This window comes from Spinacia oleracea, chromosome 1, assembly GCF_020520425.1.
Source record: "Spinacia oleracea cultivar Varoflay chromosome 1, BTI_SOV_V1, whole genome shotgun sequence".
Lineage (NCBI taxonomy): Eukaryota > Viridiplantae > Streptophyta > Magnoliopsida > Caryophyllales > Amaranthaceae > Spinacia > Spinacia oleracea.
This window is the reverse complement of record NC_079487.1, coordinates 127,108,229-127,169,176: the sequence shown is the minus strand read 5'-3', so window position 1 is coordinate 127,169,176 and position 60,948 is coordinate 127,108,229. Positions and strand designations below refer to the sequence as shown.

The 60,948-nt window shown below is 34.8% G+C and overlaps 7 protein-coding genes across 14 annotated transcripts; 4 read left to right on the top strand and 3 right to left on the bottom strand.

Annotated features, from left to right (window-relative positions):
* The first annotated feature begins 1,335 nt into the window (after positions 1-1,335).
* LOC110782969 (uncharacterized) lies at positions 1,336-6,566 on the top strand. Its single transcript, XM_021987257.2, has 5 exons — positions 1,336-1,693; positions 3,225-3,537; positions 4,938-5,042; positions 5,144-5,191; positions 6,039-6,566. The coding sequence occupies exons 2-5, from the start codon at positions 3,286-3,288 to the stop codon at positions 6,276-6,278; spliced, it is 645 nt and encodes a 214-aa protein (XP_021842949.1). The 5' UTR covers positions 1,336-1,693; positions 3,225-3,285; the 3' UTR covers positions 6,279-6,566.
* Positions 6,567-7,818: 1,252 nt separating this feature from the next.
* LOC110782967 (pentatricopeptide repeat-containing protein At3g09040, mitochondrial) lies at positions 7,819-10,093 on the top strand. The gene has a single exon (XM_021987255.2). The coding sequence runs from the start codon at positions 8,102-8,104 to the stop codon at positions 10,091-10,093; it is 1,992 nt and encodes a 663-aa protein (XP_021842947.1). The 5' UTR covers positions 7,819-8,101.
* Positions 10,094-10,936: 843 nt separating this feature from the next.
* Positions 10,937-17,625, top strand: LOC110782968 (probable polygalacturonase At1g80170). The gene is made up of 9 exons (XM_021987256.2): positions 10,937-11,217; positions 11,322-11,450; positions 11,542-11,712; positions 11,818-11,838; positions 12,088-12,295; positions 12,600-12,681; positions 12,800-12,908; positions 13,317-13,433; positions 17,084-17,625. The coding sequence occupies exons 1-9, from the start codon at positions 10,981-10,983 to the stop codon at positions 17,396-17,398; spliced, it is 1,389 nt and encodes a 462-aa protein (XP_021842948.2). The 5' UTR covers positions 10,937-10,980; the 3' UTR covers positions 17,399-17,625.
* On the bottom strand, positions 13,584-16,946 carry LOC110782966 (FT-interacting protein 1-like). Its single transcript, XM_021987254.2, has one exon. The coding sequence runs from the start codon at positions 16,202-16,204 to the stop codon at positions 13,799-13,801; it is 2,406 nt and encodes an 801-aa protein (XP_021842946.2). The 5' UTR covers positions 16,205-16,946; the 3' UTR covers positions 13,584-13,798.
* Positions 17,626-38,610: 20,985 nt separating the features above from the next.
* Positions 38,611-43,748, top strand: LOC110782965 (polygalacturonase At1g48100). Its single transcript, XM_021987253.2, has 7 exons — positions 38,611-39,209; positions 40,947-41,078; positions 41,312-41,539; positions 41,620-41,664; positions 41,758-41,965; positions 42,501-42,691; positions 43,088-43,748. The coding sequence occupies exons 1-7, from the start codon at positions 38,787-38,789 to the stop codon at positions 43,478-43,480; spliced, it is 1,620 nt and encodes a 539-aa protein (XP_021842945.1). The 5' UTR covers positions 38,611-38,786; the 3' UTR covers positions 43,481-43,748.
* On the bottom strand, positions 41,300-48,044 carry LOC130459669 (uncharacterized). 2 transcript variants are annotated; one of them, XR_008919241.1, is made up of 3 exons: positions 46,327-48,044; positions 45,977-46,206; positions 45,158-45,833 (listed from the first exon to the last, which is right to left on the bottom strand). XR_008919241.1 is itself a non-coding variant. In XM_056827158.1 (2 exons), the coding sequence occupies exons 1-2, from the start codon at positions 46,119-46,121 to the stop codon at positions 42,046-42,048; spliced, it is 330 nt and encodes a 109-aa protein (XP_056683136.1). In that variant the 5' UTR covers positions 46,122-46,289; the 3' UTR covers positions 41,300-42,045. The 2 variants fall into 2 exon arrangements, 1 of the variants encoding a protein (XP_056683136.1); XM_056827158.1 differs by lacking the exons at positions 45,158-45,833; positions 46,327-48,044 and adding an exon at positions 41,300-42,230 and having other exon boundaries at positions 45,977-46,289.
* A 1,499-nt stretch (positions 48,045-49,543) lies between these two features.
* LOC130459659 (uncharacterized) lies at positions 49,544-59,220 on the bottom strand. 7 transcript variants are annotated; one of them, XR_008919222.1, is made up of 5 exons: positions 57,358-59,213; positions 57,031-57,260; positions 51,992-56,887; positions 51,713-51,862; positions 49,544-50,390 (listed from the first exon to the last, which is right to left on the bottom strand). XR_008919222.1 is itself a non-coding variant. In XM_056827147.1 (4 exons), the coding sequence occupies exons 2-4, from the start codon at positions 57,173-57,175 to the stop codon at positions 50,213-50,215; spliced, it is 405 nt and encodes a 134-aa protein (XP_056683125.1). In that variant the 5' UTR covers positions 57,176-57,260; positions 57,358-57,687; the 3' UTR covers positions 49,544-50,212. The 7 variants fall into 7 exon arrangements, 1 of the variants encoding a protein (XP_056683125.1); XR_008919234.1 differs by having other exon boundaries at positions 51,992-52,073; positions 57,358-59,166; XR_008919231.1 differs by lacking the exon at positions 51,713-51,862 and having other exon boundaries at positions 57,358-59,220.
* Between the last annotated feature and the right edge of the window lie 1,728 nt (positions 59,221-60,948).

Below are 60,948 nucleotides of genomic sequence, written 5' to 3'. Positions count from 1 at the left end.
CTACGGAGTACTTCCCTCCATTCTACTCCGTATTTAGTTGTAACAATTAAATTTCACGCTTTTCAATGTATATTTTTTACCATTAATATCTCTAACGCATATAAGTAAAGCTTATAAAATTGACATTGAGAAAATATAAATCGAAATGAATCTAATAATATCTCACGTGACTATATAATTTATATATAATCATCAAAGCTGGTCAAAGAAAAATATATAAATAGTGTAAAAGTAAATTAAACGTTGCAACTAAAAAATTATGAATTATTTATAAGAGAAATAAGCATTATTTGACTTAATTGGTTAAAGTTTTGAAGGCCACATTCATACTCAAAGTTTTCCACTTTTACTTCTAGGTCAACTCTACGAAGGTTAACTTAAAACACCCGAATCAAATACCATCAACATTCCTCTTTTTTTATTGCTCACTTAAGCATATATACTGGTGTTTATGCATGTGATGTGAGCGTGATATTTGATATTGTAATTTTGCAAACAAATGTCATACAAAGTACTTATACAGTTGCTTACATAAATGAAAGGATTCTATATTTTTTTGTTTGAAATGGTTTTTTTTTTCATTTAAATAAATTTAACACGTTAATAAATAATAAGTGTATACTATGTACTTCGTATTTTACAAGGTCAGAAAACGTTGTATGGTCCTTTTTTTTCTTTTTCTTTTTCTTTTTTAAAGCAAGATAAAGTCCCTACTGGACCGGAATTCCGCATGGGTCAACTCGATCTGGGTTAGCAGACTAGACACTTTAAGAGTGAGAATGATAAAGGGATCCCTCCCTTAAAGTGCTATAAGTAGGGCTTGAATCCCCAATCTTTTTAATTGAAAAGTATAATCTTTTCTACTATGTCAAAACATTGCTTGTTACGTTGGATGTTCTTTATGGAACAAGAATTATTGAATTACATAACCTACATTGCTAGCCTGTTACGTACTTCACATACTCCTTATTTCACTCGTTAATTAAGTTGTTAATATGGTACTTATACTCCCTCCTAGGCTCCCTGTGAATAATAAAAAGAGAGAGTAATCCATATTATTACCAATTGAGGTTGGCATGAGTGGTTAAGGGTCTCTTGCTCCTCAACCATTGGGAATGGAAAAAATCTCAACTGGAAGGATGCTGCCCATCGAGGTATCCATTCAAACTCCCACGGGAGATTACCTCGCCGAAGGCGGTGGGAGCTCCTCGTAGTAGAACAAAAAAAAAAGAAAGTAATCCATATACCCCATTCATGAGCATCGAACCTGTAACCACGAGTACCACCGTAGCGGAGATGATTTGATCAACCACCAAACAACATCTCACTGAATAACGACGAGGGCGGGGACTGGAGGTAACAAAATTGTATTCGTACTTCCTACCTAATAAAGCCGGTGCACCGCCCCCACCGAATCAAAAGGGGCTACTTCGCATAAAATTTGATGAATTGAGGATTTGAGGGGCCTTTTACAGATTTTTACTGGTATTTATTCCTTCTACAGAAAATAAAAATTACGGAGTATTTAGATAGGCACCCCTCAGCAAGTTTACAAATTTATATATATACACACCCTTCAACTTCAGTTTCTCTCTTTTCTCGATTCCTCCAGCTAAAAGCGAATATTTTGGAGGAGGGGGGTTGCAATCATCATATTCAAGGACTTCCCAATTATTACTCAAATTGTAATCCTGTAAGAATTGTTCCCTTTTCATTCCTTTTCAAAATTTCAGCTTTTTTCATGTACAAGTTTGTTAATTTTATTCAATTATTATTAATAATCTCAATTATGTTTGAGCGAGTGAATTGCATAGTTTTTCCTGTTTTAATTGCTCCTCAATATAGTCTAAATTATTGATCATCCAATTGGGATTTGTTTACTGTATTTTGTAAGTAGGATTTGGTAGGTGGTTTTATTTGGAGGATCTTCTCATATCATCTAAATTGTGGATTGTTGAATTGTGTAATTTGAAGATTTTCTGGGTTTGATTGGTTTGTTCAGTGTTTTGCTTTATTTGTTGGGTCTTTTTTTTTGTTTTTTTTGTATATTTGATGTTTCTATGTTCTTTACCGTACAAGTTCTGAAAAGTTTGAGAATAAGTTTGTGTGTTGATTCCACTGTCTTTACCTTCCTAGGGTGTCTTGCAATTATGGTAAAATCATTGCAATTTGCACTTTGTACAGTGTTATATTCGAGTTTACCGAATACATACCGGATTCTTGTTGTTGACAGTGACATGAATTTGTGTTTGGATCCATATAAGTTGTTGTATGATGTGGATTAAATACAGATTGCTACGTTTTGTGAGTGTGGAATTGATGTTCAGAGTTTATTACCTTATCTGTACAGCTCTAAGGATACGTTGCCTTTGCGGCTTTTCTTTATTGGGGCTGTACCGAATTGGGTTACAGATGCTGCTATATCGTCTTAGGTAGATTATTGGACAGAGTTGTTGCATTAAGACTAAATTTTATGGTTTGAAGCACATACTACTATTAGATTAATATTACGGAGAGTGCTAAAAGTGGTAACAGAGAACTGATTGATAGTGTTACCTCTGATAACGCGGGAAATGCGTTGAATGTTGAATACAGGACGTGTGTTTCATTGAAATCGAGTGCAGAGCGCCAGCGACTGATAAATCTGTGTCGCTGATTATTTTTGCAAATGGAACAAACAAGTTCCTTTATTATTTTGGAATGCCTTGTGTGTCTGTCTGATGCTGAGCTCTTAATTTGCTTTTCTGTCACTCTTTTTGTACATGTTGGTGCTCCCCATCTTGTTTTGGTAAATTTCAGTTATTTGCATCACTATAGTCTGATCACTACATGAAATCATGCATTGGTGTTAGCTCGTTTGACTACTAGGATTCCTCCTGAATAAGGTTTACTAAGTTCTGAGTTGTACAAGGAGAAAAGCGTATAAGATCAGAATAGCATGGCTGTGATAGTCAGTAATCAGTATTAGTTCAAGTGATTATCCATTTGAATAATGGCTTGTTCTCAGAGATCTTACATAACCTCTGCTATGATCATCAAAATTGGTTGAACAGAGTGCATGAAACAGGGCCAAGTGTTCTTTCTTTTCCCTGACCCCGGCATGGTCACATACAAGTATTAGCTATAAGTGCTTATTTACTCTGTTCACAAAGTGAGTTTCCATCAGTTTCTAGCGATCGTTAATCTAATAGCAGTTTGCTTCTTGAATACTGTTTTTCCTGTAGGTTTTTCTTGGAATTTCATCCTTGATAAAGAATTGGGAATTGTTGTGTTCGCAAGGTGGACATGGGATCAGAAGGACCTAAGAATATCACATGCCATGTTACTGGTTTCAAGAAATTTCAAGGAGTATCAGAGAATCCAACGGAAACCATTGTTAGTAACTTGAATGAGTATGTTTCGAAAAATGGCCTTCCTACTGGGGTGAAACTTGCAAGTTGCACAATTCTTGAGACAGCCGGTGAGGGGGCGAAACCAGCTCTTTTCGAGTTGTTTGAGAGAGCTGCCCCTAATCCTGACAATGAATCAGTTGTGTGGGTGAGTCTTCACTTGCATAGTTGCATGGATTCTAGAATTGATTGCCTTAACTTTCTACGCAGCTATATGCCTATATTAGGTATTTACCGTACTATCATCTTTGCAACAGCAATGAATTTGAGAAATACATCCAAATATCTGTTTTTTATTGGTATATCATGAGCATGTTGTAGCTGACATCTAATTCACTGATTGTCTAATTTATGATTGGTTTGATGGGAACAAGTGTATTGTCCGGGAAAGTTTGAGTCTAACCCCCTTTTTTTTTGTGATTGTAATGATTGCCGATCTTCCATGAACTTATTATTGATTGTTTTTGTGTGATTGTAGTGATTGCCAATCTTCCATGAACTTATTGCTTGGTTTTGTGTGAACATGTAGGACTCGCTTGTACTTTCCATTTGGGCAATTGTTAAATGCAATAAAATAAAAAGGCTCCTTTACTTAGTCTAACACACTATGAAAAACGTTGCGATGTGAATATGTGATGATTTCTTTGTGCAATTTTGCTTATTCTAATGGTGCTGTCTTGTTTTTCCAATGAAGTAGTTAAAGCAAACCAAGAAAAGGAGAGGATGGGTAACTACTCCCTCCGTTCCACATTAATTGTTACACTTTCTTTTTTCGTGCGTCCCAGATTAGTTGTTACACTTTCCTTTTCCGTGCGTCCCAGATTAGTTGTTACACTTCTAAATTAGGAATGACCCCACAATTATTATATTGTCTCTCTCTTCCCACTAAATTTTATTTTGTCCCCACATCCTCTCTCATTCAATTAAAAAAATACTCCACCAACTCCTATCACATCTACTTTTTCAATAAAATAACAATTGATAACCAAACAACCACTTATCACCTAAAACTTTGTGCAAAGGTAAGTGTAACAACTAATCTGGGACGGAGGGAGTATTAAAAAATGTACTCTACTCCTCCATCCCAAAAGTATTGTCCACCTTTATATTTTTGGCTCGCTCCATTTTCAAGGTGGGATAAGGGGAGAATTGTTAATCAAGTTTATGTAGAAACATAAAAGCAATGATGTATGGTCTTTCACTAATAATAATGCAGTAATAACCCGTTTTCGAAATAAAATTGTCGAATTGTCCCTGATGTTAATGGGAATCATCTACTCCTCTGTCCAGTTTAAGCATTATGTCCAGCTTCTCGAGGCACAGAACTTATCATCAAAAATATTTGTGACAATGTTCTGTAAAGTAAATAGGTAAATGATGTTCTTGTACGGAGTACTTCTTACAATCACTGCCATAAGTACGACCAGTAATATGCTAAATATAGTTCCTTTCAGTAGTGGTTTGCTTAATTGTCCCTGTTTATGGAGACAGTATCCTTATATTGACTTGAATATACCATGTCATTGACTTTTTGGCTGCTATTTCCAGCTTCATTTGGGAGTGAATAGTGGTGCCCAAAAGTTTGCACTTGAACGTCAAGCGTTCAATGAAGCAACATTTCGCTGTTCTGATGAGCTCGGGTGGCAACCACAGGTAGATAAGATTCTTCTCTTCCCCCTCACCACTCTTGTCATTATTAGCAATGTAGCTTGGTTTATATTCAAGTTTATTAATCATTATCTTTCTTCTTTCAGCAAGTACCAATAGTCCCAGATGATGGGGAAATATCTAATACGAGACAGGTAACTGCCAACATGTGATTTGTTTTTATCTGTTTAATATGGTAATAAGGCTTTGACATATATGCATATTTCCTTGTGTTATATGCTGTAGAAAGAAAAAAGGTTATATTAAGGACTAGCTGGTAAAACATAAGTTAAAATGATCATCCTGGTCGGTTTGAATTGCTGTGTCCAGACTCACTGTTGGAATCTGAAAAGATGACAATAACTTTTAGTATTGATTTATTTCTAACTGGAACTTGACCTGAGCCAAGTACTCTGAGCCGGAAAGAAAGAGTTAGATCCTCTTTTGGAGATGAAATACGGCAGTGTTCTAAAATCTGTTACTAGTTCTGATTCCAGGTCTAGGCTTGACACCCTGATAGTTCTAAGGAGTTCATTTCGCTTCTATCTATAAATAATTTCTCGGAAAGGGCATTTTAAGGAAGTATAAGCTAATCCCAACATGTGGATTAGGATTTCATGCACAAACCGTAGAAATGACCTTTGTGCCCTTGTGTGTGGATGTCCAGTCCATGTATTTTGCACCATGGACCGAGGGCAGATAAGATGGGCATCATTGGGTATTGACGTATGTCACGTATTGTAGGAGGATTTATTGCCACAATTCACTAATATTTAAGTTTAAGTTGTATGAAAATAAGGCGTGCCACCCTGAGTCAAGCAACAAGTCCCTTCTCATGGCATGCATATGAACGTAACAACTTTGGGGAAAGTAAGGTTCTAGAGAGAGATAGAATGGGGAGAATGAGGATCTTACTAAATTGACATTTATACACGTACACCGTTGTCCCAACAACTTTTTTCCTAATATACTTGATATCTTTTTCTTTTTACATGGATGAAGACTACATGCTCGGTGGAGGCTATTCAAAGTTTGTTGAAGAAGAAAGGCTTTGATGTAATGATCTCAGATGACGCTGGTCGTTTTGTATGTAATTACGTGTACTATCACTCCGCGAGGTTTGCAGAAGCCAGAGGCCACAAATCCCTTTTCGTGCATGTTCCCCTTTTCTCTAAGATCGATGAAGAAACACAGATGCGTTTCATTACCTCCCTCCTCGGGGCTATAGCAGCTACCTGTTGATACTTATTGGCCGAAGCTAGCTCTTATTAGAGAAGATTTTTAAGCTAGGCTTGCATTTATGTTGTATACTAGTGTGCCCATGTTTATGGTTACCCATCAAAAAAAACTGTAGTATGTGATAACTATTCTTTGCCTCGCTTGCGGCTTGTTAGCCATGGAAGTATGGAACTGAAGTTCCTCTTTTTGTTTATCAAGAGATTTTGCATCAGAGTATGTAGAATTACGTAAAGAACCTTAAATGTTAGTACTATATTTCCTCCGTTTATTTATAGGAGATTTTGCATGAAAGTATGTAGAATTACTTAAAGAACCTTAAATGTTAGTACTGTATTTCCTCCGTTTCTTAATAGATGCATTGTTTTAAATACTAATTTAGAATTTTGAGATACGGAGGAAGTTTGTCCTGTAATTGCTTGAAACATATCTTAGTTTGTAAAATCTTGCACACAAATGTCTAGGAGGCACAATGTCCACTCTAATCACAAGATATAATAATCAGTTTTTCTTATGTATTTGTGAAAAATGGGCTTAACGCTTAATATCACTTTCAAGTCACCTTATGTCGCATAACGATCTAATTGAAAAAGGCCGAGTTTATATGAGATGAGAGAGAGTAATAAAATTAGGGTTGGTGTACTAAATTCGGCGCACAAGATAAGAGAGAGTAATAAATTAGGGTTGGCGTTGTCTTACCTGATAAGAGAAAGAGTAATAAAATTAGGGTTGGCGTACACAAAATACACCATGTAAGACTTGTCAATTAAGTTTCAAAGGTCTTGCACGTTTTGACCACTTAAAAGAGTTATGACTATTTAGAAGTTGTTATGCGTGTATTTCCTTACACTGCTGTCTGCTTATGTTTTGCCAAATCCACCGTCCACTAAAAAAGAAGGTTGCTTCTGTTTGTGCTATAATGGATTAATGGTAGTTAGTTGTAGTAATGAATAAAGAAAGTAATCAAAGATCAAATCATGGGGAGTTGACAAACTACCCAACTAACCAATCCTTGTAGTCTATAAGTCTAACAAGCAATTTAAGGTGGCCATTTGTAATGAATGGTTGGTTATTCAAGTGGAAAAGTCAACAATGGTATGTTTTAATATTTCTATGCAATATGATATTATCGGTCAGGTCTTGGTCTATCGATTAAAATTGAGAGTCTAGTTAAGATAATTCATAAATTCGAATGAGTCCACGTGCCTTGGCCTGAACGGGCCTATCCCACTTCACACATGTCGGGCTGGGCTGTGCCGAAAATTTCAATAGCGCAGTCCAGGTACGGCCCACGCCCATGTGCCTAAGCCTAATTTCACCAAATCTAATGTGTTTTGTCGTGTTGGGTCATATTTGTAATTCAGGCCCAGTCCATGACCACGATTTTATAATCGTATCAATTGTATCAGGTTCCAACTCAGTGCCATCTTTATACCCTAATATATAATCCAAATTGCGCCTTTACATGTTTCATAGTATTAATTTGATGATTCTTTTTACCTCCTAACCAATATATTTACTTTTATTGAGCATTTTTTTTTTCCCACTTTTATTGAGGATTTGAGCACATCTTATTCCCAATTTACCATTAGTAGCTTCCTACAAACTAGTAAAACACACGGAGTATGAGCAACAAATGAAAAAAAAATCACACATTTGACATTTCCCTCCATTCTTCTAATCAAGTATAGTTACAAAAGATGATAAAGAAAATGGAGGATTTGAGCATAATTAGCAAATTGATTACCAGCTCTTATGTCTTAATTCTTTTTTTTGGTGCTTCTTATGTCTTAATTCTTAATGGTGTGTCTGATTAATGTATAAACAAAATGCAATTTATAAAACAACTATCAAATCCCCAGAATATTGGGAGCTTATTAAAACTCTCAAATAAACGGAAAATCTGTGCGTTTTTCCGGCGCTTGCATCTTGATTCCTGCTACAAGACTGACACATCTGATCTAATCTTTTCTAACAATCGTGCAATAGATGATCACATCAAATCAGGGTCTTTAGACTATGCCCACCAACTGTTCGACGAAATGTCTGTTCGGGATGTTGTTTCTTGGAATTTGCTAATTTCTGGGTACAAACGCTATGGATTACCAGGGAAAGCGTTTGAATTGTATTCTGAAATGTTATCTCAAGGTTTTGCAGAAAGCCCATCAACGTTTTCTTGTGTTATGAGCATTTGTAGTAACAATGGGTTTTATTTTGAGGGGATTCAAGTACATAGTAGAGTGATTTCACTTGGGTTTTGTGGGAACTTGTACATTGGGAGTTCTATCGTTGATCTTTATGTGCAAATGGGGTTTGTTGATGATGGGTTGAAAGTTTTGAATGAAATGCCAGAGAGGAATGTTGCTGTTTGGAATTTGGTTTTTCGAGGATTTTGTAAATTGGGTATGTGGGATGAGATTATAAGGTGTTTTCCTAGAGTTAAATTTGATGGGGTTATGTTGAATGGTCTTATGGTTTGTTATTTGCTTCAGGGTTGTTGTAATGGGAACTTTGTGATTCAAGGAGAACAGTTGCACTGCTTAGCTCTCAAGGCTGGGTTGGTTGAATCGGATCGGTTTGTTGCTAATGCGTTGGTGGATTTTTACTCTGCTTGCGGGACTTTGAGTGACGCTAGCAAATCGTTTGAAATTATTCCTTATGATGCCGTGATTTCATGGAATTCGATAGTTTCTGCATATGCTAATAGTGGGGTGTTGTCTGATGCACTTGAACATTTTGTGAGGATGCACTATTGGAGTATGAAACCATCTGTGCGTTCATTTGTTGCGCTCTTGAATTCGTGCAGCAAAAGTGAGAATCTTTTTTTGGGAACACAGTTGCATTGTTTTGTTCTGAAACTGGGTTTTGATTGCGGAAGCATCCATGTTCAGTCTGCTCTAATTGATATGTATGGGAAATGTTACGAGATTGAGAGTTCGTTTAATATATATGAGGAGTGCACTTGTAAAACTATGGAGTGCTGCAATGCTCTTTTGACATCTATGTTACATTGTAGTTATGCTGAAGAGGTGGTTGAGTTGTTTAAATTCATGGGTTATGAGGGAATTAGATTTGATGAATTCTCCTTGTCCACCACACTGAAAGCATTGTCGGGATCTTCCTATATGAGTTTATCAAGTTGCACATTGCTTCATTCTCTTGCTATTAAAATTGGATTCGAATCTCATAACGTGGTCTCTTGTTCACTAATTGATACATATTCCAAATTGGGACAGGTTGATCATTCACGCGGTGTTTTTGAGGGTCTATGTTCACCCAATGTTGTCTCCTTCACATCAATTGTAAATGGTTATGCCTGTAATGGATTAGGAAAAGAGTGCCTGAAATTGCTCGAAGTGATGTTCCAAAAGGGTTTAAAACCAGATAGAGTGACGTTCTTGTGTGTCTTGACAGGGTGCAACCATTCAGGTTTAGTAGAGGAAGGAAGAAGGGTTTTTGAGTCCATGAAATCACTCCATGGTATTGAACCAGATCCGAGGCATTATTCATGCATGGTTGATCTCTTAGGCCGTGCAGGGTTGGTATGTGAAGCTGAAGAATTGTTAAAGCTGTCACTTATAAGGGACAGTTCTTTAATGTGGAGCTCATTACTGAGAAGTTGTAGGATACACAAGAATGTTGTTGTTGGACAAAGAGTTGCAAAACGGTTGGTGGAGCTTGAACCAGGAAATTCTGGAGTGTGCCTGCAAGTCTCAAACTTTTATCTTGAAGTTGGAGATTCTGAATTGTCCATGCATTACAGAGACATCTGGATAGCAAGGCAATCAGGCAGGGAGATTGGTCACAGCTTTATCGTTTGAATTGTGGTAATGTCACAGAAAGCCGTGAAAGTCCATCAAATTGCAGCATTTTTATAGAATAGTACCTGGGTTTTTAGAGTTTTGATGAGCCTGGACCAACTATCCATCTCAAAATAGAAAGTTTTTTTTTGGCTTCAGAACTCGGGACTCAGGAAAGTAGCACCCCAGAAGTTGTTCCAGTTTGGAAGAGTATGAATTACTTAAATGGTTGACCTTAACTTAGACCTATAGATTTATCCATTTCTGGTTTTCTAGTGTATGATCCTTTAGCATCACTCACATTTTTACAATTGCTGGGTATTGGATTGCCTGATAATGTCAAAAAGTATAACTCCCTTCACCCCTAAGTAATAGGTCATGCTTGATTTGGGGTCATTTTTAAGGTTCTGAGTTAAAAGTACCGTAATCATCCTTCACTTTTTCATAGATTTACAGTGTCACAATACCAATGCAGGCTATCTTTGGAATCTTAGTTAATGGTAATATTATGGGCAATTTGGGAAAGTTTGAAAATCAACTTCCCAAATTCTGGAAATGGCCTATACTTGGACGGCCTAAAATAGAAAAGTTACCTATTATGTAGGGACATAAAGAAGGAGTACATATATATATCCAGTGCTAGTGGAGAATCTCATAAACTTTTTTGACTGGTGAAACTACAGTTTATTGGTTTAAGAGTAAAGCAAAGATATGTAAAAGAAATTTCACTTAAACTTGAAGTGTAGGCATGGAGAAAGTGTTGGCACTTCATCTACTTTCAAGTCAAGCCAGATTGATTTCCACAAATCTCTTCATTTTGAGTGCTAATCTATGCATATAAATGCAAACTCAGTGTCTGTTCATAAATTATCCTACTATAATTTTCTAATCACACAAACTCAAAAATTATGGAAATATTTTTTGTTCTTTTCCTTAGCTTATTGATCACAGTTCATGGGATTGCAGAATATGGTGTACATGACAAGATTGCTATGCTTGGAGAACTTGAAAGCTTTGACACTTATGAAGAAGATGAAGTAGAAGATTTTGAAATGCCTTCATGGACCAGTACTAATTCTGCGCATGTTCTTGTGAATGTCGATAGCTTTGGTGCTGCTGGAGATGGAACTTCTGATGATACCCAGGTTATTATCAAGTGGCTTGGAGATTCATTGATTTGATGATCTTTATACCTACATGTTCAAGCTAACACTTGCTTTACTCTTATTTTTCTATGAACTTTTTTCAGGCTTTCTTAAGTGCATGGAAGCAGGCTTGTTCTATGCAAAAATCTGTCCTATTAGTTCCTGAAGGACGTCGTTATCTTGTTAATGCAACAAGATTTGAAGGACCCTGTGCTGGTAGATTAGTTGTTCAGGTAAGTTTTTATCCAGAAATGTCAATATGTCTGTTCTCCATTCTAGTTGTGAAAATTATTTATTCGCTGCTTTTGTTTGCTTGGAGTGCAGATTGATGGTACAGTAGTTGCACCAGGAGAACCGAATGACTGGGATCCAAAATTTTCCCGGAGCTGGTTGAATTTTCACAACTTGACAAGTGTCCTTTTCCAAGGAAAAGGGGTCATTGATGGGTCAGGCAGTAAATGGTGGGCTGCATCCTGCAAAAAGAACAAGACCAATGTAACTCTTTGTCGTCCTCTGAATTCTTTTCTACTGACTGATAGAATTGATTGTGTTATGTACTGATCTAAATTTTTGTTTTCTCAAATTTCCTTGATCTTACAGCCATGTAAAGGAGCACCTACAGTACGTATCCCTTCTGTTGGAACTTTTTATTTTGTTTATTTATTTATTTTGGATTGCGGGTAGATTCTACAAAAAATGTGAATCTGGAAGAATCTAGATATGATTCACTTTAGTAAAATTGTAAAAATGGAAATGGGGTGGGAGTTGCTGTTCTTGTAGTTTTTTTTAAACAAGTTATACACATAATGTAATTATTGGAATCTATAGGTTGCATCTAACAACGATTCGTTGTATTTTTTTTTGCTGAAGGCACTAACAATAGAATCAAGCTCTTCGATAAGGGTCAAGGGTTTGACTATCCAGAACAGCCAACAGATGCATTTTGTTATTTCCCACTGTGATTCTGTGCGAGTGTCCAATGTGCTAGTTTCGTCACCAGAAGACAGTCCTAACACTGATGGGATACATATCACTGGATCAACAAATGTTGCTCTTCTTGACTGTAAAATTGGAACAGGTATTATTAACCTTGAACTTCTCTGTGCCTCCTCTGTTCATAGATGTTGCTGCTATTATTTTTTAAACCTGCTATAAATGAATACTTGGGGTGATAAGGGATTTATACTGTAATTGAAGACTTGAAGTACGGAGTAGTTTCTTAAATGTTGTTCTTCTGAAAAACTTTCACATGCTAGCTTGTCCAAGTGCCACCTGGAAATAAGTGTGCACAGTGCACTATGTTATATATATATGCCCCATAAAACATTACTTGATCTAAGTATGCTAACTAGCTATTATTTGTGTTGACACGTGTTCACTAGGGGATGATTGTGTTTCAATCGTCAATGCCAGTTCAAGTATCAAGATGAAGAAAATTTATTGTGGTCCTGGGCATGGAATTAGGTATTTCCTTGAACGATTAGATGTTCTAAGTTCTAACAAGTTTATCACAACCTTGGTGACATAATTCCTTAAAATCTTGGCTATTCTGTTTTTTCACTAACTGATTTTGCTACTACAGCATAGGAAGCCTTGGTAAGGATAACTCAACTGGCATTGTCACAAAAGTTGTCCTGAGTGGAGCATTTATAAGGGGTGCAAGTAATGGACTCAGGATTAAGACTTGGCAGGTAATCATGATATTATGAAATACAGATATACTTTACAAAATATGAAAAGAGAATATCTTAAATAGGAAAAAGGTCAAATCTTGATGTGCCATTCCTTCTGGTAATTTTGAGAACAGAAGAATAATGAACCAGACAATTAAGAAGAAAACAATGTATTTCAAAGAACTGACTTAATGTCTTCAAGTGACAATATGATATTGCTGCTTGTATGACAATATGACATGATACATTCCTATTTTCTCCCTTATTCCAATCGTAAACCCTTGTTCTAAAATTTGAATTTACTTTGGAGTTTTGGACCTATTCATATATGCTCTGGTACCTTTTCTGAAACTACCTTTTGAATCTTTCTTTAAGTTTCAGTCATTAGACCTTGAATATCGTCTCCTATTTAACTAATTAATGTAGGGAGGATCTGGCTATGTCAAAGCAGTACGCTTTGAAAATGTGATGATGGAAGACGTTGCAAATCCTATAATTATAGATCAATTCTATTGTGACTCACCAAATGCTTGCGGAAACCAGGTAACTTCTTGGTGTCCATTCTTTTCGTTGCTATTGCATTAGAGATTTTATATGTTTCCTGTTTGAGTAAACCGGCCTCAGCCCTCATGTGTTTTCCATATACGAAGTAGAAGACAAAATTCTCTAGTATCTTGTCCAAATATAAAATACTTGATAATCCTACATTTCATTTTCAAAAATAGGGTAAAGGTTCTGTCTCTCTTGTTAAACAAAAAATACACTTTCATATAAATAAAAGAAGTGAATCATACTTATATCTTGGAAACATATGGATCTTTGATAAGATCCTAATTGGAATAACCGAAATTGAAATACAAATTGAAATTGAAGGCGCATTATATATCCAATAGACTAGCTTCTATTGCTTAAAGCAAGCTGTCAGCTCGAGAAGGCAATCTCTTGAAAAAATTGTTAGGAACAGAAGGCAGCTTGCTTCTGAACTTGGGATGCCTCAGCATGTAAAGCCCTGCTACTAGAGCAATCACTCTGAATGGAGTCACATACAGTAGCACTGCTGCAGAAAGGGAGAACATTATATATAAGCTTGTCGCTCTTGGATCCCGCCAGCTCAGCAAGGATTGGAATCTCTCCCCTTGAGTCGCCAAGTCACCCACCACTGTTTGAATTCTTCCAGCCACACTTCTAAGCCGATCATACCTCATCCTAACAATTTCATGTGGCCTTGAAGTAGGAAATGTGTCAAATTCTTCATCAAGTTCATCTGGATGTACTGCTTCTGCCCATGAAAGTTTGTTATCCATATGGGGTGGGTTGCGTGGGCGGAACCTATAGTTCCATAGACCAATAAAGAACATGTAGAGGCACATTGTTGGTAGTATCAATTCCGGGTACCATATCAATATCAAGAACAGAATGTGTACTAAGACTGAAGTAATAGGATTTTTCCAATGGCAAACATCACCAAACCACCGGCTTATTGATATTGTGCCTGACAGAATTGACATGATTCTGAAGAAATTAGCTTTGCTTCTTCGCATACTCCACAGGTGTGAATCCACATCTAACATGTATTCCACCACCTCCTTTCTCAATGGTGGTTCAGCTCTGCCTAGTCTTGCTGCCACTATGTTCATAGCTTGGAATCTAAGGCTATCTATTTGGTTGACTGTGAAAGGGTGGAGGTAATGCATTTTAGGGAGCAAGGGATGGCCATACATGTAAATCATGTTGGCTAGGGAGAGGCTGGTGAATCTAACTGCTAGCTGGAGTTCTCCCATCTTCTTTACCCCACCTGGATGCAGAACAAGGAGAGGATAGGAATTTGCATAAACACGGTGAGACTCGAGCGTTGATAGTCTAATTCTTACCTTTCCTATTCTTGAATCTCTAGCTGAACTAGCCGCAGTACCCTGCTTCTCAGATCCACCCAAATGGCAATTGTCAAACACTCCCAGTGTTATTACTGTACATGGGTCATAAACTTCCCATGTGTATTGCTCATTCCATTTAGGAACAAAGGAATCTAGAATCGTTCTAGTCCGAACCCATTTCTGACCATATTTTGCAACACAGTAAGCATCTGTCGTGCCTCTACCGTCCTTTGTCTTCATAGGAAGAAGACCCTGAGCACCTAAAACACCCATTTCCAAAATCCCTACTGGTGGCTTCCAAAGTTGGCGTGCTGTTGGGCGTGTGTCACTGACATACATTGTTGATTCATCCAATACATGGTAACCACCCTCAAGACAGACTCTAAGGTGAACTCTGCTGGAAAATTTCTGCTCCATCCTCCTATCAGCTTCCATGACTCCAAACCCAAATTTCTCTAGGTTGAACCAGCGAGAAAGAACTGGCCTGTGGTCAAGCCGTTTCTCAAAGATGTTGACTGGTAGAATTATCTTGCCTAGCACATCATCTTTTGCTGGGTGAACACGATCCTCAACAGTGAGGACTAACTGCTCTTCAAAGGGTTCAGCAACTACAAAAACCAAATCCTCATTCCAAATCGGATTCATATTGTTGGGTGGACTTATTTTACTCCTCAAAACTTGGTTCCCAACTTGTACTTTCACAAGAATTTCTGGAGCTCTACTCCTATCATTTGGAATCACATCCTGAGCTTCAATCACATTCACTCTTAGGTACCACAATTTCGGGGTCATGTAAACTTTAGATCGAATGCTAAATAGCCCCTCTCCTTGAACAAAGGCTGTTTCTGTATGCCATGCCTCTGGAAAGGCTTCATCAGCTTGCGTGCCCATCCAAACAGCCAGCATGATCTCCCCCATTACCTTCCCCTGTCCTCGGCGATCCTCCAACCTGTACCATTGAGGTGCCAACGGGCTATCAGGTGGGACCCTGGTTGGGACCTCACTTAGGTCAAACACCACCCTTCCTATGTAATCATCCCTCCCTACCGTCTCTCTCTCCTTTAAAAAGATTTCCAATGCAGATGCTTGGATACGTTCCTTTGAGAAAGCGAAAACCTGGTTCCATTCCGGATTCCTTTTGTTCTCGAAATGCTTGGTCCGCCCTTTATAGTTCCCTAGCTTGACTTCTACATAAGGATCACAGCTTCCAGTGACACCACTGTGGGGAAGATCTTTGGCTTTCACCACTCGAACATAAAGATAGTGTGTTTGCTCAACAAGATCATAAGTACTACTTTTCTCTCCACTATTCATCCATGCTCGTCCACCATAGCCTCCTCCTCCACTGGGCCACCGTTCTCCCAGCTGAGGGCTAGCATCTTTCAGCTTGTAGTCATTGTCGTGGCTGACAGTGCCTCCTCGTTGCTTGAGGCGGATCATAGTTGTTGAATGTTTTTGGGAGTTGCAGCTGTTTTTTTGGGTGTCAGATTAGTTTTCTTTGGAACAAAGGAAGTAGTGGATTGGTTTTTGTGGTCATACAATGAGTTTCTATTGGGGATCTGTGATGAACTTCCTCTCTTTTTTTTTGTTCTCTTACTATACAGTTATTAACTGCAATAGATTTCACTGAAATGGAAGTGTAGCAACTGGATGTAAGTGGGGTTGGGATATTTTTCGAGGTTTTTGGTTTGGCTTCTCCGGTAATGAAAACCAACTCTTCCACTAGTGTAGCTGATACTTTGGTATATTGTGTTAGATTATGGGAGAGTGTGATCTGTAGCTCCATCTTCATGGTCCTTTTACTTTCCGTTGTTGCACCTGAAAGAAGCTATTAAGGAATCGCTTCTGTACAAGAAATCTGAAACTCAATTCACAAGCAAGGAAGTTATGCCTAAGAAAAAGCAAGCTTAGTTAAGCAAAGAATCTCAAATGCTGTACTGATATAGTGTTACCCTTCCCTCTCTAATACTACAGCAGTTCTGCTCTGATGATTGAATAAAATAGCACTTTGGTCAAGAATCCATGTGCTTACTAATTTAAGCTCCTAGATAATGATTAATATAGGAAAGCAAGGAAACTCCAGCTGAAATAGACCTTTTTATAGCATTTCCTTTGAAAAGGGAAAGCGTGTTTTTGCTTCTTTTTTCTTCATTTTATTAAGGTCGAAAAGGTATCCATTCAATGGAAGCAAGAATTTATGTAATGATGTGTCTTTCTTTCGTTTTTCTTCTTTCCATATTTTAACTTTCCCCCTTTTCTAGTTTATGATCACATGATCAAGTTGCCTAATCTTTTCTTGATTTCCTTTTGGTTTTTCAGTCGACTGCTGTGCAAATTAGTCAGGTGATGTACCGGAATATTACTGGAACTACAAAGAGCAAAGAAGCCATGAAGTTTGCTTGCAGCGACTCGGTTCCTTGCAGGAACATTGTTCTCTCTAATATTGACTTGCACAAGAAGGATGGCACAGCAGAGACATACTGTAACTCTGTTACTGGTTTTGGTTTCGGAACAATCAATCCCTCAGCTGATTGCCTTACCTCCAATGACAAAGATTATTCCAATCCTGATGACATGAAAATTTCCCAACTCGGGGAATCGATTGAAGATCACATAGTTCATACAGAGCTGTGATTTTGCTTCCATCATATTATTATAGGTACTAATATAGCAGCTTAGTAATGGGTTTATTAAACTCAAATGGTATTTTAAATGATGTAGAATACATACTTTAGGGAAAGGTGTTAGTTCCATTTCTAAAATTTTAAGTTTTCCTATTTTCTTTTTCTGATTTGGATTGTAATGATGCAATAGCAATATCTTATTTGTAATTGATTGTTATTATTGAAGCATTATTGAAAGATTGTGTTATTGAATTTGTTGGTGAGAATGAAAATTTATCGCTTCAATCGTAGTTCAACTTATGTAGCACAAATTCACAAAAGCTGTATGTATATCAAGGGTTTGTTGTGAGAATAGTGAAACATCCGGGGACTTGAGGCCAGATTTTATATTTCAGTTAACAAGAGCTAAAAGTGTCCGTATGACCGAAAGGAATTGGGGGTGAAGTAGGATTCGGATGCCTTTGCTTAAAGAGGAGGCAAAGTACTACTAGTGTATAATAATAGAAAGGGAATTTTAAAACAATCATAAAAGACAAGTTCACTTAATTAAATTACAGTTAGGTTATATATTAGGATTGTAAGTTGTAACGGATAAGTTAAGAGACCTTCAACTTGATACTTGTGTGTGTAAAGTTGTAAACTACTTAGGTCCTGTTCTTTTTGGCTTAATTTCAGCTTCAGGACTTATTTGACAGTTCAGTTCAGTTCAGTTCAGTTCAGGAGCATTCAGTTCAGTTAGTTCAGTTCAGTTCAGTTCAGGAGCATTCAGTTCAGTTCAGTTCAGTTCAGTTCAGGAGCATTAAATTCAGTTCAGTTTAATTCAGTTTAATTCAATTTAATTTAATTTAATTTATTTTAATAATAATAATTATTATTATAATATATTATTATTATTTATATTATTATTATTATTATTATTAATTATATTATTATTTATATTATTGTATTACTTATTATTTATATTTATATTATTATATTATTATATTACTTATTATTTATACTTATATTATTATATTACTTATTATTATTATTATTATTTATAACTAAATATTTATTAATAATTAATATAATTTATTATTATTTTTATTAATTAGTATTATTTATTATTTACTATTTACTATTTACTATTTACTATTTACTATTTACTATTTTTATTATTATTATTATTTATTATTTATTTTATTATTTATTATTTACTATTTATTATTTATTATTTACTATTTACTATTTACTATTTACTATTTACTATTTACTATTTACTATTTACTATTTACTATTTACTATTTACTATTTACTATTTACTATTTATTATTTATTATTTATTATTTATTATTTATTTTATTATTTATTATTTACTATTTACTATTTATTATTTACTATTTACTATTTACTATTTACTATTTACTATTTACTATTTACTATTTATTATTTATTATTTATTATTTATTATTTATTTTATTATTTATTATTTATTATTTATTATTTATTATTTATTATTTATTATTTATTATTTATTATTTATTATTTATTATTTATTATTTATTATTTATTATTTATTATTTATTATTTATTATTTATTATTTATTATTTATTATTTATTATTTATTATTTATTATTTATTATTTATTATTTATTATTTATTATTTATTATATTCTGTTAAGTAAATTTCAGTTCAGTTCAGTTCAGTTCAGTTCAGGAGCATTCAGTTCAGTTCAGTTCAGTTCAGTTCAGGAGCATTCAGTTCAGTTCAGTTCAGTTCAGCTCTAAAGAACAGGACCTTATAAAACATCCATTATAATCCGAGTGTAATTTTACAGCCTTACATTTACCTCTCATGCAAGCGGATTCATAAGAGTCATTGTACAATAACGATATATTACAGGTTCAAATCCTTTTTCCCCCTTTTATAACTTATATTACTATTATGAGTCATACACAACAAAAAGAAATGCAGGAGGATTTATATGACTCATTGTATTATTATGAATAATTTTACACACAGTCCGTAGTCGGTGACAGATTTAAGTATTTATCCATGTAATAAGATAATGCATAATGATATAGATCGAATTTCTCAACAAAAGGTCTTGCGCGCACTAGGTGTACAAAAATTTATTGTACACCAAGATAACTTTTACCCAATTTTTTGTAACTTTAACCTAGTTTTGATAAACTTTTATATTAATAATAAAAAAGTTTAGATAAACATTTTAAAGGGTTAAATGATTAATTTTATACATTATTTGTCATTTTAAAGAAATAAGTTTTACTAAAATTAAAAAAATGTATCACTAAAAAATACATAACTTTTACATATATAAGCTTAACTTTTAAGCATTTTGAATTAACTTTTACTCCGGTGTACAATATTTATTGTACACCCATTGTAAATAAGAATTTGTGATTTCTCAATCTTGGGTACATTCCCAATTTGAACTGTCCCAGTATCTGGCTTTTAAGAAGTGTGAGTACGTTAAAATTAATGGTCAATCCCATTTGTTGGTAAAGTTATACTAACGCCGTTACTTTTTAATCTGCATACTTTACCTTAATGCATTATCCACGTATATCACCTTAATCAATGTTGGTAATCCATATGTACATAAAAACTTAGTTATAGAGAAGCTTGTTAAGTCTCCATACGTAGTTTCAAAATACAACCGTGTTACCGTGTATAACTTTTACTTATTGAATTTATACACACAGTGAGAAAGGGGGCACAATCTTGAGAGTTTGAATAATTCATACTTGCAGATCAATCAACAACCAGGCCAACATTTCAATGATAATTGATACCGATAAGGCGATCAATCTTCTTCTTATACTAGAAGCAATAGCAATAAGCTTGCACAAAATATCCTTGTACAAAATAGTGATTTATTTTCCATGTACTCTTTAACACCTTTGCCTTCCTTGAACACAATCCCCATATTTGAAATTTTGAATTAGGTTCATGTGGTTGAGTCCTCCTATGGCAATCCGTGGACTATGTGGTTGAGTCCTCCTATGGCAATCCATGTACACTCATGTTCTTTTCTCGTAACCAAATGTTCTTTTAATTATATACTAGTGTTTTTAAGGTGCATCATGCTCTATGTGCACCATGGTCCACCTTCTAAATTGCACCTTCTAAATTGCGTAGGAACAAACCTTTTTAAGCCAACTATGGCATCATAATCTTGGTTACCTTGTTTGAGCCATTTCAACCCTTAAATAGAAAGGACCACACCAGTAGAAAGCAAATTAGTTCCACAGTCCCAATTCCAACAGCAAACCAAACTAACAACTTCAAATATTCCGCATTTAACCTTTGTCTGATAATCTCTTTGCAGCTGAATCGTGTTTATGTCACAAGCTTTACAATAGAGCTCTGACTGATCTTCAGTGTGCTGCTCAGAGACATGATAGAAGCACTGATGTTCAGGAACTTTGAGATATAGCAGTTGAGCAGATGCACCTTCTAACAGTTTGAATGATCTTTAAGCTTGAAACCTGGTAATTAAGCAAGCACATTAGTCAGGTGCATACCCTGCACAAGTTGAGATTGCCATCTTGTATTCGCTTAAGCTTGGAGTGCTTTCCGTTCTCTGGTTGATCTCGATTTTCCATCCAAACAACAGTTCTGTCCACGGAATTTTCGTACCAAATATCAAAGCAAAATGCATTTTTACCAATTTGGTAAAATCATGCATAGAAAACTCTGTTTGGGGAGGTTAAGGTATCATTTGAATTCTCTACGGAAAGAGATCCTAAGAAGAAATTCTCCAGAATTAGTTTTCATGTTTTCCCAACCCCTCATTGAGAGTTGAGAATATGATCCGCATGAACCTAACAAAACATCTTACAATAATAGTCAGATCATTTTTCCTTTCTCATCACCGGCACCTTGTAAAATTTGTTAACAGAATAAAACAATACTCCGTAAATGAGAAAGGAGACAAATTTGATCATACATGCCAGAATAGGGTATGTATCTACTAATGCCAACAACGTGAGTAATACTTGTACACATGTAGCCTAGCTAAGGCCACGACATTAGCTATGATTCTATTCTAAAGATACGTGACACAATGAGCCCTTCTTGACTAGAAAGTTCTTATGAGTACGATCAGGGAAGTATTGGATTCTCATCAAAGTTGAAGCTCAATTCCTTACCAAATTTTGACTAATAAATGATTACATAAACATCTTATTAGAATATCTTCCTATTTTTTGCTACAACCTGGAATTTTCTTGGTGGAGCAGTCATTCTCATACTAATTACTCGTCACACAAGGTGTTTATTTAGTACACCAAAGAAATTAGTGCACGTAACTATAAATTCCCGTGATAATGTTTGCTAATTACTCAATAACTTTACAAATATCCTGTCTGGTTTGGACTAATTATATCTTCAAATACAGGGTTAGCTCAAGCAGAGAATTTTTCAGAAGTTGACCGATTCCTTTCTCAACTGAGGTAAAGGAAGCGCTAGCCTGATACACAGTGTAGTCATCAACCCTATCTACCAAACCAATTGCTTGTTGGTTCAGTGGTGATTGGGGCTGAACTTGGTAGGGAGAACCCGTGTTCGATCCACCGCAACAACAATTGGGAGGGGACTGGAACCTAACCACTAGAACTCCCCCGTATCCGGATTAGCCCCAAGGGTGAACCGGGTGCTATACCAAAAAAAAAAAATCAACCCTACCTACCGAAACAGTGATTGAGGTATTAACTAAGATCAATATGTTGTGATTTCTACTAATTACAGAAGTTGGATGACCGATGAACCTAACTGGCTTGGAAGCTACTCAAATTCTCCTCAAGATTCCCATTAGTAGAGTAGAGGTAAACTTGGCTCAAGAAGCTCACAAATAGGCTTGGATACGAAGTATTGACATTTTTTAAGGGTAATACTTCACTAAATAGCAAAAATTTTGCACAATACTAACAAAAACTTAGTAATAGAACCTAATGGCAGAAAGATATATAAATCGTTTATCAAGTTGGGTTTCTAAACTTGATTGAACCGTGGACTTGGCTTGAGGTCAAATGTATGTGTGTTATGACACTTACGAGCAAATCCGAGCAACCTTAAGCACAAGCTTGAAGTGGTTTGTTATCAAAGAATTAATTGTCTATATGCTCCTATAAAAGTTTAGGCCTGCATATCTCAACGATGCCTTTTCATAACAGAACATTTTCTTCTAACAGAAGCACTTGTCTCATTTAGAGAAAACACTATCTCTCGGGGCTTAATCACTTATTTGAAATTCATCATCAACTAACCAGCTATAAACTTTTCAGGCAACCGTGTATGACGATTAACTGAAGCAATTCGATACTTCAGTAATAAGAATTGATTTTTTTTTTTTTAAAACACTTTTAAGAGGTTGATCACACAAATTGTATTTTAACATCTGCCAGGAATTTCACCATCCTATTATTAAGTTACTATCAACAGTTCAACACCCATTCTATCTTTACATGAAAAGAAAAAGCAGATCATTTGTATGACAGAGAGACAATAAGATTTTATATACCACTTCGTGCTTGATCTATTTATATAATACGAAGTAAATGAGGCTTCGTCCTCAACACCGGATGGAGTAACCCACTAAACTTATAAGTTCGTCCGCCTCCCTCCTCTTTGTCAACGAGTGATGAGCTGATGACTACTGACTATTCACATGTGGACTCTTTCACTATATTACTGCAATTTATGACTTCAAATGGGAAACAGAGCAACTTCTACCAAGACACAAGTAATTGGAACTATCTTATTAGTTACCACTGATATATGTGCCCATAAAAAATAAAGTTAGCAACTAAAAAAGGCCAATCATGCTCCCAGTTCATGAAAAGGAAAGAGATCATGCAAATGTAAAAGATATATGGAGTCAAAAGTGTAACAGATTATGTTTTCAAAGCATATTTCTACACCTCAAAATTGGATCCGTGATTTCTAAGAAGAAAAATTCAGCCTAGTTTTAACTTGTAGAGTTGTAGACTTGTAGGCCATTTAACACTATCAATGTCCCTCGATCTTACTCCGTATGATGTAAAAAACAGAAACTTTAGTGAGGTTTTCTGAATCTATACTAGGTATACCATTAAAATGATATATAGTAACTTCAGTTGGTATATTAAGGGTTAAATGGTAAGTTCATGTAACAAATTGAGTCTGGCCCACGTTAAATAATACTCACTCCGTCCCGGAATACACGCACCGGTTTGACTTTTTGCACTATTCACATAATTCACTTTGACCCTATTTTATTTTTAGTATATAAAAACAAAAGTTATCATATAATATATTGTTGGCTTCATCTTAACATATACTTTAAAAATATTAATATTTTATAAGTTTTTACAATATGTAGTTAAAGATATTGGTGGTCAAAATTGTGCATTGGCAAGCGTGTCGACTCGAACCGGTGCGAGTATTCTGGTACAGAGGGAGTATTTATTTTTGACTTGTGAGAACCAAACTATGTTGTTTGGAACCAAATAAAAATGAAACCATGTTACTAAACTATACTGTTTGGTATTACATGAGAAAATACAACTACTTTTCTTATACTAAATTATGTGGTTTAGTACGAAACAAAAATGCAGAATATTACTATACCATTTCAATGGTTTACCCAGTGTAGATTAAGACTTCCTCAACTTTAGTAACAGACAAAAGGCTAATTTTCTTTGTCTAACACTACGTGCATCAATAGAAATCATACACATAAGAGAGGAGGAGAAGAAAAAGAGGTCAGTTATAAGATTAAGAAAAGGAGAGAAAACAAAGTCATATTAATTGCTATACTGAATATTCACATGTCTAGCCCACAAAAATAAAGGGCCATTTTAGTAATTTCACATCCAGATTGCTGGCGGATTTTCTCCTAAAAAATATACTCCGTACTGCGTATGTACAAACGTTTTAAGGGATGGCAAAATTAAATAGATATCCATTTATCTGATCTACCCGCAATTATTAAATGGATCGATACCCGAACTAAATAGATGAGATGCGGGTGATGGATGAAGCGGGTGACGGTCGGGTCGGGTCGGACATGGATGACGCTTGCTCCATCAGTTTATCATCCATTCATCCGTGTAATATATTTTTCACCCAAATTTTAATAAAAATATTATAAATTCATTAAAATAATTTTATTCTTGTGGCAAATTATTTTTTTAAAAGCATTTGTTGTTATTATTTAATACAAAAATAATTTTTTATTGATGAAAATGACTACATGTTAGAGTAAATGTAATTTTATAAAAAATAAAATCTTCATCCGTTATTCACCCTATCCACCCGTTTCATCCGCGGATGATAGATGGGTGGATGCGGGTGATGGGTTAATCGAGTGATGGATGGATGCGGGTGGAGCGGATTGATAAATGAATGAATGCGGGTGAAGATTCATCTGATCCGAATCCGATTCATTGTCATCTAGAGTATTTAAGAATAATTATCTCAAAGAGACCACAAACGTTGTAAATGCAAAAGCAAAATTCAGATTATTTTTTTTAATTTAAAACTTTGCAATTATTTTCTGAAGTATTAATTGGTATACTGAATATTCACATGTCTAGCACACAAAAACAAATGCTACGGAGTACTATTTATGAGCTAGATTTCCCTCTTGGAAGCTTTTTACTTGTGCCTTTGCTTTTCTAACACACACTCATACGAGTCGACACCAATTTCAAAGATGATCCGTGAACCCTTTTTGTCTCTCTTTTGTTTTTATTTCTTTTCTTGTTTCTTTCTTACTGTATGAACTGGTGTATTAACTTGACGTTAGCTAGTGTCACAAAAAACCGGTGGATATTCTTATAACTTGATTGAATTTTACTACTCCGTACTAATGTTTTTCCTAGGTAATTTCACCGGTTATAAAAATGACAGCCACATATATTATAATGACGAATACCGGGAAAAATAAATTAGGATGTCACAAAATGATATAAGAATTTTTTTATCACATAAAATAAAATAAAAACTACATTCGTAATAAGAAGAATATTCACAATGATCTCAAAAAACAAAATTATACGAGTGTTAGTTTAAAATGAAACAAAGTTAAAGACGCTTTATAGTGTAATTGTGAATGTGTTAGCCATTATTTTGTTCCCTGTAGTTTTAAATTAATGAATATGAATGTATCACATTTGAACAGCTAATAAATCAGGAAAACCCATACCCCATATTATCAACTAATAATTTGTAACCAACTATATATAATTCTTTAATTTTTGTCCCTTGTTAGGAATTGGGAGTATTTAAAAGCTTAACGTACAAGAGACATTATTGTATGATCATGCAATTGTTCTAACGTACAATATAAATCAAGAACTCACGTACTCTCTTAAAGATAAATTTTTGTTCTATTTGAAAGGTTCCACAACATTTATAGAAAATGCCAATTTATAGACGAAAATCACTTTGTTTTATCTTCTCTAATTAACCCAAAAACAACCTACCAACAGCAAGAAGATCGAGCAGTTTGTTTATGTTTTGTCACATATCAAATACATACAAGCCTCCGCGAGTAGAGATGACAATGGATTGTTTTAGAGGATCTGGATCTCCAAATTTTGGACCCTGCGGATCTGGATCCGAATCCGTTTCAGCAGATAGGATCTGGATCCCATTTTTAAGATCCAGATCGGGCCAAATCCTGCCCATGGATCCATCTTAATATAAAAAAATTAGTAAATTGAATTAAAAAATATGTATAAAATAATACTCTGTATGAATTTAATTTTTTTTCATAATTTTGATGTTTATGTTCTTTATTCCGTTAGAATATATTTTGCATCATAGGGTGAATGCATAATTTTATTTTATTTTTTGTAAAAAGTAGTATAAAAATAATATTTTTTGTAGGAAAAAAAATTACATGTGGATCCAGATCCTACCCGCGGATCCATTGGATCCGGCGGATATGGATCTGGATCCAAAAATTTTGAACCCGCATATCCGATCTAAATCCTACCCATTGTCATCCCTATCCGCGAGTAAAGGCTACACATACCCAAGTAACCCAACGTCTATGTTTGCATCCCACATCTCTCATTGGTTGGGTGTGTAGGTCTCATAACTCCCATCCGCCATTTTCCCTTTTGTTTTTGGCCCATTTAATGTGGTGTGCATCATTTTAGGTGTTGTAAATGAGAGGGTCCATATACCCCATGGAATATGTATCAACTTCCGCCTATGCGTGATTTTTTTTTTTTGCTATAACTATATTCTTTAATTTCACTATTCCATTTTTTTGGGGAACCAAACAAGGGCCTTGGGATGGCAACTGATGATCACAAGATGGTCAAGACATCTCTAGTAAACAACTTTATGTCAATGTCTGTGTTTGGAGAAGGTAAGAAAGGGGATGAGAATACCACATGCATGAAAACTATCAGACAATGGATTGCAACTGACCTCAAAATCCAAAATAGGAAGCATGCAATTCAACATAGAGAATTGAATTGGATTTACTTGGAATTTTGGTAACCCATTTCACATTTTTTGAATTGGATTTTAACTAACTAGCAATTCAATGGCAAGGTACAACGGTAAGTCGGTAAACTATCCAAAATGTGGTCCACTAAATTGGGGCATCAACAACTACGATATGGACTATGGAGCACATAATATCAATAATTCGTTATGAGTACAGAAGTGGATAATAATTGTTTGGATATTATTAGATAGGGCTATTAAGTCGCATCAAACATTTGTATATATATTTGAGGTTTTAGTACATCGTAAACACTCGTAAAGAACAGTGTGATGGAAAACTCAAGGAGGACAAGGTAAAAAAACCAACTGATAAAACCAAAATAAGTGTCAAACTATCTAACAAGAAATCTGATCTTTTTGCATTAGTGTTTGTTTTGTGAAATTAGACTACGGAGTAAAATGAAAATAAAAAGTCAACTCTTGTGTATTTCAATCTTTTATGTTTGTTTGGTGGGCGTGAGAATATTTGTGGTTTATATTTGGATAGACAACCTCCACCACAATCATCTTATTACCACCTAATCTAGTCATAAAGCGAAGGAGTAGAGCTATCAAATAGAGCACGAGAATGGGAGGTCACTATACATGAAAGATCAATCCGTCATGTTACTCCAACGAAAATCCTTTACCATAATATAAACGACAAAGTGTAAATAAGCAATCACAATTTCTCATTATCTGAGAGTGATGGATAGCTCAGTTGGTTATAGCTTCCATCTCGATTCCAGGTGATCCTGTGATCTCATTCTCAACAAAAAAAACAATTTCTCATTCCCGTTACAAATTTTTATTCCCTAACTTTCATTTTCATTTATCAAATATGTTTGCACCTCTTTTGCAATCTGCCCTCTTCCCGTTTCCCTCCCCCTCGCACACACTAACACTAACACACACCCAGAATAAAGAGAGTGATCATTCTGCTCCTCGTACTAGAACATCTATATATTATACTAAAAGAGAGGAAATCAATGTGGTGATGACAAGTCACTCATTGATTGGCCTCTCTTTTAAATATAAAAAAACAAAAAAATTATTTGTTAACTTTCACCTTAAAAAGTATTTGATTCTATTTTCCTAAAAAAAAATGTCATTCAATACATGGAGAATATTTTGTAAAATCTTTTCTATATTTTGTTAACAAATATAACCAAAATGATTATCTTTTTATAAAAAAATTAGTCCATTATACGAAGTACATAGTAGGATAAAAGTTTGTAGTAATCTACAAATTTGTGGTTACATAATATATTATAATACAAATAAATTAGAAAATCAATACAATATGAATAAGAGTGTATAAAAAAAAGTTACTGTAGTACTCTATAATATTTTAACAACTAAATTGGCTAATAATAGACGCCAATGATTGTACTATTTTATATTTTAGATGTATTATATTTAGCAACTAAATTCTATAATTAACACCGTCATTGATATGATAGTAATATTTTACTACTTTAAAAAAGTTTGTAACTTCCGTAAACATGAGCAAAACTTGCGTAATCTAATCTATCTACTACGTAATTCCTCAATTTTTTAGATGCAACTCTTTAGTTTTTACATTAGCTTTTATATTCACACGTCGCTCTACTCTTTTCTATTTTTTTTATGATTATTAATATTGTATGATGAACATAGTTATGTATTCCGTAATATTTTGTTAACTTTGTCTAAATATTTACATAATACTACCATTTTATCTATTAATCTATATGCTATACTTTCCCTCAAAAAAAAAATCTATATACTATACTTAAAGAGAGAAAATCAATGTGGAGTTGACAAATGCATCTCTTTAATTTGTCTCTCTTATAGATATACAAAAATACTAAAAAAAAAGTATTTGATTCTATAATTATTTTCTTAACTTGCACCTCATAAAAATATTTGATACTATTTTTTCTCAAAAAAAAAATGATTCTACACATGGAAATTATTTTGTAAATTATATTTTCTATAATTTGGTAACAAATATGATCAATATAAGATTATCTTTTTATAAAAAATTAACCCATTTTACGGAATACATAGTAGGATTCTTATAAAAATTTAAAAGTAGTTTACTGATATTGGATAATTAGAATACAAATAAATTTGAAAATCAATCAAGTATATGTAATTAAGAGTGTATAATTTTTTTTACTATAGTAATCTATAATATTTTAACAACTAAATTCGATAATTATAACCGCCATTGGTTCTAAGATTTTATACGTAGTATATGTCGCAACTACATTTGATATTATCACTGCCATTGATAGTAATATTTTACTATTTTTAAAAAACAAAATATGTAACTTCCTTAAACATATATTGCGTAATCTAATGTATCTACTACTATACTACTCTACTACTTAATTCCTCAATTTTTAGATGCAACTCTTTGATTTTTGTACTATCTATTATATTAACACATCGCTCTACTTTTTCTGTTTTTTTGGTGATTATTAATACTATATGATGAACATAGTCATGTACGGAGTACCCCGTAACATTTTTTTGGATTAGTATAAATACTTGCACAATGTTGTAATTTTTTAAAAATAATTTTTACTTATTTGATAGTTTAAGATATTAACAGTTGTTACTTATTAACAACCGTGAAAATAAAATTGGTTAATCCAAAAACATGGAAGAATTAGTAAACAAGAAAATCAATGTGCAACTAACACATGATCCTCTCTACTTAAAAAATCTCCACCAAATATTTTAGGCTAAACAATTGAATTATATTTTGGACAATTTTTAACACCATCTGTATACGTAGTACAATAATAAAATAGAGGCAAATCGACGTGGAGCTGACAAAATAATGTTCTCTGATGTGCCTCTCTTATAATATAAATAACTATCCTATGATAAAATAATTAATATACTTCGTACTTATTTTACCTATAACGTACCTTCTAATTACTTATGGTAATAATCGATTATACTACGAAATACTTATTTACTCATGACCCATAAATTTGTGGATATGTTTAAGTATTAGATGATTACTCATATGCTTAAGAATGAGTCATAATAATCGATTATACTACTAAGCACTTATTTACTACCTACAAATGTTTATACTCTGTAGTATAGTCTGTGGAGATGACAAACTATATATGTATCTATATCTATATATTCCGTACTATACCAAAAGTAAGTCAAATCGACGTGGAGATGACAAATGTCGCTATATGATTTGTCTCTCTATCTTATAACATAAATAATGACGTACTAATTGTAAACTACTAGATTCAATATCAATTTTTGTTTAGAAATTATGTTATACTGGATGCGGATATGTATAACGTAAGTTTACCTTCGTTCATTTATTATTTATAATCTAATGAATCTTTGCATGCTTTTTCTGATAATTGATATAGAAAATCTTATAATAGTTGAATATGTACTATCAATTATATTATTATAATACTATCATCGTTCTAAGAATTAGTGTCATATAATGAATACGGATATGAATAATAAACTTTAACTCTTGATTTTTATATTTTACAATGTTGTCTCAAACATTTTATATGTCAGATTTTAATTAACAAAATGAGACCCGTAGCCATATGATTTTTATGACGGGCCCTAGCCTGTACTTAATCTTAAATATCAAAACCAAATTTTGCTACATTCTCATTATCGTAATATTTTTTCCATATATTAAAGTTAATTGAAAGAAAAAGTGGATTATTTATCGAATATAGTGATGTCATATTGTCAATGGGGCAAGTTTTTTGGGAGACCCCATTCATCCGCCCCCAAGTGGATTATTTGTCGAAAATAGTGACGGGGACACGGATAAATTTTAGATTGGACATGCACGCTAGAGCTGGCAAAAGCTGACCCAACCCACCAACCCGACCCGAACCCAACCCGTTAATAAAGGGTTGGGTCAAAAATTTTCAACCCGTTTAGTTAAACAGGTTGACCCAACCCAACCCGTTTATTAAATGGGTTGGGTCAGGTTGAAAATTGCAACCCGAAAGCAACCTGCCTAACCCGTTTAATTATTGGGTCATAGGTCAACCCGTTCAACCTAACCCATTAACCCGTTTAAAAGTTAAAAAACAAATTAATGAAAATCTGAAATCAGTATTGGGCTTTATTTGTTTGGGCTTAAGGTCCTTTTTCTTTAATCATTTATATATGAAAGATTGAAAACCCTAGCATTCATTATTCACCCTCATTCTCTGATTTCTCTCGGTCTATCTCCTCTCTCACATTAGAACTGAAACCCTAGTCTGAGACTCTCACGCCGCGCAGCCGCTCCGCTTGTCGCCTCGCCGGTCTACTACTCTCCTCTCACAGTCTCACCGGTTCACCGTGTTACTCGGTGGTCTCCTCTCACAGCGCCGCTCACTCACTCTAATTCAAGTATGTTTTTTTGAAATTTTAAGTTGAAATTTAGAGTAATATTTTGAAACTTCAATTCGAAATCTGGAGTAATTTTTTGGGTTATTGAGTTTGTGATATGATTCCTGACTTCCTGGTTTAATTTTGAAATTAATGATGGTGTATTTGTGCTAATCAAATCCTAACAGTTTCTTTTTATTTGGCTCATATCTATTGAAATTAATGATGGTGCATTTGTGCCTTTCTAGAATATGCTCATGTATTTTAATTATTTGTACACTTTTTCCTTTTAATTTGTAAGTTTTTTGTTTATTTGTTAACGAGATCCAATGACTAGTAATGTGTTTGGGTTGTTCGAAGGTTCATTTCAGGATTTCAGTCATTTGTACAGATAGTTCTATAGTTCTATGTTCTAAATTATTTGTTAATTTGCAAAGAAAAAGCTAGAGAACCTAATCTAAATGAGTGAAAGTAATTGCCAATATGAATTACTGATCTGATGCAATTTTGAATTAAACTACATTTAATAAGAGTTTCTTTTATTGGTTTATTTTACAGTAATGGAAGGCTTTCAAAAGTAAGAATGCTCGTGAATGTGGATGATACGACACCCTCACCCATAGCTGATTCACCAAGAACTCAAAATTCCAACAAAGTTTGATGTTTAAATAGGGATAGCCCCTATTAAAACGAGCTTTGAACAACTATTAACGCATTGTAACATATTTAAATTTTACCTTTATGTCAGAATTTGGTTATGTATTCTTAAACTTTAATTTCAGATTTGGTGGTGTATTAAGCTTTATGACTTGTGATAGCGCATTGATTAATGGAAAAAATTGTAAGTTTGAGACTTTTTAATTAGCAGATTGGAAAGAACAGGTTATTAGCAGGTTGTCTACAAAAAAAATTTAAGTAAATGGGTCAGCAGGTTGAAATCAGGTTGACTCGTTTAATTTCAGGTTGGGTTGGGTCGAAAATTGCAACCCGTTTAACTAAACAGGTTGGGTTCGGGTTGGGGAAATCTCAACCCGTTTATAAACAGGTTGACCTGATTTCGACCCAACCCGACCCATTGCCAGCTCTAATGCACGCTTTGCTAATCCTTCATCTAATTGATTATTAATATATATAAAAAAGTTACTACTAACTTACATATTATAATGTTTTATTTATTACTCAATTACTCTAATCAGATAAACGGATTGTCAAAAACTCTAAAATAAGTTTTAAAATTCAAAACTATTTTACCAAAAAAAAACTGAGTCTATGGGTGGGTAATTTTAGGATGCATGGGTACTGGATACACCGGAGGGGGAGTCGTGAAGCAGGGAGACATTTTACTTTGTACCTCTCGAGTGGTGGGTATCGTTCCTATCGTGGATTGAGGGGATAGAGATGAGAATTGTAGGCGGGTATGAGTGTGCAGGCCTCGCCTCGCCTCAAAGTCATCTCTAACTAAATACATTAAATGGTGTAATTAGGTGTTAAGTGGTCGGGTAATTAAGTTAATGGGGCGACTTTGCAAGTATTAACTTGGTATTACTGTCGAAGTGAATGGTGGATGAGATCATTAAGTTTATTCTTGACACAACAGGTGAATGCGAAAGAAAATAAAATTTTTTATGTACCCTTATTTGTTTTAACTATTTTATAAATATGACACCGAATGGGAAATTTCAAATTTATCCATCATTAATTATAATTTGGAGGATAGCTATAAGCTCTATTTTGATGATAATTGTCTACCATATTTCATACAAATTTATGTTTAGATTATAAATCGTGCATCGCATGGGTGTTATACTAGTTTTAACTATAATCAATGAGCTAAAATGTAATGAACCACCTTTGAATTTTATCTTCATAATAAACCAACCCTTGAGAGCAAAACGGCCAAAAATCTAAAAACAAAAGCCCCTCATAGTCACATTTTAGACCTCACAAGTCACAATATGTGATAACCTAGAGTTGTGGATTTAGGGAATCCACAGTTTCTCATTACTCATCATCATCATCTTCAACCACCCACAAGTCACAACACACCACAATAGGAAAGAAGATATAGAAGGAAACATAAACCTCATAAAATCCAAATGATTCCTTTGTCCCCAATGAAATAATGGCTTATTTGTCCAATGCATGCCTTTCAAGACATTTCATAATAAGGACATGATAACTTAAAAGCTTTCCTACATCAACCAATTCCCTAACAACAAGGAAACACATTTTAGCAATTGCTCCATTTATTATATAATTGCAACCATTGAGATTTAAAGTTATTCACATATTCTTATATCTTTTGTAATCATGTGCAAGGAAAAATATATTCACGTTTTTATCTCGAAATATATTTTAAAAATACTAGTTTTTTTTGTATTGTTAATATATATTTAGAGTATTAATGAGCAACCTTGTATATCGATAAGCGTGAAATTTTAATGAATGCAATTATTAAAAAATTAAAAAAAATTAAAAAAAAAGAAAAAAGAAGTGGAGTATACATTTCACTTCCGTGTCCAGTTTTCGCAAATAATAATTCAGGCCGAGGAACAGAATTAATAAAAAGGTAACGCACTCTCCCAATCATTCCGTTAATTTATATCCCATTAAACATCACGAGAGGGTCCCTAAATTCACAAGCATGTGATATCCCACAAAAAGACGGCTCCTTAAGTCACATCCACATCTACTATAAACCATTTAATTCCTTTCTCAATTTATTCACTACATTATTCACTCATGATGGTCATTCATCATACAATTTTATTTCACGGTTTCATACTTTCATCCATAAAGGTCTTACAACATTGCTCCACTTGGAAATACTAGTAAATATAAATATGGTTCCTTGGTACCTAATTTTACGTTAAGATAAGGACCAAATGAATTTGGTTGGCAAAGTTTTGGAGATGATACCCAAGACTTTTGATTAAGACTCGTCCTACATCATTATATTTTACAGCTAGACTAAAAGGAAAAACAAATAATATGCATGGTTGTTAGACGGAAATTAACTAGATGTTCCTTTTTCTAATGTCTATATGGGGCAAAAAGCTCAATGAGAAACATATAATAACAAAGAGGTAAAGATAGTTAGCTGATGAAATGATGTGCTACCTATAAAACACTAGTTTTGACCATCCAACCTTACAATGTTGTGTGCACCAATATTGTTCCTATATACTTCGTATTCCTTTGTAAATTTTCATTATGTAATGTTCTCCTTAGATATGTGCTTAAATTACCACCTTGCATGATTGCATCTAACTTAGCAAGACCTCCCGTGAATCTTAATAATCAAATCTCCAATTTTAACACCTCCTCTAAACCCTTAAATAAACTTTACACCTCATCTTAACCCCAAACAAAACTTTTTCATTGTAGTTTTCTATCAACTGGGAGTCATAAAAGGCATTGACAAAACTCACTCCCTATAGTTCACCAATTAAGCTAATTGACATCTACATCCCTCTAGCATGTTCACTGGGGTTGTTCAAAGGCTCTTGTAGAAGAGAGAGAATGAAAGACCAACTCTGGCCAACAATTTTGCTTTTAAGTAGCTCTTGGATGACCTCTATAAAATGGCACTACACAAAGGCTCATGGAAATGTGTCCATGAGAGATCATGACTCTCCGTTATGTTTTGGTTGGGTAGATCTCCATCAAAAGACACTTATCATCATCGAGGTTTTCTGGATAGGTATCTTAAGGGTATCTTGTAAAGAAAGAGGGGAGACCCTTTTGGAGTGTCATGTACCATTAAACACGCTCTTAGCCTCTTACTTCATTTGCAATAACATGAGAGTAAAATTTATCTTTCAAATACAGGGGAAGAGGGGAGATATTCTTTCCTATCAAAGAGCAACAAGTTGCTTAAAACCTCAGAACTTCTTGTGTATACCACAAACAGGGTCAATAAATTAACACTCGCACCCTTGACTTCTGGACACACACTGCTGCTTTTATTATCATAATGACATCGATCACAGACTACATAACCAAACATAAAATCTCCAAAAATACACTTAATAGAAATTAGGCAAAATTACTTATCATAAATAAATTAGTCTATCTGAAGTTTCTTCCTACACACTTATAAACTCCTGATTCAGTCAAAGTCTCAGTATGACAGTATATGTCGTGTGGTTGACGAATAAAAGAGCAGGATGTGCACCCAAGAGGAGAGATGTGTACTACATGAATGCTCATACTCTGTATGCACTCTTAAGTCTTAAGCACGCCATTCTTGTTGCTGAGATTATTCACAAGTGTGCATATAGTTACTCACACTCACAAAGAAGACCTTATTGTCTAGAGAAGAAAATATAGGAGAAGAAAATATAGGAAAGAAAACAAGCTTTGCCTAGGCAAATTATCTATCACCTAAAAGTAGCCTTTACTACTATATCAGGAGGTATGAAAGATTATAAGATTCTAAATTTTTTGTTTACTAGTCAAATTTCTGGAGTAAATTTTTTGATATATTTGGTTATCTGGTTTTGTGCGCGCAAGTTGTCGCGTCTTTGACAAAATACTTTTTCTTGTTTGATACTAAACCTTAACATGCCTACTACTTAGAAGCTTAGAACTAATGAATTCTTAAAAATATGTTTGAATAACATATTAAAATCATACACCTAAAGACTGCACCTGACAAAATATGCTGTGCTTCGACCCTTAAACCTTTATTTAAAATAATTGTATAGACTGTCAATCTTATTCATGTCTTCTCTATGGTAATAATAAATGATAGCATCAATACCACATGTCATTCACAGTGGCATTTTACACTTATGGAGTGCCTTCACAGATACTAATTGACTGAGTTAAATCCCACATTTTACGCATATGAGGACGGAAGAGGTGATCTTTGGGACTAGTATTGATCTACATTTGTCTGGAAGCTCTTCGACCGTGAAAGCAATATAAAACTATAATAAGATGTTAATACACAGTTGATCTACTGACTATTGGTATTTGAACTTGAACTCACCTTATGTTACCTAGTCCTGGCATATGTTTGATATATCTCCACTCCTATGTTACCCAAACTTACATATTGCCACTAGTACCCATGTGTGATCCTCAACCCCCTGAAATGAATACGGATGTATCGGACACTTAACACTTAACTTTAGTTGCATAAAAAACTTAGAAAACTTCATAAGAAAAGCCGAGTGTTACACACAAACACACAATACCTTAGACCAAGTAACATACCTCAAATCTATTAATCCCTCCATCCCTAAAAGATTGCCTCAATTTCCTTTCTGGGCCGTCCCTAAAAGATTGCACTATTTCCTTTTTAGTTCACATGCTCCTCATGGTTTCTCTCTACTTTACGTATACCACACATGCTAAACAATAAATCTACCCACCCACTCAATACCACTCTTAATAATATGGAAATAGAGAATGGGACAATCGTCAAGGGACAGGGGGAATATCGCTTAAGGTGGCTTGATGTTTGTTCTAAAGGTTTAGTAGCCTGTTTTGGTGGTTGATTTAAAGGAGGTTGCTATACTGCACTGAATCATTTCTGGTACTTTCCAGAATCACTGATTTGAGTTTGTCCACCTTAGCGTTGTAGCTTGAAAAAAAAGGTTCTTATGATTCTTAATTCTTAAATCTTAATCGTCTGTTTTTTCTGTCATTAGGAAACATTAAGCATGGTATACAACAGCTGCGATTCAGGAACTTACACTAAAATGAATGACGATCATGACCTTAATAATACTCTGTAGAATATAGTCCATATGACACCTGACATTCTGAAAAGAAAAGTACTCGTACTTGTTTTTTGCATTGCATTCTCACTACAAAAACAGAGTGTTATCTGTCATAACAAACCAGGTAAAGTTCAAAACGATGGGCTAATTTGGCTGCTATGTAATAGTATTTCAACATAATGTGATGGAACTATTCTAATCCTTAGCTCAGTAATTACTCTGCACAGAACAGGTTTCACCTGGATTAGCTACAACTGTAGCTGATGTTAATTGAAAGTTATAAATTGTACTTTTTGTATCAGATAATACTCATAAAACTCTTTTCTGTTTAATCCCTTCAAAAGGTGGTTCCAATTAGAGTGATGTTTATACAAACTATCCACCCCCTTTCCTAACGACAAATATGTTGATCAATGCCTTCAAGTTATATATTTTAATTAATTATCACTTAAAATATTATACACTATATCTCTTGCATATAGTTAATGAGTCTATGTTATAAACTTGACAGGCTGTGGAAGCTACTTTTTTCGACATTAAATATTTCATAAAAATAATATTGATTCATTTTTAGGCTTTAACATATATATTTATGTGTCGCCGAGAAATTCTACTTCAAACATTTTGAACTCTCTTAGAGAGGTTCCATAGGGGTTAAAGTTGAGAAAATTGTAAATAAATCATGCATATTAAAAAATACCAAGGCTTAAAGAGTATTAAAAACTTGACTTACAGATACCTCTGGCCCCGTATTTGCTGTTGGTTGAGAAGACAAGTACAAAAACTCTTGCCCGTGAATGTTGCATGTGATCCATAGAGAGCTGTTACAATCAGAGCCCTTGAAAAACTTATAGCCATATGATGATACCCAGTCACGTGCACTCTTTGGCTTTTCCAGTGCAAATAACACTACTAAAAGAATAGGAGCATATAAATCCTACACCATGGAAAAGAAAAACAGGGGAGATTAAGAATTAGAAGCTGTTCCTATTAATTTTACATTAGAAATAAAACATATGATGCATCAGTCTTAATACTATAGTTCTCACACATGGGCAAACAATAAATCAAAACGATTACAGGAAGTCGGTACTCGGTAGTACTTCACAAGAACAATAATCAAAATAGTAAAAGCTCATGGACATATGAAAGTAAACAAAATACATTTTACCTAATGATAAAACTGTCAACTGTGTAGTAATGCGAACTTACGTCTTAAAGACAATTAGATTGTAATTTATTTATTTTTAAAGTCAATACCTTAAGCGGTACACAATGTCATACTTCGTATTTTATACGACATTTCATAGTCATTAAGCTTTCAGAGAAATTCACGAGAATGCTAATGCAAAATGCTTGCCTAGTTGGAAATATGAAAGTAATCAAGGAGCATTATATTAGAATTTAGCAACAACCCAACTGGATGGTTCACATGCAAACAAGAAAGCGACACATGTCAAGAATATGAGGGCTCTCACAAAATTATCCTAAAAAAAAAGGTTTTATTGAACAAAAGAATGATGATGGTAAAGCTAGCTTTGAAGAATTGGAGGAATAAAACAAAAATGCTTTGCGTTATGGAAGATTGGCTCGTGTATGCATAGTCTTCTGTTGTTAGAAATTCCCCACTTATTTAAACCACAACCACCTCTACTTTTAGTTATCACTTATCAGAAGTAGCACCTGCTCTGTGTGCGTCTCTCTCTTCTTCCTAACCCTCTTCCTATACAGCCTCCCTATCTCTCTCTCTCTCTCTCTTTTCCTCCTCCTTCCCTTTGCTCGTCCTAGTAGAACCACAAAAATGAGTAATTTAGACATCAAAAATCTCACATTAATGCTTCTCATTGTTATACTCCTTTGGTCTACAAATTTTGATGCGTGCAATGCTAGAAGAGGCAGGCATTATAGTAGACCTCTTTCAGCCTCATTGCTAAAAAAGAAAAGTAAAGGTCATGGATATCACAGCCACAATCACCACCACAGCAGTAAACCAAAGCCAAAACCTCATTCTCCAACAAAGCCGAGTCCAGATGTGGACACGCCATCGCCATTGCCTCCACCAATTCAGAAAGCTCCATACTATAAAAGGTCGCCTCCTAAAGCCAAGTCACCACCAAATCCTACACCAATAGTGGAAGTTCCATCACCAGAACCAAAGGGTTCCAACATTTTCAGTGTGCTTGATTATGGAGCAAAAGGTGATGGTACTAGTGATGACACTAAGGTAAAATTTTGAACATGATAGTTCCTCAGTCACTTTTTTAGATATTAGCCACTCAATATAACAAGATGGTCTAAATTTTTGTTATTATTTAAGCTACTAACTGGAGAAAGATAACACAAGAAACTCCAATAATCAAGTGAATTATTATTTTGAAACACTCTTAAGAAAGTCAGTAAAATACATTATAGAAATATAAAATTATGAATAATGCAGACTGGTGAATTGTCGTGCTTAGGGACTCCTGAAGAACTGAACTGGCTTCAGTTTCAGTACTTAAGCAAGCATTATACTCTGTCTGCTCTGTTTTCCTAAAAGCTGCTCATACCATGAAATTTTAACACTTACTTCAAAATGTTAAAAAAAAAAAGTTTTATTTTGTTAAACATTTTCCAGTTTAATTTAATCATTGTATGTACCACAGTACCACTAGTAACGTTGACATTAGCACAAAATGTCATTATGCACCATATGGATGCTTATTTTAGGTAAAACAAAGTGTGATTTGAAGTACTCCGTATATTTTATTAGGTAAAAATGGTAAACGATATCTTGAATAATAAAATAAACAAAAGAAACTCAATAATACAAATATATTTTTATTATATAGAAATCGTAGCAAGAGAAACACCAAGTTTATCCCCTTAACAAATATGAGGATGTATATTCAAGTGAAAATTCGTACACAAAAGTTATACAAACATATTGCATGTACATAAAATATACAGTCAAAACAAATTGTCTCTGTTTTTTTTTTTTTTAAATAATGCATAAAATATAATTGTATAAAAGGAGTACAATTGATGCATTGTCAGTCATAGGTGTTGAATATAAAGTCAACATCTTGACATCTTTCAAGAGTTTATCGAGGTGATAAACTAGGTGCGTTTATCTTAGCACGCTAAAAGTATTGAATAGGTCTCCTATAAGATCGTCTTATGCATAAGACTGGTGATGTCATCATTATACACTGACGCAATGTAACTATTTAATTTGAAAGTATAGCTATTTGATTCATTATAATTATTGAACATAAATATTTAATCACAATGTTTTAGTGTTTAACTAGTTATTCATATTTATTCATAAAGTATAACTATTTGGTAAGAAATTGGTCTTATACATAAGACCGTCACATATAAGTTTTTGTATTAATTATTTCACACAACCTATTAGAAAAACAAAATTATTCTAACCTAGGTAATCAGTTAGGCTATAAACCCAAAACCTCAAACGAACCTTATATCTAGAATTGGAGTAAAGGTGATCAGACGTACACAACTTTATCTAAACAAAGGAAAATAGTCTGTTTTAAGGTTTACCTCCATAATTGAAAGAAGGCTGTTGCTGATAAACCCGTGATCTGAACGACAACGGACAATCCTACAGAGGAGTACTCCGTATTAAGTTACAGAAGAAAAATTTAAAGGATAGTTAGAGATAATTGATTAAATCTAGAGCAAAATAAAAATAAAAATAAAAAGTCATGTCCTTCAAAAACAGTGAAATAAATTGGTCCCTCTACATGAGGGGGGCCAAGTAAAAAAGGACAACGCTAATAAGGTTTAGGACCGGTGACAAATTTTCTAGTTATGGCAGTTAGGGTCCAGATTTCAGCCTTAATTATATGCGCAAATGCACAAACTGCCACATGAGAACCAACCATAAAGTTTGTGCGCAAAAGTATTTTGACAGATACAATAAATGTATTTTCGCTAAATATACTATGGTGCAATGCAGGCATTCCAAGATGCATGGGCATCAGCTTGTAAAGTTGAGTCATCAACGATGTTGATTCCATCAGGATATCAGTTCCTTGTGGGACCCATTTCATTCTCTGGTCCTTACTGCCAGCGAAACATTATTTTTCAGGTAATCACCAATCACTCAATTACGTTTTCTATTTTTCTTACTTCATTGAATCTATTCCTTTTCAGCCCCATGTTTTTCTAATTTTGTTGGGAAGGGGATTGCATGTTGTGTCGGTTGAGTAATTGATAAATACATAAGTAGCATTATAAATCAGACAATCAACTTATGTTATAAGAGTAAATTATCCGTAGAAGTTGTTCTAACCTGGCTTGTTAAATATGCATACGCTCTAGCTTGATGGGACTATCGTCGCTCCAACAAGTCCCAATGCTTGGAAATCTAACCTGATGTGGTGGATGGACTTCACAAAACTGGTAGGAATTACCATACAGGGGAAGGGCGTCATTGATGGAAGTGGCTCTGTTTGGTGGACAGACGCTCCATACGATGAATCGGAAGATCATGAATTGGAAATGATTATCCCCTTAAATGACACAATCTTAGAAAAGCCCCCAATGCCGGTAATTATCTTTGCTCATCCGATTTCTACCCAAAACATGTTTACAGTCCACTAACTAACTATATGCCAACCATGTCATAGGTGAGAAGTGAGCTCAGCGGGAAAATGCCAAGTGTCAAGCCAACGGTAATTACCAAAATCACCAAATTACAAACACGGTAATAATTCTGTTTCAGGATCAGCAATTTATCCTAACAAGGGATCTCTCATGTTGCACAGGCACTAAGGTTTTACGGAAGCATTAACGTGACGGTCACAGGAATAACACTTCAAAACAGTCCTCAATGTCATCTCAAGTTCGACAATTGTAATGGAGTCTTGGTTTATTCAGTGACTGTATCATCACCAGGTGACAGTCCTAATACTGATGGAATCCACCTCCAAAATTCCAAAGATGTGCTCATTCACTCCAGCAGCCTTGCCTGTGGTAAAAACACTTTTCTGGATCAAAAGTATCTATTCACTATTTACTATTAGTATTCAGAATCTGATCAAGAAATATAATACCTACGAAATATAAAGAAATTTTGATACTGAGAAAGCAACAACACTGGGATACAGGGGATTAAATCTAAGAGTTACCTCCAAATTATCATCCTGACAATGGAGTTCAACCATTATTTTTCCATTGTCACCTAGCAAGTGCCATCTTCCAGATAAAATATGTTCTGGCCTTCTGGGGCTACAACCACCTACAACCAAGTAACAAAAGATAATTGTCACCACTAAATCCATAGGGATAGGATGCGAATGAATACAGGACCACCCACAATAAGATGCCATCTGCCAGAACCTTATAATGGTCCTTCTCCACAACCAAAGTCCATGAACAATTGCAATACAAGTTCAAGATAAACTCAAACAAGGAAAACTAATTCCAGTTACATAAAAACTGAATATTAAACAGGATCACATATTCACACGCCATGGTGGCAGTATCTAACGCGAACAACTGAATGCAGGTGATGATTGTATATCCATACAAACAGGATGCTCGAATGTATACATACACAGTGTAAATTGCGGACCTGGACATGGCATCAGTATTGGGAGTCTGGGAAGGTATAACAGTAAAGCATGTGTCTCAAATGTCACTGTCAGAGACGTAAACATGCATGGCACGATGACTGGAGTCCGCATAAAGACATGGCAGGTATACATAGCATTTAAAAATAATCACATACATTAATGCAATCAGTTGACAACATAACAAAGTATAATTTGGTATTATTATAATCATTAAGGCCTTGTTCTCATCAATATTAGTAGAGATCAGCTTTAATAAATTAAAACCAGTTTTAATCAGAAAAAATCAGTTTTATACTTTTAAATGCTTTAATCAGTAAAAATCAGGTAAAGCAAACAGGGCCTCTCAAACTACAAGGCTCGAAAGTTTAAACAGGAAAAGTAAAAAATCAGATTTCTCAGAACCTGAGAAGAAATTTAACTCATAAACTAAACCCGAATAGCATTTAAAGCCTGGTTCTACTTATGCAACATCATCACCATATGCATAGCTAAATATGTCTCCGACTGCTTTATTCTGCAGGGTGGTTCAGGATCTGTGAAAGGTGTGACATTTTCAAACATTCAAGTTAATGAAGTTCAGCTTCCAATAGTAATAGACCAATATTATTGCGACAAAAGCACATGCAAGAATCAAACGACGGCGGTTGCTGTATCAGGTGTCACGTTTCAAAATATTAAAGGCACGTACACCGTAAAGCCTGTACATTTAGCATGCAGTGATGAACTACCATGCACAGACATATCATTAAATACCATACAACTAAAGCCACTGCAAGAACGGTATCACTTATATGATCCTTACTGCTGGAACTCATATGGTGAACTTATGGCTCCTATTGCCCCTCCACTTGGAAATTTTCAAATAGGAAAGCCATTGAAGAGCAAGGTTCAGATTGATGTTGATATATGTTGATGACATCATAACTACTCGTAAAGTACTCCAATATCCTTTTGTGGTTGGTCAGATGATTGTTTGTCCTGACCCTTTTCACACTATTGGCTAGATAGCTAAAGAGTATATAGATTAATTTTAGTAGGTTGAAGAACCCTGCTTAGTGGGGTTATTTCAGTTACAAACCAGTGTGATTATTGCTTACCAGGCACTGTCATTTTTCCGGGCATTGTCCCAGTGTAAGATATTACGTAAAGCTTCATATAGATGTTCGATAAATAATTATTCATATGAAGCGCACAATAGTGGAAACAACCAGTAATCCTACACTTTGAGGAGCTTCGCTGCATTTCAGTGAACTGTAACCAATAATGGTACAGATTAGAAGTGTCAGTAGATGTGTACTTCCAAAATCAAGATATAGGAATGTACTTCCACAGAAATGCAAGCTCAAAAGGGTAGGTGTATCCATTTCTGGCCCCTAACAAATCCAGAGTTAAGTGACAATGTGAGATGAACCAAATTCAAAGTTCGTGATCTACACCACAGCCCATACGACGAAAAGAGATCTAGTGATCTACTCTCTACATATAGTATGGCATATAAAGAACCTGCTAACAATACACCATATATCTTATGTCATTCGCATCATCCACTGTGTGGCATCCATGTCTGAAGTTCAATTTTAGCCAGAACTCCTGACTGCACAGTTTGTCAGGGATCTAATCAAACAGCTCAAGGCTATGTTATATAAACTGAAGCTGAAAAGTCCTCCTAACACTTCCAAAATATTTCTACCGAGGGTCAAAATTCTTCGTCTATGCAGTTAGGAGGTTCGCCTATAAACTTTCTGACAAATAATTGTCTTGAAAGCCTCTGGACAGCTTGTCTTCTTCCATGGTAACTACTCAGGTGCTTGCTAAATAAATATAGAAGATAAGAATCCCCTCCAGCCATTAAAAAGTTCTCTGTAACCCTGGTTCACTACCATTAAAACAGAATTCCATAATGGACTCTTAGAAATATAAATCTTCATCACGGTCTTGGTAACTATTCAATAAACTCTACCCTGATTCGCTATCTTTAAAACTTACACCAATTGCAATAGCTGAAACCTTACTGCCTCACAAAAATATCAACCCGGGCTTGAAAGCAGAAATGAGACAATGAAAGATGTCCTAATGGTAGATGACTTGGCAAAGAAGAGGAAAGAGAGAGATCCTCATTGTGATCCAGTTACTCTAATTTCAACCCTTCAATATCGATTCTAAGGCGCACACTAGACTTCTGCTGTAATATTCTGGAGTGAGCCAGCCAAGTCATACCAACCCTGTTCCAAACCTGGGGGGGGGAAATCTAGAAAGTATTCTTCATTTCTACCCTGAGAGTTAAAAACCTTCCAACCTAATTGGTCAATATGGAAAAGAAGCAATGCCTAACACTGTAGAAGTTAGTTTTGATGGTTAAAAAAAAAAACATCAATAATTCTCTTCAAAACACCTCTGCGCACATTTACCAAGCATTAACGTCCTAGATAAGGAACAGAAGCCCAAAATTACCACTAAAACTCCAATGAGATTCTGCTACTCTAACAAGCAGATTCCAAGAGGCTCAAGAGCAACATTCCCACATTCCCATCAATAATGTACATAGAACTTAACATCAATTCAATCTCAGTGATCAGCATCATACATATAGTTCCACATAAGTAGCAATGACCATTAAATGAGAAAATCCCAAGACCATTCGCATGCCCTTAATACATAACTTGAGGCAAACGTTTTTGTTTTCATAACATAATAATAGCCTACTTACTCACTTAGTTGGAAAGCTAAGTGGTAGAGTTTACAGAAGTACAGAACCCCGCATCATAGATGCCCACAAGTGAAGTCTTATTCTAATAAGTATATGCCCATTAAGTTTTGAGCTTCCTTTTAAAACTAATAATACTAAATATCGTGAAGTAAAAGTTTTAGTAAGTCTATATTAGTATGATATCAAAAATGTCAAACAGTAAGCTAGCAGAAAATTAAATGTCAGCATGAGTTGAAATCTTTGTCGATGACCATTGGAAATAAAATATTCGGTTTTTGCAGATGACCCCATCCTATCGAGGTTAAGACTCTGACACGGTCATCTCTTAATACAAGCATTCTTGATAACTATGCCTAACTCCATTGATGAATCTTTTTACTCGTTTAATTTTTCCTCTCTTTTGTTTAGGGTTGAAAGTTTGATGCAAAATGACGCCGTTTATGCAAGAATTCCTGTAATGCTGTAACTAAAGGCATACAATAAAGCAACAGCCAGACATGTCCCGCCGAACTGGGATCTTCAGAGGGAATTAAGTGAACAGCCTCATGGCCGCACCCCTCTTGAGCACAGAGAACAGAATCCATTAGAATCATATGTCAGTTCATTCTGTTCAAATTGCTACTTTAGGTAACTAAATTACTGTATCAGTCAGCTCAGACGTTACCATGTCAAATGAATGCAATTCAATACATAAAAGCTTACCAAAACTTTCAAAATGTGGCATTGTTATTTTGAGACTCTCGAGCAACACTAACACCATATCCATCCTCCCCGAGATTGAAAAGAAAACCCTGCATGCATGAAGTTGCCCCTGTGCCTTCTTCATCACTGTCCTTGCACAGACCATATCCTTGAGAGAGGGCAGGAAGTGGCAGTTTGGGAACGAATGGTAGCCTTCAACTATAAACACGACCAAATGTATTCCACCAAACCTGCAAAGGTAAATGCATAAACGAACAAAATACAATCAATACGTTTCTAGCTTCCTGTAACCAAGAATAGACAACCATGCTGCTTTGACTAACTAACTTTTCACATTGAGACAAACATACCAGCTGAAACGTCAACCGCATTTGAATTCAGTGTACTGCAGTTCTTGTTTTGAGTCTTTACTGCTATTAGTGACCAAAAAATCAACTGAACTTGAGATATCAGATTTCTCATCAGGTGCAAGCACTGTATTCAACTTCCTGAGAAAACTTCAGCTTTGAATCCCTTTCAGCAGAAGCGAATTCTACATATGCTTTCAGAATCTTACGATTAAACTCGAAATCGCCCTTATCTTGTCTGGATCAAAAGTTAAAGCACTGTCAAGTGTCAACAGGCTTAGACTAGAAGGTCTTCCGAGATATAGATTTGTGCTGAGCTGCATTCTTGGTGCAACATTCCGTAACATGTAAACCAATCAACGGGTAGGAAAAGTGGATAAATTATCTTAAGCGCTGATCATTGAAGCAGTACATTATCGGAAACAATCAAAGATAAAACCACAGCATTAAGGTAAAAAAAAAATACACATGAAGGGAATGAAAGGGGGATGATGATGCATGTAAATTTCAGGATCAAATTCACAAGTTGCTGAATTCATATTATCTCAATAAATTAATTCCCCTTTCTCCCACTAAATTTCTGTGTCTTTAAGGAAGAAGAATGTGCCACAAATTCTGACGCAATAAGCTAGTTTACAGCATTAGGATGAGTGATGAAAGCAATTTAATGACCTTATAGTTTTCTGATTGTTCTCCTTGTTGTTCATCCAAAATCCTATGCATCAATACAACATCAAGAAGCTCAATCTCCACTTAACATTGTGACAATTGTGCGAAAATTCCTAACAAGTACGTACACCCCCTAAGCTAAACTGCTCTTGGTTTTCCCTTCTTTTTCCCCTTCTTTGGTTTCTTTGCAGGCTATTTGGACTCATGGTCGAAAATTTAACAAACTTGTGATAGAAAATAAATTGAGTTTGCTAACATAATCATACAATGAGAAAAGCCACAATCAGGGTTAGCATTTTGGTTCTCGTGCTAGAATATAAAACAGCCAGTCGACCATCAAACCTAGGGTTTGACCAACCTATCAAAGATTCACAATAACCATCGTAATTCGTAACTACGACTCCACAACAAGTTCACATCTCTAACAACGAAAGCTACAACAAATTTCACAGTAATCAATCCATACTAACAATACGAAATCGCCAACCTACTGTCAAATCGGACCTAACAACCAAGTAATAAGCAGTTCATTAATCATTACCAAATCAATCCAATAATCATACCAGTTCAATCAACAATTGAATTACACATTCACCTGATCATCTCAAGTAATCACTAAATTTTACGGAACTGCTAACCAGGAGAAAAATCAAGCCCTAATTCTTGACAAATTTCGAAGTTCGGAATTATTAACAAATCAACCAAACAATTGAAACAAATAGGTTCGCAACTAACATACTAAATCATCCAATTATCGAAATAACATACCAAACCCTAGCAAAAACCGTTATCATGAGATTTAAATTTAGAAAATATCATACGCTTTTCGCAAACCTCAAAAACGGAAATTGGGGGGAAAAGAGATATAATGAGTACTGACGGGGGAAATGGCGGCCTCTTACTAGACGAAAGCTGAATTACCGGTTGCACAATTCGTCGGCGGCGGTTGCTGATGAACTCTTGCGGTGCTGTTCAACTTTGGAGGGAGAGTGTGTTTGTGTGAGAGGAGAGAGAATGAGTGAGCGCGCGCATTTTTTAAAAAATTGTGTGTGGACTGTGGACTGTGGACTGTGGACGTGTGGTAGTGTTAGACTGTTAGTGTGTGTCTGGTGTAACTCGTGTAGGCAGAGGTGTCAATTCTCAATTCGAATCGTTAAATTCGTTGGGTTAATTCGATCATTTAAAACTTGAATTGTTATTAACCCGCAAGTTATTCAACCGAATATAGCCGACTTGGAAATTTAAACCCGATTAAGACCTGGAACCCGATAACAAACCATTTTGCGACAACCCGAACCGTTTCTACCCGAACCGATGGATCTGAAACCCGTTAGTGACCGATCTGTTTCATCCAAACCCTTTTAACCTGAGAAAACTTGTTTAATCCAAACATTTTACAACCAGACCGTTTATAACCCGAATTGTTTCAACCCGGACCGTTTACAACTCGCAACTCGTTCAACCCAAACCGTTTTGCAACCCTTGACACGTTTAACCCAAACCGTTTTATAGTTATGATCATCAATTCATCAGTTATTATCGATCTTATTAGAGTAATCAAATGTAAAATGTTATACTCCCTCCGTATTTTAAAAAGACATACAATTTGATCGGCACGTCGTTTTAAGAGAGTGAGTTGAATTTACTAAAATATACTTCGTAAGATGAAAGTGGAGTAGTGAGTGAATTATTTATTATAGTAAAAAGATGATGTGAGTAAGTATCGGTACCACAAGAAAGAGAAAAATATTAATATAGTGGGAAGTAGGGACCAAAACATGTCAAAAAAGAAAAGTGTATCTCTTTTCAAAAATGTGGCCGTTTAAGGAAAGTGCATCTCTTTTTAAAATACGAAGGGAGTAGTCCTTAATTACTTACACTGTTATCAATAGACCTGATCAAACAGCGGACCGGGCCGGGTTCGGGTCGGGTCTAGGCATGAAAAATCAGTCCGTTATGTCGGACCGGGTCAAAAATTTGTGCCCAAGCCCGCTATTTCCGGGCCTAAAATACCGGGCTTTTTGGGCCATTTTCGGGTCGGGCCAAATTTATAACTAAAAAGTGTAGTTTTGTGTTTCCCAAACCCGCCCAAAAAAATAAATTTCCGAGCCGGGCTCGGAAATCGGGCCAAAAAATTCTGTCCAAACCCGCAAAAATTTCGGGCGGGGCGGGCCTGACCGAAGGGTCGGGCTTGTCTTGATTAGGTCTAGTTATCAAACTTATGTGTTCGTGTAACTTTATTAGTCTTGCACTCTTTTATTGACTCGTATTCAACTGATTAATCGATTACTAAACTTAATTGATATGATTCATTACATTATAACTTATAACCGACCAACTAATCGGAAAACTATGTTGTTTTAACTAAATAGACTTTATTCATTAATAATTGAACTTGTTTGCTCGTTTCGTTGTTGAATATGTTTGTCTCGTTGTTGTTTAAACCAATCTCTATTCTATAAGGGAACACTTGTTGTTATTTTAATAAATGCACTTTTGGGGTCCCCCTATAAAAAGACTAACATGCCCCTACTATTCTACTAACCATAAATTATATTAACAACTAATCTTATATGCACGCGATGCGTGCGAGATTATATAAAAACTAAAAATTGTAAGTGTACATCTATAATCCAAAAGTAAAACAGAAACATTTCTCACACATGATCTGCTAAAACAACCTCTAAATCTCAAGTGGTAATACTCTGCCCCATCTCAAAAACAGCCATCTCAAAATTAAGTTTAGCATGCCCCCTTGAGATTTAACGATTTTTGCTCGGCCTCGAGAGAAGGAGTTCACTCATCAGTCATCACCAACCCCCTCCCATTTATAAGGTTCATGAATCTTAACAATTATAAGAATTTAACATCATTGACCATTGAAGTTGGTAAAGCTTTCCCCCATAGTAGGTGTAGTAGGAGCTAGAGTGATAATGTCTGCTATTATCATCATCCATAACACTACTATATTCACTCATAGTCGTAGTCTCACCAGCTTGCCATCTCTGAAGAGCTTGAGGAAGACTCGTGTCGATATTTTTCCCAACACAATCATTGTTGTTTCCAGCTCTGCAGGCCTCCATTGCTCCACCAGAGCAACAAGATGTTAACTGCGTGACTCATTTCAGGACGCTGATGTGGCTCTCAAGCTGTGTAGTGCCATGAGAGCTCATCCACTTTGCAAATGCTTTCGAAAGTTTCCACTATATCACTATCACGGTTAGGGTCTATGGCCTTTCTTATGCTTTCTTTGGTGATGAGCACTCTTCTGAACCAGGATGCTAATTGTGCTTGATCTTCTGCTAGGCTTTCGTCTAAGGCTTTTCTCCCGGTTATTATCTCCATTAGTACTACACCAAATGCAAACACATGTATTTTTGTTGTTACTCTTTCGGTGGCTGCATTGAGAAATTGAATGATTTAGCAAAACAAAAAATATCAAAATAATTATTCATTGATTAAATTACAATAAGAAGACAACAAAATTGAGATACAGGATATTTATGAGAATCATGTACAACCCTAAAGCAAATATGCCTCATTCATTTACCATGTATTAAATAGAAATGCTCCAAGAAAGCTAAACATGGATGCTTCTAGTGACACTAATGACTCATATTAATTTGATAATTATTTTCATTTTTCAAATACTAACCGACATACATTAATATCATAACACATAAGACCTCCAAATTAAAATTTCTCCATCAGAACTTGTTTAAACAAATTGAAAGATAAGCTTAGTATGCTGGACAGCTGGTGCTCGCTTCTGCCAACATTTGATAGATATCCTGCAAGTCTGCAGCAAGGGGATATGTCTTCTAACCCTTAGTTCCCGCCCAATTCCACACACATAGCACATTAATACTTCGGTCCTACAACAAACAACCTGAAGTGTTCCTGAAATTTTGTTCAAGTCACTCAATGGAATAATCCCATTCTCTAATTTGGTGTCTTTATGGAAACATGTATCGACCAATGGCTGAAAAATCACTTCACAGAGTCTAGAGCAACAGCTTTACTAAACCATAATAAGACACACCACAACATCCAAAAGCTAGTCCCAAGTTTCTACACATTAAGCTCCAAAGTAAGATCTAATTCAAAAATGCAATATGATATAACCACTTCTTTCTGTCAAAACTCTGGACTGCTCTCCTGCTGCTATAAGTGTGGTTCAAAAAATTGTAAAAAGTTTATGTTCCTCTATTACAATTTACATGCTATATATTATTACAGTTTACTTACCATTATTAATAATTATTATCCGTTTTAGAAGACAATAGCAGAAAACGATAATAATCAACCTCCAACAAAACCACTCCACCAGCAAATCTTAGAAAGATAACTTCATACAGAAAGAATAAAAACAGCAGAATAAATAAATGTATTTCTTCATCAGTGACCAGTATTAACTTAAAATAAAGTATTTATTTGTTTTCACCTTGGATGCAAATAAAAAGAATATTTTCTTTAACAGGAAGAATAATTTATAGAAATTGTTGGTGTTAGTGATCTAATGAATATCATGCTTAAGTGTTTTCCACAATTTTCTACTGGTGAAGCCCCTCATAGTTACTACAGTCATGGCTATTTGCATTGGAAAGATTATAGTCATTGTAAAAATAGATTCATATGACTTGAACATATGAATTTGATAAGATAATTTGCCATCCCATAACATTCAGAAAAAAAACGACAAAGGAGAAAGAAGAACAACCTCAAGAGAAGCAAGAGAAAGATGGTAAAGGGAGTAGCAACCCTAGTTTGTTGCAGCATCACTTCCGAAATCCAACAAATCGAAAACCGACTCATAAGCTAATACGTCAATTGAGCAAGACATAGGCAACATTCACCATTTTCCTCACAACTTTATGCAACCATTGCAATTGCAGGTCGTATAATATAAGTACAAAATAAAATTCATTAGACAAAATCAACATTTTCAATAGCTAATAGCTGAAAATAAATGCGAAAAAATAAAAAAAACCCAACAAACCTTGATCCTGAACTTGGTCTTTGGAGCATCGGTAATATCAGGTCTGACTTCATAATAAGAATCTGCCGGTTGTCCAGGGTCCCTCCACATCATCATGAATCAAATCAGAAATTTTGTAACCTAGCTTGGAATACCCAATAAACTTCAAATCCCACAAAAGTAGACAAAATTTGGGGAACCCAGATCAGAAATTGGACGAAATGCACAAATTCCAGGGTAAAAATTCAAAGAAAACTACTATATTTTGGGGAAATTTTGGTTTTCGATTGAATTTTGTGAATGCGTATAATAATTGCTGGGATATTTCTTGTTAATTGGTTGTCAAAGAAATGGGAGGATGTCCTCGAATTCTCTCTCTTCCTCTGTGTGACTTTTCTTCTGAATCGGCGGTGGATGTAGCAAATTTTTGTAGACGTCATGGTAGCAGAGGCGTCAAACAACCGGAAGATTTTCCGACCACGTCTCGCGAATCAGAATTGTCGGAGCATGGGTCATGAAGAAGATCTCGATTTGCATAGATTAGGTCTTGAATTTTTCAGTTAGATCTTGATTTTTTTTTTTTGACTTTTTGGGTTTTTTCGGGAGGATTTGAGGGAGGAGAGAGAAGAGAATGACGGGAGGCATGAGAGCAGGAAGGGAGGAACGTTACTGAATAAAAGTAGCCTTATAATTGAGATTAGCTGTTGAACGGGGGAGGGTATTTTTGTATTTTTGCAAGTGGACACGAAAAGTTAAGTTACTCAAATGACCTCAGGAGCTGGCTTATATAATAAAGATAAGTATTAAATACAATAAACAAGGGAAAAAAGAAAATCAGTCAATAGCCACAATAAATAATGTCATAAAGGAAAAAAGTTCGAAAAAATACAAAAAAATAACTTAATCACAGTAAAGATTACGTAGGCTCTACCACAAATTACGCCACTAATGAAACAACAACTAACAACTGGCAAAAATTCAAAATTTTAAAAAGAATTTTTTTTTTACCAAGTACTTAATTACAGCTAACTTAACCCACCAAAATCAAAGCCATGAATTAAAAAAATATTTTTTTTTACCAAATACTTCCTCCGTTTAGAAATAGTTGCATCACTTTGACTTTCACGTTTTCCAACGCACAACTTTGACCGTTAATATCTCTAATTATCCATTAGTAAAATTAATTATTTTTTGATAATTTGAAAAGTATACATTAAGACTAATCCAACCATTTTTTTTATACAATAACATTTATATTTTATATATGTGTAAAAAGAGAGTCAAAGTTAATATATGAATAGTGCATAAAGTGAAAGTGATGCAACTATTTCTAAACGGAGGAAGTACTTATTTACAGCAAACTAACCCTCCGTAATAACACACGAATAAAAAATAAAAAGAAATTAAAAAAGTCAAAAAGTCAATCAATTACCCCTTAATTTTCACCTCCATAATGTATGTTTGTTAATGTTACATTGCTAATAACTTGGGTAAAAATGACAAAATCATTTATTCTCTCCATTTATCACCCCTTAATGCTCTCCATTTTAATTCACCACCCCTTAATTCTCTCCATTTTAATTCATTACAAATTAAAAAAAAAACACTATGTTGCAGTCCAAATGGTGGAACGACGCTCAATGTTGTAGTCCAAATAATCCACTCAACGACATTCTTTTTGTACTCGCTATCAAAACCTAATTTCCGATTATTATTATTTTTTTATTTTTTATTTTTTACAATTTCTCTATGAAAAAGTGAATCTATTTCCAATATTCTTTTTTCCAATTTATCTAAGAAACGCACTATTTATATGTTAATTTTCTTTACTTTAGTACTACAATTTAGATTTTTCGTCATACAATATACGTGTATTACATTGTTTAGCTGTGTAAATGCTTGTAATTAGATATTATATCTAATATTTCTTCATATGAACTATTTGAACAATTTTTCTAGCATATTATTTATTGTGATTAGTTGTCATAACACAATCTTTAATTTTTTTTATATAATATCGCATGCATAGCGTGCATATAAGACTAGTACGAATATATGATAGACTTGAATTTACAAACTTTACAAAATTATTAAATATTAGTTCATCGTTATAGATTATTAATTACTACGCTATTAGTTATTAATTAAACAATAAATGTTTTATTAATACGAAGTGGATTAATACCAACCCGAATCGTTAATTACTCAACCCAAACCCACCCGACTCGACCCGATAGCCAAATGTACCCGTTTCAACCCGAATCGATGAACCCAATGCAAACCGACTTGTTTGTCCGAATTGGACCCTACGTGTGGGACAATAGCCAAATGGTCCGCTCTAAAAACTTACTCCATCTGCAATATTAGGAATAGGAAAATTCCGACGTGATGCTTTTATAAAAACGAGTGCTTTTTGGCTAAAATATTAGAAAACTACTTTTATATGCATGTGATACATGATTGTCATTTTAAAATGCACAATTTAATAATATCTAATTGGTTAATTAGTTATTTTTCCTTTTACATTTTGTTTGGTACGACATTACTAAGGCTTTATTTGGTTGGGAGGAATTGGAAGGAAAAGAAAAGAAAGGAAAAGTAAAATAATGTTTCTTGTATTTGGTACAAATAATTATGTGGGAAATGGAAGGAAAGGAAGGGAATTGGAAGGAAAACTCCTTTGTACAATTTTCACTTTACTTTCCTCCCAAAATTGGAGGAATTCGGAAGGAAAGAGAAAATAAAAAAGCTGTCATTTATATTTCTTTTCTCTTCCCTTCATTTCTTTCTCTTAAACCAAACACATGAAAATAAAATATCTTTCCCTTCCCTTCTTTTCCTTTCTTTTCTCTTCCTTTCTTTTCTCTTCCTTTCCTTTACTAATAATGAACCAAATAGGCAATAAAGGAAGGGAATTAAGAAAGGGAAAATTTAAGGGAAGAGAAAGAAAAAGAAAGGAAAAGAAACTTAATTTATTTTTCATTTTTTGGTTTAAATGAAAGGAAGTGAGTGGAAAGGAAAGGAAAATTATTAAACAGGTTTTGTTTTTCTCTTTCCTTCCAAACCTCCCTACTTTTGGTAGAAAAGAAAAGTGAAGATTTATTAATGATATTTTCCTTCCATTTCCCATTAAGTCTCATACTCCCCCCGTCCCTTAATACTTGCACCGGTTTCCTTTTCGGGCCGTCCCTTAATACTTGCACCGCTTCTATAAATGGAAATTTATACCAATATTATATTATTTCTCACACTTACTTATTAACCCCACCTACACCCATATTCCCTACAAAAAATCATTTAAAAATTCACACCCCCACTCACCACTCTCCACCTCTTACACATTTTCCACTAACTATATTAAAAAATACCCCACTATCAACTAACACCCATTAAATTAATAAGTCAATTCAAATGTCTTAAACTCCGCACCGGTTTACCGGTGCGAGTATTAAGGGACGGAGGGAGTATGTTTTTTCCAAGCAAACACAGGAACCCATATTTTTTTCTCTTCCTTTCTCTTTTTTTCCTTCCAATTCTTTTTTACCTAACAAAGGCTTAGAAATATATATCTTCATCACTGTCTTGGTAACTATTCAATAAACTCTACCCTGATTCGCTATCTTTAAAACTTACACCAATTGCAATAGCTGAAACCTTACTGCCTCACAAAAATATCAACCAGGGCTTGAAAGCAGAAATGAGACAATGAAAGATGTCCTAATGGTAGATGACTTGGCAAAAAAGAGGAAAGAGAGTGATCCTCATTGTGATCCAGTTACTCTAATTTCAACCCTTCAATATCGATTCTAAGGCACACACTAGACTTCTGCTGTAATATTCTGGAGTGAGCCAGCCAAGTCATACCAACCCTGTTCCAAACCTGGGAGAAAAAAATCTAGAAAGTATTCTTCATTTCTACCCTGAGAGTTAAAAACCTTCCAACCTAATTGGTCAATATGGAAAAGAAGCAATGCCTAACACTGTAGAAGTTAGTTTTGATGGTTAAAAAGAAAAAAAAACATCAATAATTCTCTTCAAAACACCTCTGCGCACATTTACCAAGCATTAACGTCCTAGATAAGGAACAGAAGCCCAAAATTACCACTAAAACTCCAATGAGATTCTGCTACTCTAACAAGCAGATTCCAAGAGGCTCAAGAGCAACATTCCCACATTCCCATCAATAATGTACATAGAACTTAACATCAATTCAATCTCAGTGATCAGCATCATACATATAGTTCCACATAAGTAGCAATGACCATTAAATGAGAAAATCCCAAGACCATTCGCATGCCCTTAATACATAACTTGAGGCAAACGTTTTTGTTTTCATAACATAATAATAGCCTACTTACTCACTTAGTTGGAAAGCTAAGTGGTAGAGTTTACAGAAGTACAGAACCCCGCATCATAGATGCCCACAAGTGAAGTCTTATTCTAATAAGTATATGCCCATTAAGTTTTGAGCTTCCTTTTAAAACTAATAATACTAAATATCGTGAAGTAAAAGTTTTAGTAAGTCTATATTAGTATGATATCAAAAATGTCAAACAGTAAGCTAGCAGAAAATTAAATGTCAGCATGAGTTGAAATCTTTGTCGATGACCATTGGAAATAAAATATTCGGTTTTTGCAGATGACCCCATCCTATCGAGGTTAAGACTCTGACACGGTCATCTCTTAATACAAGCATTCTTGATAACTATGCCTAACTCCATTGATGAATCTTTTTACTCGTTTAATTTTTCCTCTCTTTTGTTTAGGGTTGAAAGTTTGATGCAAAATGACGTCGTTTATGCAAGAATTCCTGTAATGCTGTAACTAAAGGCATACAATAAAGCAACAGCCAGACATGTCCCGCCGAACTGGGATCTTCAGAGGGAATTAAGTGAACAGCCTCATGGCCGCACCCCTCTTGAGCACAGAGAACAGAATCCATTAGAACCATATGTCAGTTCATTCTGTTCAAATTGCTACTTTAGGTAACTAAATTACTGTATCAGTCAGCTCAGACGTTACCATGTCAAATGAATGCAATTCAATACATAAAAGCTTACCAAAACTTTCAAAATGTGGCATTGTTATTTTGAGACTCTCGAGCAACACTAACACCATATCCATCCTCCCCGAGATTGAAAAGAAAACCCTGCATGCATGAAGTTGCCCCTGTGCCTTCTTCATCACTGTCCTTGCACAGACCATATCCTTGAGAGAGGGCAGGAAGTGGCAGTTTGGGAACGAATGGTAGCCTTCAACTATAAACACGACCAAATGTATTCCACCAAACCTGCAAAGGTAAATGCATAAACGAACAAAATACAATCAATACGTTTCTAGCTTCCTGTAACGAAGAATAGACAACCATGCTGCTTTGACTAACTAACTTTTCACATTTGAGACAAACATATCAGCTGAAACGTCAACTGCAATTGAATTCAGTGTACTGCAGTTCTTGTTTTGAGCCTTTACTGCTATTAGTGACCAAAAAATCAACTGAACTTGAGATATCAGATTTCTCATCAGGTGCGCACTGTATTCAACTTCCTACGAAAACTTCAGCTCTGAATCCCTTTCAGCAGAAGCGAATTCTACATATGCTTTCAGAATCTTACGATTAAACTCGAAATCACCCTTATCTTGTCTGGATCAAAAGTTAAAGCACTGTCAAGTGTCAACAGGCTTAGACTAGGAGGTCTTCCGAGATATAGATTTGTGCTGAGCTGCATTCTTAGTGCAACATTCCGTAAGATGTAAACCAATCAACGGGTAGGAAAAGTGGATAAATATCTTAAGCACTGATCATTGAAGCAGTACATTATCGGAAACAATCAGAGATAAAACCACAACATCAAGGGGGGAAAAAAAATTATACACATGAAGGGAATGAAAGGGGGATGATGATACATGTAAATTTCAGGATCAAATTCACAAGTTGCTTAATTCATATTATCTCAATAAATTAATTCCCCTTTCTCCCACTAAATTTGTGTGTCTTTAAGGAAGAAGAATGTGCCACAAATTCTGATGCAATAAGCCAGTTTACAGCATTAGTGAGTGATTGAAGCAATTTAATGACCTTATAGTTTTCTGATTGTTCTCCTTGTTGTTCATCCAAAATCCTACACATCAATATAACATCAAAAAGCTCAATTTCGTACTTAACATTGTGACAATATGTGCAAAATTCCTAATAAATACGCATCACCCCCTAAGCTAAACTGCTCTTGGTTTTCTTTTTTTCCCTTCTTTGGTTTTTTTGCAGGCTATTTTGACTCATGGTCGAAAATTTAACAAGCTTGTGATAGGATAAAATCATTTGAGTTTGCTAACATAATCATATAATGAGAAAAACCACATTATTACCCTTCAAAGGGGTAACATTTCCGTTCACGTGCTAGAAATCTAGAATATAAAACAACCGGTCGACCATCAAACCTAGGGTTTGACCAACCTATCAAAAATTCACAATAACCATCGTAATTCGTAACTCCGAGTCCACAACAACTTCACATCTCTAACAACGAAATCTACAACAAATTTCCCAGTAATCAATCCACACTAACAATACGAAATCGCCAACCTACCGTCAAATCGGACCTAACAACCAAGTAATAAGCAGTTCATTAATCATTACCAAATCAATCCAATAATCATACCAGTTCAATCAACAATTAAATAACACATTCACATGATCATCTCAAGTAACCACTAAATTTTACGGAACTGCTAACCAGTAGAAAAATCAAGCCCTAATTCTTGAAAATTTTCGAAGTTCGGAATTCTTAACAAATCAACCAAACAATTGAAACAAATAGGTTTGCAACTAACATACTAAATCATCCAATTATCGAAATTAACATACCAAACCCTAGCAAAAACCGTTATCACGAGATTTAAATTTAGAAAATATCATACGCTTTTCGCAAACCTCAAAAACGGATAATTGGGGGATATAATGAGTACTGACGGGAAAAATGGCGGCCGCTAAGGCGCTAACTTGATGAAAGCCGGGAAAAATCTGCTAATATATTCACTGCACAAAAAACCTATGACTTATGTTTTAATTTCACCCTTTAACACATTGATCGATGATCGATCGTCGATATACTTTGGCCAGTAAAGACATTACAAATATGCCGCTAAGAGATGAGTATCTAAGATGACCAGATCAGCTGCTGGTTAGTTTTACTTACGGGGTAATACCGATATTCATTAATATCGATAGGCCACCCCGTATAGATAAAAGTTACAGGAGTAGAAAAGATTAATAGGTCCATCAATAATCTAGACCTTTAATGGAGTAGTAACTATCAAACAACTTTTCTCCATAAAAAACAAAACTAAAGGAATATTTTTATGTCCAAATCTCATGGAAATTTAGGGGATGATCACGTGATTCTTGTTAACAGTCTACACTAACAACTTGCCAACTTGCAAGGGGTCAAGGCGTCCAGCTCCGGACGTGTATCAGACTAGTATGTCTATCGAGAAGCACATACACTCATCATACCCTTGTTATACTCCCTCCGTCCCGAAATACTCGATCCGGTTTGACCGGCACAGAGTTTAAGGGACTTGAATTGACTTATTTAATTTAATAGGTAGTGGTTGATAGTGGGGTATTATTTTAATGTAGTTAGTGGGAGATGGGTTAAGAGGTGGGGTTGGGGGAGAGTAGGGGTTGAATTTTTAATTAATTTTTGTATAGAGTAAGGGGATAGGTGGGTTAATAGGGGTGGAGTGAAAAATAATATAATATTGTTAAAATATTTCCATTTTTAGAAACAGGTCAAGTATTAAGGGACGGTCCGATAAGGAAAACAGGTCAAGTATTCCGGGACGGAGGGAGTAATTGATTATTTTTGCCAAGTCATGTCCTAGTCAGATTCCAATCAAACTCAAAATTTCCAGACCCATTTTGATTTTGAATTTCAAAAAACCAAACTTATTTTCCTTTAATTTTTTTTGTCCGTGAACGGCGATGAAACCAAAGTGTTTGAGACTTTGATCCATTTTCTTTTTTGGATCCCTTCTTCATTGCCTCTTCTGCTAATCCCGTTGAACATTTTTTTCCCCTCTTTAATCTTATTTTGCGCTATTACAACTCCATTTAGATCATCAATTGTTCAATTCCATGAACACATTAAGCTTAAGGTCGATTCATTATCGGTAATACCGAAGTTTGCTTCTTTTGCCTTGTTATTGTCGATCCATTTCTTAGTCTTCAAGAATCAATCGATTCAACCATTGTTTAATTGCTTTGTCCTATTACCTCATTCTTTTTTCCCTCTTTAAATTCAACTGAAGTAATTGAAATTTTTATATATTTAAGATTTTTTTATTATTATTAAAACAGATCTGCAATATATTTTACGAAAAAAATATAGTTGTTGTTTCTTAATTGGAGGATTAAAGTTTGAAAGGCTAACAAGCAAATACATTTAGAATATGAGAAAAATTTACCTTGTAAAACTTCCGATTGAACGATAATGGAGGTTATGAGGAAAACAAAAGAATAATTTTTGTAAAAAATTAAATCAAATATTGGGCGGCAGATTTTTGGGAGGAGGTAGGGTAAAAATAAATCCCGCTAATACATATGGCGGTATTTACCAAATTTCCCCCCCCTTAAAGTCAGTTGTTTCCCCCCCAAGGTGAAATTTCACTTGCTGATATGTCTATTGTCCATTGCAGGGTATGATGACTAGACCTACCTTGGAGTAAGTGTATGAGCTCCCTATGGAGTATGAACTACGAAGTATTTTGCAGTTTACTTATTATATTTCATTTTGTACTCTTTCTGTCCTGAAATACTTGTATCGGTAATTTGATCGGCACATAGTTTAATGAAATTTAATTGACTTATTATTTAATTAGGTGATAATTGATATTAGGTATTTTTTTTAATATAGTTATTTGTGGAAAATATGTCGATTTTTTGAGGCTGGTGGGGTGGGATGATTTTTTTAATGTTT

What these genes read in the sequence shown, in the direction of transcription:
- LOC110782965 (XM_021987253.2), top strand. Translation starts at nt 38,787, where the DNA reads ATGAGTAATTTAGACATCAAAAATCTCACATTAATGCTTCTCATTGTT. An exon ending in CTCCAGCAGCCTTGCCTGTG is followed by an intron (nt 41,966 to 42,500) that starts GTAAAAACACTT and finishes AACTGAATGCAG; the next exon opens with GTGATGATTGTATATCCATA. An exon ending in TCCGCATAAAGACATGGCAG is followed by an intron (nt 42,692 to 43,087) that starts GTATACATAGCA and finishes TTTATTCTGCAG; the next exon opens with GGTGGTTCAGGATCTGTGAA.
- LOC110782966 (XM_021987254.2), bottom strand. Translation starts at nt 16,204, where the DNA reads ATGATCCGCCTCAAGCAACGAGGAGGCACTGTCAGCCACGACAATGAC.
- LOC130459659 (XM_056827147.1), bottom strand. Translation starts at nt 57,175, where the DNA reads ATGGTCTGTGCAAGGACAGTGATGAAGAAGGCACAGGGGCAACTTCAT. An exon ending in GCCACATTTTGAAAGTTTTG is followed by an intron (nt 52,074 to 57,030) that starts GTAAGCTTTTAT and finishes GATGATGTGGAG; the next exon opens with GGACCCTGGACAACCGGCAG. An exon ending in AGACCAAGTTCAGGATCAAG is followed by an intron (nt 50,391 to 51,991) that starts GTTTGTTGGGTT and finishes TTCTCAATGCAG; the next exon opens with CCACCGAAAGAGTAACAACA.
- LOC110782968 (XM_021987256.2), top strand. Translation starts at nt 10,981, where the DNA reads ATGGAAATATTTTTTGTTCTTTTCCTTAGCTTATTGATCACAGTTCAT. An exon ending in TGACTGTAAAATTGGAACAG is followed by an intron (nt 12,296 to 12,599) that starts GTATTATTAACC and finishes CGTGTTCACTAG; the next exon opens with GGGATGATTGTGTTTCAATC. An exon ending in TCAGGATTAAGACTTGGCAG is followed by an intron (nt 12,909 to 13,316) that starts GTAATCATGATA and finishes TAATTAATGTAG; the next exon opens with GGAGGATCTGGCTATGTCAA.
- LOC110782967 (XM_021987255.2), top strand. Translation starts at nt 8,102, where the DNA reads ATGCAATTTATAAAACAACTATCAAATCCCCAGAATATTGGGAGCTTA.
- LOC130459669 (XM_056827158.1), bottom strand. Translation starts at nt 46,121, where the DNA reads ATGGTCTGTGCAAGGACAGTGATGAAGAAGGCACAGGGGCAACTTCAT. An exon ending in GCCACATTTTGAAAGTTTTG is followed by an intron (nt 42,231 to 45,976) that starts GTAAGCTTTTAT and finishes ACTTGGTTGTAG; the next exon opens with GTGGTTGTAGCCCCAGAAGG.
- LOC110782969 (XM_021987257.2), top strand. Translation starts at nt 3,286, where the DNA reads ATGGGATCAGAAGGACCTAAGAATATCACATGCCATGTTACTGGTTTC. An exon ending in ACAATGAATCAGTTGTGTGG is followed by an intron (nt 3,538 to 4,937) that starts GTGAGTCTTCAC and finishes TGCTATTTCCAG; the next exon opens with CTTCATTTGGGAGTGAATAG. An exon ending in AAATATCTAATACGAGACAG is followed by an intron (nt 5,192 to 6,038) that starts GTAACTGCCAAC and finishes ACATGGATGAAG; the next exon opens with ACTACATGCTCGGTGGAGGC.